This window comes from Homalodisca vitripennis, unplaced genomic scaffold (assembly GCF_021130785.1).
Source record: "Homalodisca vitripennis isolate AUS2020 unplaced genomic scaffold, UT_GWSS_2.1 ScUCBcl_2406;HRSCAF=7139, whole genome shotgun sequence".
NCBI lineage: Eukaryota > Metazoa > Arthropoda > Insecta > Hemiptera > Cicadellidae > Homalodisca > Homalodisca vitripennis.
In genome coordinates this window covers 25,505-95,187 of record NW_025778523.1, presented here as the reverse complement: position 1 = coordinate 95,187, position 69,683 = coordinate 25,505, and the positions used below count along the sequence as shown (strand labels likewise).

Sequence of the window (69,683 nt, the reverse complement as noted above, 5' to 3'; positions counted from 1 at the left end):
TTGTGGCCTTCTTCTTGTGGCCTATATATTTTTTTGTTGCTAAAACAATTTCCAGTGGTTTAATTTGCAGTTGGATAAACGCAAAGGGAACGGCGTTCCCTTACCTCCCAAAGAGTGCCGGAACGCAAGGGGAAACGCTTTTTAAAACTACGAGTACAAGTTTTAGTGTAAAAAAAAATGTAGGTAGGATCAATATTATGCTATAGCTTTGTTTGCGAGTGACTCGTTAAGCAGATAGTAAGCTGCGCCCTACAAGCAGTTGTGGAGCTGTGTTTGCTCTAGTGATGGAGAGGTCTTGCCAACGGAATCAGGCAGGAGGAAGGTGACCGGGCGAGTCATTCCTAGTTTCGCGCATCGCGTGGGGGGGGCCCGGCTGCGCCCTCTCAATTAAACAAAGGCAATACCCACCCCAACCCCCCTTCCTTTCCCCCTCCCCTTCCTTCACCGCGCGCCACCGCCCAGGAGATGATCACAAGTGTGTTGGACTAGTTGACTTGACCTTGGAGTGTTTATCGTGTCGTTTAAAGTTACAAGTTGCATCGCATTCCCATCACGCGTTAAGTTGCGTTTTTGAGGTGCAGGGTCGTTGATTGTGTTCTGCGTGTTTATGCTTATTAGTGGCTGGGTGGCAGCTAAATAGTTATCCTAGATAATTGACTATGACTACCAGAAAAATAGTTGAATTTCTTTAAACCTAACCCTAAGAAACAAAAAGGTTATGCGAATAATGAGAAACTGCCAGTTGCGGAAGCATTGACTGACAACTTTCAATTGTTGTATCAAGATTAAAAAAGAAGACGCAATCGGGATCAATGAGGAATAATTGCATTACCATTCACCCCTTCCGACTCTCCTCGTCCGGTCAAAAATAGCTATGCCATGGTTGGTGGGGTTTGGGATCTGATAAAGAAACGAAGCTAAGGTTAGTCTGTAATGAAAAATAATTGGATTTTGTTAATAGGGGTGAACAGCCCATGTTTGTTGTGTCTGAAGAACAAATTGTTGAATTTAAAGCTAAAAATCAATGGTTCATTGTGAACAGAGAACTAGAGGTCTGCAAACGTTTGCCGTAGTGTTGTGAGTACTCAAAGGTGCAGAGAAAAACGAAAGGGGGCCTAAAGATTAGGCGAAAGAGTGGGTTTTAGGAACCTGTTTACCGCTTATGGAAACAATAATAAAAGACCATCAATCCTCTCTTAGGGAAAAAGATATTTTTTACACCGTGGGGTCTCGAGCGTCATTCTTTTAGTCTGAAAAAAATACTCATTTGAAGCTAAGGGAAAGATACACAATGAAAAAAGCTGTTGCTTTTTCCAATGCATTAAAGAGCATCAGATTGTAACTAGAGGCGCATTTGTCCGCACGGCTTATAAAGCAACGCTAAACCTAAATAGGCCCTTTTTTGAGTTTGAAACTGAAATTGATCTTCATCAAATAATGGAATGGCTTTTAGATAAGGGGCGAATTCCTACATTCAAATGTTGCTTGCTCCAATTAATAATTCATCATATTTCTGATGAAATGAAATCAGACTTGATAACATGGCACTAATCAATTCAGACTCTAAAATTTTTCCTGTCTTTTGGATGAAGCCACTTCAGTTTCAACACAAAAATTGCCATTTGGTGGTTTACATTCAGGAACTGTTTTCTAAAGGGAATGCAAAACCTATGACAGTGATATCTTAACACTTTTTGGAGCTAAATAGGCACTAACATCAGCTGGGTATATTACAAGAACTTTTAAAATCAGTTTACAAGCATTAGGTCCTAAGCTTTGAATTCATGAAAAGAACCATAATGATTTGCTCTAACTTGTGATGGTGCTTCAGTGGTGCTACTAGGCAAGAAAATCTGGCCTTGCTATACAGCTTTACTGGAAACGTTCCCCAACTTGTTCATTTTGGCATTGTTGAACCATCGTTTAGAAGCTTGCCGCGTGCACGATTCCCATAGAAGAAAGTAGCTGGGGAATCAATCATTTTAAGATATTCATGGATAAAATTAGGAAAACATGTATTAGTTGTATTCGACCGAAAAAACAGTAGGGAGAGTTGGCAGAAGTTGCTAAAGGACTAAGTGGAGGAGCAAATGTTGAAAAATCGGCCGTGTTTTTTTAGATACTCGTTGGAGTTAGCCTCCAGCCTTAATGCGGGTGCGGTGATGAGAATGGAAAGCAGCTTTGGGAAACAGATTTTAAGAAGCTTTGTTACAATCATTTCATTGAAGCATCTAGAAGACAAACAAAGGGACTCCGAAGCAAAACGTTCAACTTACAAAGGGCTTTGTAGTACATTATCTTCTACCACCTTTTTGTACCACAACCTGGCATTTGATGGTTCGCATTGCTCTAGAAGAGTTATCCGGATTTCCCTTACAGCTTCAAAAATCAAGCCTCAACCTTTATCCAAGCACTCAGTGATGTAACACTGTTTTGTTTTTATTAATTCAAAGGTTTAGTGTTTGAAAACCGAAGTTTGAAAAACCATGGGTATAGACGTTCATTGGATAGCTAAAATTGCTATTGACGGATTTGATGTTTCAAGAAGTTAAACTTTGTGTCAAGTTCCGAAGATAACCCAGTATTCCCAAGAAAACAGTTCTAGTCCGGACGGCCTCGCTAACAACTTTGACTTCAAGGTTGCTATCATCATCTTCAACTGCGGCTGAACACTACACCAAAATTCATGAATGACATCAAAAGTGATCCACCCCATGTATTGGCCAAAACAAAGGACTTATCCACTCAACCTACGGAAGAATGGTGAGATTACAGCGAATCAGCGTATATATTTAAGAATTAGCAGCTCTCAGGATAATAATTAGATGACTTCCAGACACTTCTAAGCAGGGACTGAAGCCTATGTTTAAGTGGAGAGAAACCTACTATTACTAGGAGCAAACCGCCGTCGTTATTAAGAAACTGGATTTTTTCCCATCACATAAATATAGTTTATTGCGAGTGACATAAGTGCTGAATGTGAACGTGGGTTTTCTTGCATTGAATCTTAATTATGTCTCCTCTGTAGATCTTCACTCTACATTAGCACTGTTGTGCGATTTATTGCGGTTCAGTCTCCTAGGACCTCCTGTGGGCTAGATTATCAATCCCGAGCGACACGTCAAAACCTGTGCTGGCGGAAGGGGACACCATTCTGCCACCTTGACAACCAAGTTCCAAAAACAACCGAGGTGCAGAAAACTTACCATGAAGGACAGCATTGCATCTGTGAGGGAACTATTTTCCTAAATCTGTTTTTTAAATATCTTTTAGTAATTTCAGAAACATTAAGTTTATCAATTAAATATAATTGCTAGCCTATGCCTAAACTTATAGGTTGTTGTTCTGAACTCAAGGTTTTTTATTTTTTCTGAGTTCTTTTTTGATTACTTCACCAGTTAGTTTTGTGTATTCGTTTGTTTTTGTTTCTTTTGTTAGTTTTCACTTTAAAAATATTAACAAACAACTAAAACTAAGTTTACCAACAGTCTTGGCATTGCCTTTACAACTATTGATACAACTAAATCCGTAGCAAATTTGTTATAATAACTAATAAAGCCAAATAAAAAGTAATCAACCTTAACTTTTTTAAAACTACAACTAAATTTTAAAAAATGAAAACCGTGTTACTCCCCCTCCCTAACCCTTTCCACTCTGTGTCGTCATTATTTTTGTTGTTGTAATTAACAACGCTTCCTTTTCCTTTCCAAGAAGTTGGTTTTTATTATGAATGGTATTAATATTGTTTGTTGTACCCATTTAAGGGTATGGGGCAATGTTTTTTTGTATAAATATGCAAAACTTGTTAAAAAAAGCTGTTATATATAACAAACATCGTTTACATATTAATATGTATTATTTATTATTACTACTGTAAATGTGTATAAATATTAAAACTGTGAATAAGGCTCAATTTGTTTTTATTTTACCATTCATTAAAAAAATTAATATTTGGCGAGCTTTCATTGATTCACAAACAAAAATGGTTCAATGAAATCAAAAACCAAATATTTCTGGGAAATTTAAAGTAGGCAACAAGGTGTTTTTAATGGAGTAGAGTGTAGAGTTAGTAGGAGTAAACTCAATCAATTTAAAAATTTATGTTTTTATTTTTCCTTACATCCTATATCAAGCACCTTAAAGAAAATAAAACAGCATTAAAATATCACTTGGTTATTTTATAAAAATGAATGTATTATTATAGTCCCTGGGTGGCTAAAAACAAAGGTTTACAGTTATTAATTTTCAAAAGTTTTCCTGGGTGAGGGCCCCCCTCCCTTTCCCTGGGGTGTATTCCATACCCACCGGTCTGAGCTTCCCGCTTTAAGAGTTCCCACAACCTAAAATTTTAGATAAATTAAGCACTGGCTAACATTAATAGAATACACAGCATAAAATGTGTTATTTACGCAGATGATACTAATTCATGCATCGTGTCACAATCTAGCCATCCAACACGGGAGATGGTGTAAACCCGTGGAACCCCCACTCTTACCCCCAGTGCCGGAATTTACCACTAGGCCACGAACTGAGAGTGAGTGCATGAGTTTTGTTACCCATATGAAATGGAAATGAAACCATGCCTATATTTAAGAGGGCGGAGTTTTAGGGGCTATTGAAGTATGTATATACATATGTATATTGAATTCTTCAAATATCATTGTCTACCGGTGATAGATTGATTTCTCCCACACACTCATCTTATGTGTCATATTGTAATTTTGGGCTTTTAAAATTGTTAACAAGAAATATTTGACGGCAAAAAATTGATTGGTCCTTGTAGCTAAAAACGTTGGTGAGGAGCGTTCCACTACTTTCAACTGCCCTGGCGTAACCACTATCTAAGGCTATCCTGTTTTTAAGTAAAACATAGCTGTGTAATTATATATATAAATATATATATATAATTATATATACTAATATATATATTTATAATATATATATAGATTATATATATTAATACTATAGAATGTGTATGTAAACTCACGACACGCACACGCACGCACGGACGCACCGCACTGCGCGCGCCCACCACGACACACACCACACCACCCCCATATCCTATACACTTTATATATTTATTAGTCACTATCATTAATCCACTTTGAGGAAAAGAGATGTTACATGAAATCCTACTGGGTATTATATTCCAGATTTTCTGGAAAACTTAAACATAGCAGATGTTAAAAACAAAACTATGTAAACGACCAAAATGATGTTGTAATGAAGTGTTGTTTGTTATTCAACATTTAAAAACATTTATTATTATTTTTCATAGACCCAGGAAGAGCATTTATTATTTCTTTTACAGTTATACATAGAGTATTTTTTAAATTTTCGCGTTCACATCACTTTTTCCCTTTTTCTTTGGGGATTTATCTTTATATATTTAAATGGTGTCAACATCTATATGAAGAAAAGAGTCCAGCAAATTTCTTACTATGTCTTACTAGAGGCACAGCAACTATTATTCCATAGTGGATAGCAAAAGAAGTACATACTCCAGTGGTAGTAGAAGTTGCTCGTTTTCCCAGTATGCTTTATAATTTTTAGAACCGGGTTACTCCTGGGGGCTCGTATTACTGGTTTGTGGACAAGGTCTACATTTAACAAATAGGAGTATAAGAGCTCTCAGCTTTGTCACAGAATAGTAAAAATTTTCATTTTCTTAGGGTGCGTTCTAAATTATGAAAAACAAACGTTTTTTTAACCTACTGCAAGGTTCCAAACCTTCACGATCATTGGATCTTTCGGTGTTGTTTGTCAATGATACGCTTCTGATTAGATAACGGAAAACTTATTGATTGAATCTGAACTTCAACCCTGAGAAACTACAAGTAATTTCAAAAGATAGTTTTAATCTGTCGTGGCATTCTGAAGTCACCTGCTTTCTCATTTATTCATATGCATGGACCTCCCCTGCCAAGAGTCATATCACACCTACTTTAATTTTGCTCTGTATTTTTAAATGGTCTGATATCTTTCATTAAGTATTATGGACAATCCACCACTAGTGGGCAATCCTATGTAATAACCGTTACATCTAGACGTTTCTGCAACCAATGTTGAATGAGTGGACAGTCTCAAAACGCCTGAAGGGCGGTTACAAAAGGGACAAAGTTCTCTCCCTCCCCATCCCCCATATTATTTGCATCAAATTTTAAAAATCATATAAAACGAACCACATAATTATGCTTATAACCCTATGCATAGCTAAATTCACTTCACAGTAACACGCTTGATCTTCCATTCACAACAGTGTGAACTTTTTAATCCAACTAAACTGCAAATTTTGACTTGTTCCTGGTATTCCAGAATGAGATTCACTGAATCGCCATCTATCTTTACAACACTATTGATATCTTACCCACTCCTATATTGTAGTTACACTCAAAACGCCTATCTCCCAAGACTTTCTTGAATTTTTTCAATGGGTTTTACAATGTTGGGACTATCATTAATGTTTTATCGATCAAAACTTTTTATGTTCTATTTGTCTTTCATACATTCCACCATACTGCACTTGAAAATTGAAGATCCTGTGTGTGCATAGTTGAAAAATTCCTTCATTGTGTATAAAGGTTGTTCCACCACTCCAAGTCCTGCACTTGTCCCCCCCCCTCTTGAGTTCTTCAAGTTGTTTTTGTGTTCAGGTTCTTCAGTGATTCAGCGTAAGTGTATTATACAGTTTACATTCGAGTGTATGATCCGGATTTCCTTGCTGTAGTGTGTTGTAGTTGGAAATATGTAGTCTTTTTGCATTTGTCTTTGTATTTGTAATGTGGATATGCCTCCCCTCGAGGTGGCAGTTTCATTCTTCTTTCCAAACCAAAACTCCCTGATGCTAACAGTCTCTTTGCTTCCAGATTAATTTTTACATGAGTAGTCCAGGAGAGATTAGTGTTTTGGATGGTATCTTGCAGAGTACTTTTTTTTTTTTTTTTTTGGGGGGGTTTTTCCCTTATTTTTCCAACAAGAGATCAAGGATGTTTGATACCTCCATCCCAGCCGCCCTACTAGTTGTTTTTTTTTTCTAGGATCCGATTTTACTTGGTCATTTTGGGAGACAGTGTAGTGTTTCTTGTGTTGTTGAAATTATGCCTCCACAGAAAAAAAAAACAGGGTTAGTGGAAAAAAGGTTGAGTAGTATAATAAGCATTCATTATAGAAACTATAGTTTATGGAGTTTTGAAAATCATTAGTGACATAGAACAAACAGAAAAGGGGCCCAGAACCTGAACCTTGTGGAACTATCTGGTTTGGGGAAAGGGTTGACAAGGCTGGATTTGAAGGACATCTTTTCAACTGTTTTGTAGTTCCAGACAGAGCTGGGATGATGTGGTCTTCAAGATCTGGCACTATTTCCAGTTCCCTGACCTTTCACTGATACCTAGAGTATGCGAGTTTGCTAGTCATAAATAAGGTCCCAAGCATTCAAAAAAGCTTTACCTGTAGTTCAACCATAATGGCAAGCTACAAGTTTTCTTGTCCTCCAGCTGATCTGTGACAAATTCAACTAGGGGCCGGGCTGGACTAATGGCATTTAGTAGTTGATCTTTTCTTTTAAGAAAGCCGTGACCACTGTTTTTCTTTATGTTAGCAGCTCTTGATTTTGAATGATTGCACATTGTCCAATCATTCTTTTTGTGTTGCAATTTTATCATATTTATTTTTTGAAAAATGAAGAGTACCCGATTAAATTAGCCAATGTTTCTCTAAAATTTTTTTAGTTGTGTTATAGAATCAATCTTCTTGATAATTTTCCAGTATCCGATGGCAAGTGCCCTTGTTCAAATGATTTAATTATCACAGCACGACAAAAGGCGGGGGCAGTCGTTGTTTACTACAGCACTATGACCACCCATGGATGGTACCTCAGATCATCTAATGCCACATGATAAATTTTGAGGTTGAGAGAGATATCAAGTTTGAACATTTTCAATGAATGTGCAATGATGGAGGGGTTATGGAATTGAATGCACAATATAATGTAGATGGATTTCTCTATTAATATTCTCAGTACGTCTTCTGCTACTTCTGTAAGGAAATTTATTTAACTAGTTTATAGCAATCAAAGAAAGGGGTTTTTTCTTACAATTGTAGCATTTTATTTCAATTTGAAAAGGTGTGACGCTTGGGATTTATTTAGCCTGCCTTTTCATGAGTTCATTATGGCCAAAAATGTTTTTGATCTATTGTAAGATTTATTTACATATTCTGATTGGTGGCTGGGGGTACATGATTTCTGAGCTTGACGGTCATAATTCTTTTTCTTGTTTTTCAAGAAATGTAATCCCATCGGCGCAAGCAACTTGATTAATTTTAAGTTAACTGTTGATTAGCAATTTAATAATAATAGCAACGAAAACAATATCAGAATGGTGGTTTGTACATTTTGGATAGTTTATTGTTGAAAGTCGAAATCACCGTAGTATTGGCCTGATTTACATTTTCTTAAAAATCTACATTTTAATTTGATTTACTACATAAAGAATTTCCTTGTTTTGCATAAAGACATCTTAGTGTCTAGGTTTATCTTTGGAAAAGAACATTTGATTCTGAGGAACCACTCCACAGTAAAGTCCACATGTTGGACATAATCCAGAGGATCGTGAAAGACCATCATCATAATCCTTGAAATTTTAAATACGTTTAAGAAATAGGGGCTGAAGAAACTACTACCATTGAAGCTCAGGCAGTGTGTTCATCCTAGAGAGAATTCCATCAAGCTTTTATGGAGGTTTCCCAGAAACTTTAACTTTTAAAAAGTTGGAGGTTGACAGGGTGATCAAAGCTTTGTCAGAAAATTCTGTAATCCAGAACTTTTGAAGATCCACTGTCCCAAAAGTAAAAACTTGAACTCCTGATTATCATAGAATGAAATCATAGCAAGTGGGCAGATTACCTACATCATTTATAAGGCATAATAATGTTCCTTGTAGTCAGGCAGAAAGAGCGACAACATGCTTGAAATCTTGTTATAAAGATGCTTCTGAGAAACTCCCCTCCACGCATATAACACTCCTTGGTAGCAAACTAGCTTCTTACATAAACGAGCCGTTTTATTGAGGGAAGAGGAACTTCCAATACATATGTGGGCCTTCTTGGTTCTTTACATGCGATTTTGTGACAGTCTTGAACGAAGGGCCCTTTAACGTTGTTTCTTTGTCCTGAGTTCTTATTTCGCTTACTCCAAGATGTTGAGTGGGACAAGACTTCCTCGGAGCATAAAAAGAGCCCTGTCCGTAGGGTCTATTACCTCAGATTGTCATTTCTTGCCCCTCCTGTTTTTCGTAACATACATAATACTAACCTCTCCTTTACCAACAGGCCTGCAAGTTTCACTTTAGTGCAGATGATATTGGTCTAAGCAACCCAGTACAAGGATCTGGGGTTTCAAAACTGAAGGTTACTGTAACTCAAGATCTTTCCCTTATCCAAGAATATTTAAAGAAAATTGAAAACTAAATCTTACAACACACTTGTTTTTGACAGGGGTGTGAGCTTTAAAAGCACCAGTTAAAGTGCCCGAAACCAGGGTAAACCATTAATATAGCAATGTTGTTAGCTTTTAAACTCCTGGTCTACCCCACATGCAGACTTTGGTGCTTCCCATCTGGGTTAAACAGATTTCCCACATACCTCTTGTAAGAAAAGATTAACTACTTAACAGAGTTATGAGGACATCAAATGTCACTCTGACCCTCCCTTACTCCTCTTCCTTAGCTCCCATCGGGTAACATCGCCCCATCCTGGTTATACTCAACAAAAACACATTACCAAGATAGTAACTTCCCTCAGACAAAAACTATTCAGACATCCAAACGCCTGAATGCTGCAATAAAACATCCTTAAGATACATTTTGTTATCCAGACTTTAAAATAAGTACCAAGAATTTCTAAATATCCTTCACTGGCCATTTGTGGCTTGGTCAAAGGAATGAACCACTTTAAATTTTTTTGTATACCAAAAAGCTAAAAACAAAGAATCTAGAGAATTTCTTTAGAATAACCCATTAATAGTTCTAAAAAATACAACAATTCTTTTTTTATTCCCCTCGATTACCGTCTCCCGATAACTAGTCTCCTTATCAAATTTAAAACTGTGAAAAAATTACTGTTCTCTGTTCCAAAATCCTATTTTGGACTAAATTGGAATGTACAAAATCCAGTCGGGGAAAGATAAGGTACCATTATAAAAATAAAACATTTTTTTTAAATTATTTTATTTCAAACATAAAATATCTGTACCATGAAAACTATCTTTTCCAACACAGCTTACACTATTGGTATAGATCACCACCTGTGCACTACGTGGGTGACCATCTTATAATCAACTTGTCAAGCAAATAAAATATTCCACCTGTTAACAGCGAGTTGTCAACAGCAGCACTACATTGAGTTATTCGCGCAAAACAATACTTCGCGCATTGCATCTCGTACGAGAATATTTCAAGGATATCTATGACCAAGCTTATTTTATAGGCAACAAAATAAATTTTTTTAAATAAAATGGCATTTAGATAAAGGCCTGTTAATCTCATTAAGTTTGATGAGATGTCCAACCATTTAAAATTATAATCACCACCTTTTCCCAATGATGTGGACCACTGTCTATGGCCTGATGACAACTGGACTTTCTTTACCACTGATATAGGATAATTATCAAAACGTGATGCCTTTTCTGCATGATATAACCTCCTCTTACATCTCTTATCTGACATTTTAATATTTTTAATTTTCATTAAATGTCTATGCTCTGTATTTATGTCAAGGAAAAAAAATCCAATCTCTTTCATTCATTTACCAAACCTAACAGCCATATCAAAGACCTGCCGCTGATGATGACAATGGAATTAAATGCTCCATAACACATTCTGAACATCTTAATTTACAAAGTTCAGTTCAGTTGGAATTAAAATGAATCGTGGAAGTACTCAAGGCAATTCTGAAACATTCTTAATTTACAACGTTTCAGTTAGGTGGAATTTAAAATAAACGGACAGAAAAGTACTTGGAAAATATATGTTGATTGTACAATATGTCATAACAGAAAGAAACCAATAAGAGCTTAGCTCTCTTTAGACAATATCACAAGTTCAATCTACAGACCAGGGACAGTCTTTGGTTCATCTCCTATGCAGCTAGGTAACAAATCCGAGATGGAAGCTATGTTGTCAATACTTTATTTCATTTTAGTAATCACAGGAAAAATTATACACAACAATTTTTCTATAATATATATACAAGAGTTATAACAATTTTTATCCCCCCCCCCCCCCCCCCCCCACAAAGTTTTATTAATGTTTCGAAAAATTTTTACTGGCACTAAATATATTTTACATCAAAATGATAAAATGCAAATTTTTTGTAGTTTTATTACAAATTGTTCAATTCCCAATAATTTTTTTGTTTGCATGGGTAAACAATGGTGGCAAATATAAGAGGACACAAAACATCTACCTTCTTAAGTTCAAGTACCAAAAATTTATCTTAGAAATCTTCTTATTCAAAAATAATTTGAACTTTTAATTTATTTACCACATCTACTCATACAACTGGTTTTGTTTATATGTAGCTTGTGGATCAATTCAATTCAGTTGTAATACCATAAAACAATATATTTCACTTTTGGGAGTAATTTTCAGGAAAATCCTAAGGCTAAAAAATAAAAATTTGCTGAATTTTAAGGCTTTATAAATTCAATGAACATCACCTTGGAGGGAAATGATATTCAAACACATTATTTTCCCTGCAAATCCTTGGGTCAAATTATTACCACTCTAGAATATTGATTCAGTTTGAATGGCTTCACAATAAAATTGTTTAAAAATAAAATTATTAAAATTAGCTACACACATACAACTAATAATTACATAGAATCTACTTTACAAAATATATGCAAGTCATTGGTAATAAAAAATACTCTTTATTAGTGTCTATAGCCAAAAAAAGGGGGTTTTAAAATGCTAGTTTGTTGGAAGTGTTGTTTCTAGTATTAACAGCCAAAAATCAAATGATCGAGTATTAAATTTAAACATTTGCAACTAAAGAACACCTTCTTTATGTCCTTCAAATGTCAGTGATTTACAACCTACTAAAAGAATTCAACAAAGTCTTGACATGATTGAAGCCACCAACAGTAATTATAATAAATATAGCCTCATTTTATCCCATTTGTAATACACTAGAGTCTAATATTATTCAGACCTAAAATTATATGCAAGACATTGGATAATAGAAGTATGCAATAGTGAATACTAAAAATACCAGAGTGGTTTAACATTTCTAACTGAAATTGCAAAAAATTAATGAAACAGTAAGGCTACTGGCTGATTTCTATTAAAATAAAACAAAATTCATAGCTACTATTACAATACTCAAAATAATACCATGATTAAAAAAAATCAAGACAACTAATAAAACGTTAAAAAAAAAAATATTAGAACATATGCTTTTAGTAACAGAAAACAGCCGTATTCGTTTGTCTACCAACTATCCACTAAGCTACAAAGCTTGATTAAAACTAAAAATTATAATACTAAAAACACGATTATTTAGAACCAGACAAAGGAACAAATATTTATTTACTATTTTAACTATCTTAGCTGTTACAGTATTTGTGTGTATGCTCCACTTAAATTAGGAAACTAGATTGTGAAGAATAACCAAAAACATAAGCAAATCAGTGTTATGAGTAAATGATAACTATTCTGTTTATGTGTAAAAGAACGCACAAAATACAGATTGTGTTTATGTTATTCTGTTCTCTTCGTTATTATTAGTTTGGATTATTAGGAATGAAAAATAGTGAAAGTTTGGTAGAGCAGATATCTCATCTCTTACACAAGTTGTCAAAAAGAGATGAGTTTTTCCTTCCGGGGAGGGTTTTTAAATTTTTGTAAACTCTTGTTTACCTTCAGTGAAGTGTCAGAGGGAGATTACATAAAATGTACACTAATCACTTGAGGCGATTGACATTAATTTTAGCAACTACTAATATTATCTCAAACAGTATTAATATAAAAAAATCACCTAATTGGTGGGAGAATGCAGTTACAATAAAACATTATAATAATATCAACACAGAATTAATACACAATAACAAATTTAAAGATAGGCTTGGTTTCGTTCACTTCGGAGATTCTGTGAATCCAAGTTGGGATGCTTTCCCTTTTTCAAATTTCTTAAATTAATAATCGTCTACGTGTACAATATTTAAGTGATCAACCACTTAATGTAAAAAACAGAAAATGAATAGATTCAGACATATTTTTAATTGTTCATAATATCGCATATGATATTGAAGTGTTTTTCCAAATGTGACAAATGTTAAAACAGTGACATTTCAGCAGTCATTAGCATAACATACTATTGACCTTGATGTTTCTACAGCAATTTTAAATAAAAATACAAGTTATTACAATAAAAGTGTTTCATAAACACAAAACATTAAACCCATTTTTTGGCACCCACACAGTTGATTGAATATACTTGATATGATTTTTAATGGCTATCTTTTTTGGGACTAAAAGTTTTTTTACAAAAATAAAAAACAAAAAATAGTTAATCAAAAGTTTTACGAAAATGAGGATTACAGTTGTTAATTCCTTTTCCAAAATGTTTAGTTAGGACTTAAGAATTATTGTGTTTTTAATTTTGACCTTTCAATACTTAAACATCAACAAAATAAATACCATAATTTTCTTTTGTATTTCATTTCTTCCATGACGTTACCTACTACAAACAACAATAGTGAATTAATATTCGAGTGTTAATTGAGGGATTGCGGATTTAGGATTCCGTTATTTGATATCAACAACTTAAAATTTTTTCCCCAACGGAAATTTTTGGTTTGGATAGGGAGGTTTTTTTATAACGTTAGTAAGCTCTCCCAGGCTCCTCGTGGTCAGACCTCTGAAACTGTGATCATTTTTGTGATAGATATTACATCTTTGAAAAATGTTTTCTGTTTCATCGCGCATCAGTGAGGGATAGTACCCTTGGGGAAAAAAGGTGCTCGACACTGGTCACACCAAACTAACTAAAACCGTTTCGTAAACTAGAAATAATTACTAATCTTATTTAAAATCAAACCATTATTAAGGCTGTTTCTCTTGGCAAATCTTTTATACAATACTTAAAGCGTAGTGGTAGGAAAACTAACAGATCGGGCTACAGAAAATGGAAATCCAGACCCACATAACCCTAAATGGCAATACTCAATCAACATTTTCAAATACCGATCCTCTGCCATAGAGTTTATCAATATAACTAAATTGATAACAATTAACAGGGTGGGTATAATTATCACCTTCTATTCAAAAATTTATGAAGATTCAACAATAGATTTACAATAGTATTCTAGGAACAAACAAATCTCATAGGTGTTCTTTTCACTTTTACCTTATTTCTTACCAATTCATTAAGTTCCGGTTTTACAGTAACACATTGCCCTACTGTAAGGTTGTAGTCTGGTAGAACTGTGAAGGACACTCCTCTGTTAGACACTGTGTCCGCTTGGTAGCTGAATTTAAAATTATAACAATGTGATGGAAACAAAGTGCAATATTTTTATGCAAAAAACATAAAAACCAATAAGGCTACTCCACTGCAAAACCTCCATTATATACAATTCCCTCTGCATCATTACATTAGTTCTTTGAACACATAAAACAAAATTCACTTCCGAGAAATGTTTTAGAATATATAAAGATTTACTCAACAATGCAACACTTCTTAACCCTTTAAACTGTTAATAAAATCCAGTCAAGCCCTCTATGTAATGTACAAATGTATTTTTGACATACAGCTGGATGGATAATTGCTGCTTTTTTAAAGTTTTCCTGCATTAAGATAAAGCTACTGACTGCAGCAATGATATAGTGTGGAAGTCTTCCGTCTTGCCAGGGTCCTGGTGCTTTACTTTACTTATATGTTTTTTAAGAGACCATGTTTAGTTACTGGTAAGTTTTCTTTTAGCTACACAATTGTTGCATTGATAGTATTAAACACAATTTATGACTAATAACTGATGTCTTCAAAGACTTATCCCTTGATTTACTTTTTGAAAGTACTTGTAAAAACCACTCCTGCATTTCATTTTTATTGTAGAGATGTGCATAAAGAACTGGAACAGTTCCTTCAGAACATTCTAGAACCAGAATATTCCGTGAACGGTTTTTCTCTCTTCAGAACTCCATATTCTGTTGGAACGATATTACTAATCACCAAAAAGTTTCCCAGTATTCCAGAACTGTTTACACCAATAATGATTAGGCTGGTAAATGTTCCAGTTATGACATAGACTACATGTAATAACATGTTTTAGATATAGTATTTCTATATGATACTTTAGAAATAGTCATGAATTTTCAATAGTTCAAAAATATTACTTTCTTACTTGGAAAGTATTTTAAATAAAATATTTTTAATTGAATTGTTTTACTTTTATCACCAATAATGTCCAAAACTTAGGTAGGGGATCTAATTAATTAATTTCTGTTGAGGTATTGAATATTAAGTAGATATCTATAATGGACGAAAACCATTTATGAAAAGATATTGTGTTTAAAATTCACTTATTGAACACAATTGAGGTATTTATGTGGTAAAATATTTCACATCTCAAACATAATTAACAAAGTTGTTCCAGAGAAAGTAGTATGTACTACACAGAGTAAATAAAAAGAGTATAGGATTCCCCTCTATTGTTTTCTAAAATTTATATAAGGTGATATCCTTTAGATTGGTGGTGCAATGTAAAAAGGAAGTTTTATTTGATATAATTTTTAAAAATTTTATGTAACCCCCCCAAAAATGCAGGATTTGGGGGGAAAACTAAAAAATTTCAAATGTAAAACCCCGTCATTTTGAAGAGCATAAACACATTTAAACAATGGTGAAAAACCAGAGATCGCTACATCTTTTCACATCCAAAATAATAGGTGATCAAAATTGGTAATGGTCTATACACTAACAATTTTTACAAAACACCAGAAGAAAATGTTGAAGATTTATGAAACAGAATTGGATGATGCATGCAACCAAAATACCACTTCAGACTTCCCAAAACACGAGAAAGGAACTCATCCTACGCTTGTCTCATTACCAAATAGTAGGAGGGCTTCAGTTTGAACATTTGTTTGACTTTGTATCTTAAAAAATATTGTTCTGGTAACACTGGCTATTACTTTGCATGGCAAAGAGATAACGATATCTGGGTTTTTTTACCTATTGTTTAAGTTTGTTTTTACTCTTCAAATGAGGGGTAATATTGAGGGAGGTTAATATTTGAAATTCTTCAGCTTCCTTCAAAACCCCCATTTTTGCGGGATCACAAAACAATTTTTCAAAATTATCAGAATCTTCCTTTCCACGTAGCACCACTACCCAAAGGATATATCCTTATATAAACTAAAAAATAGAAGGAGGGTTCTGACTTTTTATTCACCCTGTATTATTCCAGAATGAAATCAGCAAGGTAATAAACCGTGTAGGCCAGGATCTGTAACTATCTCACTCTGACTAGTTCTGAATCTGGAATATTCGGTTGGAACAATTCGAGTTCAGGAATGGCCAGGCACACACCTATTTTATGGAGAAAATTTCAGATTTTTTTCTATGTACATTTTAAAATTTTATACAGCTAGTGAAACATGTCAGGGCCTCCTCTCTGTTCCTTTTCACTTTGTGGGGATGAAACTAGAGGTGAAGTGATATGTTAAAAAAACCTGTAGGCTATCTCTCTGACAAAACTTAATGTTCTTTGAATGGGTAATATGTTATCTAATAAGTTTGTTTTCACAAATCTGTGTAACTCACTAAGAAGTTGTTATAAAAATGAAAATGTTCTGTTTAGGTTTCTTCCTATATCAGTTTATTATTTTTAAAACTCTCACAACTATAATAATCCAAAAAGCTAATTAATAATTAAGAATTACCTTCTCTACAGCCCTCAAACATTTTCTAAAGTAATTTTTTTTATTTGTAAATTGTTAAAAACTAAAACGTTAGGAGAGAGAAATACAGATACCTAAAGAGATCTTAACGATTTAAAATTTGGGTTTAATTGTTTGTTAGTAGTGGCTTAAAACAAACAAAATCGTTTGTCATTGTTACAAATAGTTAATCAAGAACATTTCTGTTTATTGTATATAAATGACAAAAGAGCTGTTGTTTCGTAAATAAAGCTGTTTTATCTATATTGCCAATTTGGTACTAATTATGGGTATTTATTATATAGGGTAGGCCTAGGACAGTAAAACTTTATGGTGAAATGAATACCGAACTTAACAATATTTTATAATAACTGGGTAATTTAATTGATATTTGCCTTTCTATCCATATCACATTTACATTTAATTAATTTTTTTTGAAGGTTTTACGGCAAAATAGGCCATTCTAATACATAAGATTGCAATGTTTGCCAACGCACAAAATAAACACAGGTTCTTTCAAGATTTTTTATTTATATTTATGTAAAATTACCTCTGATAAATACAACTTTAAAACTTTTACATAAAAATACATTTCTATGGTTTTTGCTCTGATTTTGCAGATGTATCTGCAAAACAGTCGGCTACAAACAAGGTCTTCAGCGGATTAAAATCCGCATTCGTCCGCAAAGAGAAAAGTTTAATTCTCATTGTAAACATTTTCATACTAATTTTGCAGAATTTTAAAAACTGAATTTGCCACTATCACATTTGTGTGATTTAAGGAGTTTAAAACAAGTACTGAGCTGACAAATGTAAAGCGCAAAAAGTGTGTACAAACAAATACAAAATACCTGAATGTTTTGTAAACTGTTTTTAATTTTTACTTTCTAATTGATTCTGCCGTTCTTTAATAAACCAGTTTTGTTAAACACATGCTTTTGCCAAAAGAAAAAATTTGCAAAGTCCCGATACCAATAAAGCTCCTTGGAGCTAGCTGAAAGTCATGGAGGAAATGCAGAGTTCATTAGTGTAAAATGAGTAACATATTATTGTGACTTTCGTTGGTTGTCCCCAGATACCACCATCTGTATACATTACATTAATATAATTGGACATGTAAAAGGAGAAACTAGATGCCCAAAGTTAACAGTACAAAATATAGTGGCAGTTATGGTTTTGCTAGGAAATTTGCAAAAGTTTAGCTACACAAAGTGTCTTAAATTTGTAAGGTGATTACATTTATTAGTATTTATAAATCAAAATTTAAAATGTTGCATTGAAATTTATATCTTAATTTTATTTCACGACAACACTGAATATACTTCACTTGCTGAACAGCTCTTGTAAAACATAACTCATAGGTTGAATAGCAGAGGAACCACTTTGAACCTTTGAATGGCAGTCGTTTTAAAATAAAAACTACCCACTAATCACAACACCTGTTTTTTTACAAATTGATGCTCATTAAAAAACAAGATTCTCACTCTGTGAGTAGGGCATCTTAACAGAACGTTCAATAAAATGTTGTATGTGACAACGGAATTGTTATATCTGCGTTTCTGTGTACGTAGAGGGTCTCTCTTCGGTTGACGAGTTGCTAGACCCAGAGCGGAGAGCGAGGGGAGTGTACTAGAGCATACCGGGCGACTCTTGTACAGTACAGGAGTGTATGAAGAGTTCACCATCATTGTCCAGGAGGATGTTACTGCTGCCCGCCTGTAGGCGCACAGAACAGTGCCTTGGACCTCGCGGTCTGTCCGGCTCACTCTCAATCACTTGTGGTCCAGATTTACTAGAACACCCTCGCGCACACAGGCTGTCCTTCTCTGCTCTTTCCCACCCTCTCCGTCCCAGGCGCTCAGCCGCAAGTGTTGTAAAGTCACAGGACTTGTCCGGGGGCTTTCCCTCGCACCGACATGGGACTCGAACTCCGGCCCACCAGCCCTTGTTCCTCCTTACTCTGTCCCGTCCCTGTGTTCAGACACTTGTCACATGTCTCTACTGCGATAGTCTGCGTTGAAAACATGTTGCGTCACACCTAATATCAACTCATCTAATTGATTATCTGTCCAACTTAATTCACTAGGTAATAAATACCGATATTTCCCACCAATTCTATTAAGAATGTAGATATTCTCAATTTGTTCTTAAAAGAATTTTGTATCTAAGATTTGAAAAATATTTACTGTCTTTATGGGATAAACTGCGTAACATTATAATTCTTTAAAGAATCATTTTATATTGTGCTTCCAAATATATTTGAAGTTAAATACTACTATTTGGACTACCGAAAACACTTCAATTCTAATCAACTATAATGAACTCAAGTATTTAGAGTAAATGTTGATTTACTTAAATCATACAGTCATGTGCAAATTAATCTGAACAAAACCAATTTCAGTTAAAAACAAACATTTATTAGGCTAATTACATAAGTTTTCACATTATACATACATTTAATACTTAATGTGGCCTCCTTTTGCTTGTATTAACATTTCAAGTCTTTTTGGCATTGAATCGACCAGTTTCTTGCACATTTCTTGAATTTCAAGGTCATGAAACCAAACCTGACTCAGGGCTGAAATCATCTTTTCTTTAGTTGTGCAGTAATAAACATCCTTTTTTCTTAATCTTATTCTTACAAATGGACCAGAGATTTTCTATTGTATTGACATCAAGCGAGTTTCCAGGCCATTTCCAAGCACAAAATACCCTGTTCATCCATGAATTTTGTAACTGCCTTGGATGCGTGACAGGGTGCAAGATCTTGTGAAACACAGGATATTTTACGTGATAGTCAGCTTCTAGTTTTTTAAGTTCAGGACTCACTCTGCTTTGTAGAATAGGAATATTTTTCTCACTGTTCATCATTCCAGATATTTGGTACCAAAGGCCCTAAGCCGAAAAACAACCCCAAAACATTTTTTTAAACTGAGTGTTTTACAGTTTTTTGCAAATGTTTTCGGTGACACATAAGTTCATTATCTGTTCATTATAGGTTCATTATCTGAACCTTCTTACATGGGACAACTTCCTACCTTGGACTTCAAAATGACTCTCGTCAGAAAATAAAACCTTCCTCCAATTCTCAACTTTAAAAATTTGTACTTTTTGGCCCAAGCTAAGCGTTTTTTTCATCATAGCGGCTGTTAATAGTTGTTTTTTCCTTGGCCTGCTGGCTTTTCTGTTAACGGCCCAAAAGACGTCTTCTGACTGTTGAGTCATGAATATGAAACCCAGCATCTTCTAAGTCTTATTTAAGATCAAAACTGATTTTTTCAGGGTGAAGTTTACTATTTCTTAACAAAATTGCATCATCTTTGGTTTGTAGTTTTTTCTTTTTCTTCCCACAAAACCCTTTTCTTTTAGGAGATATTGATCCGGTTACGTTTTTTAACTTAATAATATTATTTACAGAGCCCAAACTAACACCATATTGTTCAGCAATCTGTCTTTGAGTCAAAGAAGTGTGTTCATGCAGTGTTACAATCTTGCTTCTTTTCCTAGGAGTTTAGATCCATAATAAACTAATATCGAAAATAACCCAAGAACTCAGCAAAATAATCGGAAGGTTAAAAAAATGACGACACAAAGACAGTAATATCACTTAACCATGTGCAAACATAAACATAACCTCAAAAAGTGTTGTAGTGATGTAGAAACAATGAATCACATGTACAAAAGAAATAACACCACATCTGCAGGTTGGCCAACGCCGAAAATCCAAATTTACCTCTGTTCAGATTAATTTGCACATAACTGTAGCTTTTATTTTAGCCCTACAGGTTGTAAAGAGTTCTGGGCCAGAAATATTGCCAATTTAATAGGGCCCAGCCTTAACTTGCAAATGGAGCTTGGTAAAAAACACATAAGTTATAGTGACACTGATATTTCACAAATACCTACCTCAGAGAAAAATAAGAGAATTAAAGTTATCATATAAGGGTCAAATGTATCTTTTCTCTCAGCTGCAAGAGTATTGAAACAACATGGGAAAGAAGGGGGAAAGTTACTCTTCATTATATGCAAATATTGCTTGCAGCAATCCCTAAAGTACAATGGTGTTTAAAATGGACGCACAAATAATGACTTTCCACAATGTAAATTGATTATGTCACTGTAATCCGCCTCAGATATTACTGTACTACAAAAGTTTGCAAGACTTTTATCTCATTGCCCTATGTCACTTAGTATACATTAAATTCAAGCTTACATTCAAATCCCTTTAACAGTACTAATATTTATTACAATCGCTTACCTATTATGGGACACGTACAACTCTCACAATGTCGTGTCTGCGCACGCTCCTTCTCCCTCTCCTCCAGCACCTTAGCCATGATAGCAGCGGAAAACAATATCCAGGGTACCTTGCTTGCAGTGCTTCTCATCCGGTTGCTCTTTCTCTGTACCACAATTACATCACATTTCATAAACTTGATGTACAATTGTAACACTTTGGGTGATACTCTAATGTGTTTCACTAAGATGTTAGTAATTTTTTCAATTCACTTTTATTTATACTCCTTGTCAGTATTACGAAAGAAAATGCTCAGTTAGTAATTTTTCAATTCACTTTTATTTATACTCCTTGTCAGTATTACGAAAGAAAATGCTCAGAGTTTAAATAATTTTTACGTTTTGTGACTTTTACACTGAATTATCATTACCCTTGTCCCTATGCCTCATGTATCACCCTTGAAGTCAACAGATAAAAGAGCAAGTGATGAGGGTCAAAAGTGGACTCTGTTTTGAAGTCAACAGATAAAAGAACAAAGTGATGAGGGTCAAAAGTGGACTCTGTCAATATCAATAATGAAATCTCGTTTTAGTTTCAAAGAGCGATTTAGTTGGTAATAAAAAATTCCTTTTCAACTCAACATATATCTACAATACAGTTTTCTTCTTACATTGTCAGCCACATTATCACAATATCAACGGATTGACAATAGCAGCAGGCTTTGGGTAACCTAACCTAAACAAACTAGATGTGTAACAGTCTCTAAACTGTAAGTAAATCAGCTGGTTGCATAGAATTGGACATATACCTCAGTCAGCAAACAGTGGAGAAATCAGCCCTTTTTGGGGAAAATTACAAGTTGCAGACAACAGAGGAAACAGATTTTTGGCCCTAAGGTTATCTGGACTCTTGATGGATGAGTTTTGTACAGCGTTTCCACGCCGCCAGTTAACAATTCCTTCCAAATTAACTGATACTTCAATTATTGATACGTTACCTTGTTAGTGTTTAAATAAAACACTTTTTATAGTATACAAGCAGCTCCAAATATTTTTTTCATTAGTGCATTCTCTTCACATTATCTTAAATATTATATACAAGAAACCGTTTTTTTTTTCCACCTCTGATCTTACACCATGGACATCAAGACACGGTGTGCGCAGTTGTCAATTGCGCATCTTTCCCGCTACAACATCAGTCACTGACGAGTTCACTGCACAAGTTTGTGCACAAGAGAGCCCACCTTAACAGTGGTTGGTATGCATAGAAGTTGATAGGATCTGTGTAAATAAAGAAAACACCAGCTTTGCATTTTTACCTTTACTATTAAATAAGACCGCTTGATTTGTGTTATAAACAATAATAATAATTTAATCCTTGAAATATAGTCTGTTTTAAAATACTTTGATAAAAGTTTGTTTTTCACTGAAAATATGCTAAAATAAATACAAGTTGAGACGTAAATCAGGTAAAAAAATTGAATGGAAAGGAATGTTGTCTCATATAATTTCATGATACGTGACTCTCCTGTTGATGAATATATTACCTGTAAATGATAGGGCAGTTTTTTCAAACATGTAAGTACATAAAAAAATATTTTACACTGTACAGTACTAATTAAAGTTATGCTTATTGTACTTCAAAATGTTCAGAAATAAATATAGAAAGTGATTATAAAAGAATAAAAATCAATCATATGAGCTCTTTATTCAAAAGTTATTTAGTTCCATCTCAAAATATGTTTGGACAAAACCCTCATTGGCATGCAAAATGTATAACCATTTTGTACAGTACATGCTAAAAAAGCACAAAACAATATTATGGCATAAAAATACTTAGAGCACTGTGACAGTACAACAAAATATACATACCATATTAAGTTCTACATTGGAACAGACTATTTGGTAGGAGAAAATGAACATTTTACTAAAATGAGCGATAATCTGTTATTCAGTGACATACAGGGAGTTAAGTGGTTTATTAGGTCAAAGTGAAATTGAAGCTCTGGATTCTCCTCAAGATTATCCTGCATTGGAAGACTCCTCCTCTGGAAATGAAATGTATTCCAGATTTATATGAACTAGACCCTTCTGATCAGGAAACAGACAATATTCCTGGACCAAGTAATAGACAATGAACACAATATAGGCCTAGAGCAATCTAGTAATTCCAGTTAGAAATTTAAAACTTTGCACACAAACTATTGGTGTATATATTAATATTGTATTCTAATAGTACTAAATCATGCAAATAGTAATACAAATGGTGTGTTAACTATGCACCAATGATTGTATGTAAGCTTACCCAAGCCTGACGGACTCTTGTTCACAGAGTAGACCATGGCAGTAGGAGGAAAGGTGGGGATGGGCACTTTGATGGTCTTCATCTCAGTCTTGCTCTGAAATGTTTCCGTTACCGTCAGGTATCCGACGCTTGCTACTTACGTAGCTCCTTACCTTCTGCTGCATGTCGTGAGGAAGCTGGAAACAGCCAATCGTGGAGAATGATGCAAACGTAAAGAAATCTTTGATGCAAATATATTGGAATTTTAATAATCTGTGACAGAGAAAATACAAGTTTACACTCTGTCTCCACAATAGGTAAATATAGGCTACAGTATAATATGCACCCACCACCACAATCAAATCATGATTATCAATTAGAAATATCGAAACTATTGAATACAACATTTGACTTATATATATTCATAATTAATCATTGCCCAGCTGTTTTTAATTTCATTTTACGTACTGAGTAGCCTAGTGATTACTGCAAGAAGAATGTTGATGAACTGGTGGTGCAATTAATTATTGTGTCAAAATGTATTTTGAATATTGACCAATGTTTTAAATGGTTACAAGATCTTGCTCTTTTAAATCTGAAGTGCCCCCAAGTTTGTAGTGAGGAGATGAAAACTAGAAATATAGGTGACAAACAAATACGACATTGCAAAAAAATGCACTTGAGAAAAGTTTTTTGAACATTCTAAATTTGGTATTACAGATATAATGGAAATCATGTACTCAAATCAAATCAAAATCATTTCTTTATTGCTTTTAGACAATATATAACATTGTATAGCAGTCGTCATATATTCAAACAGCAAATACTCTACACACTCACACACAGTCAGACTTACATTTCACTCATTCACACTAATTCACACTATCTTTGGATCCAGATTTTAAATTTTGGTAATTTAAGATATTTTTAGATATCCCAGCGACTCATCATAAACTCCTCTAGCGAATAAAATGCTTTTGACACCAACAGGCATTTGAGACGAGTTTTGAATTGGATTTGATTAGTTTGCATTTTTTACACTTTTCAGGGAGCTTGTTGATTAAGCCGACGCCAACCTGATGCGGTAAATGCTGAGATACCGCCAGTCTATGACTATGGACTCTAAAGTTGTCCCTGGCTCTAGTCTCATACTGATGAAAGTCCCTGCCCCGGACTAAAGTGCACTTCGATTGACAGTACAGGATCACATGAAACATATAGAGACAGGGCAATGTCAGCAAACCCAGCTCCCTAAAAGAGTCCCTACACGACTCTCTGTAATTCAACTTTGCAATAATTCTAATTGCCTTTTTTTGAAGCCTGAAAACGCGTTCCATCTTGTGTTTGGCACAGCCCCCCCACAGTCTCAAGCCATACGCAAAGTGCGGATATATGAGACCGAAATATGCCGTCATTAAGACTTCAGGGGAACAGTATTTAGCTAGGCTTCGCAAGGCAAATATGCCAGAAGTAATTCTAGCACATATATTGTTAACGTGGTCGTCCCAGGTCAGACCTTGATCAATGTACATCCCCAGGAATTTTGTGGATCCAGTTTTCCTCTAAAAGGACATCGTCCACAAATACAGCAGGTTGCCTTGCAAATTCCCTTGGTCTTAGGCAGAAATTGATGACATTTGATTTTGATTGGTTTGTTTTCAAATTCCTGTCAGTAAAATACTGAATGCATGAAGTCAGTTCCACAAATGACGTGATTTCCAAATCTTGTGTAGTTTTTCCTTTGAAGCAAAGAGTCGTGTCGTCGGCATACTGAATCAGGTCACCATGCTGGATCACTGAGTTAAGTCTACAGACGTAAACTAAAAAAAGAATAGGCCCAAGAATAGAACCCTGAGGGACACTGTGGGCTATTTTAATTTTACTAGAGATGACATTCGAAATCTGCACGCATTGATCTCGATTCTTAAGATAAGAAGCAAGGCACGCGTTTGGCAGACCCCGAACGCCACATTTTTGTAACTGGTGCAACAGTGTTTCATGATGCACACAGTCAAATGCTTTGGATAGGTCAAGAAATATGCTGAGCACTTGTTCTCGCCTTTCCAAGCCATCAACAACATTGTTCAAAAGACTGTTTACAGCGTCAATTGTTGATCTTTTTTTTCCTGAAGCCAAATTGTTCAGGATTTAGAATTTCATTGCTTTCTAGAAAGCTTTCAAGTCTTTCACAGAAAACCTTTTCAAAAATTTTGCTGAATACTGGAAGAATTGAAATTGGACGATAATTGCTGGTTTTGCAAGGATCGTCTTTTTTTAAAAATCGGTATAACTTTAGCTGTTTTCAGTAGACATGGAAAAGTTGCAGATTCAAATGAAAAAATTTATCAATTTTGTGAGTGGCCTCAAAATGTACCTAAAGCAACGTTTGAGTAACCAAACTGACATCCCGTTAGCGTCACACAATACCACGATTTTCTTTGAATGTAACCCCTGTACGACACGAGCTAACTCCTCCACACACACAGGGGCCAGAGCCATGGATGCAACCGGTTCCCTAACACCAATTTCATGATATCGAGGTTCTGAAATTGACGAATCAGTTGACGCCACAGAAGAAAAATAATTATTAAACTCGTTGGCAACCTGCAACTGATCATCAATTACGCGTTCATTAATTTTGATTGATATAGACTGATATAGACTTTTGTACTATATTAGTTGAAACCAAACTATGACTTTTTAATTAATTAATGTAGTTTCGACAGCAACAGTACCTGCAGGAATACCATTTCAAATTTGCTAAAGTAATCGTAAGTACTATGCTGCTCAAACATAGTTTTAAATAAAATTTATTTATTTAAAAAAATATAAAACAAAAACATTTAATTTACATACAAATTATAGCTTCACTATAACACAATTTTAAGAGCATAAAATGTAATTCAGTTCGATATTGCTCCAAATTAATTAAAAATAAAATCATGTGTTTGATATTTGACTAACAGTAGCAAGTACAATATCGATGTAGTGTGCTCTTTGTATCACAAGGAATCAGACATGTTTATCTTTTAAAATAGTAACAAGTAAGTTAATTTTATCTAAGCAAAGCAAGGAAGAGGGGAACTAGGCTACTATGTTATGCGGACGACCTAGTGCTTATGATCAAAGGAAAAAACAAAGGCATGCTGGAACGCCTAATACAAAAAGAACTAATCCTCATAAGCAAGTGGTGTCATGGGGAAGGTCTACGGATCAAACCCATCTAAAAACATATATAATTACCTTTACCAGGAAAAGAAAGTTCCAGCTAACACAATCTGTTCTGGAGGGAATCAGCATCAACCAAACAAAAGTAAAATACCTGGGTTTAATGCTGGATGAAAAGCTCACTCTGAACTCCCATATTGAAAACAGGATATCCAAAGCAACAATGGCCCTTGGGGCCTGTAAGAGACTTTTTGGATTTAAATGGGGACTTAAACCCAAAATGATATGCTGCTCACATATGCTGCCTTAGTGTGGTGGCCGAAAGTAGAACAAACAACAGCTGCTAAAAGGCTACAGAGTCTTCAAAGGCTAGCTTGCTTAAGCATCACGGGAGCGATGAGCTCCTGTCCAACACTAGCAATTGAAGCGGTCCTGGGATACAATCCTCTGGGGCAGGAGGTGGTGAGAACAGCCGCTCTAAGTGCAATGAAGCTTCTAGGAACAAAGGTAATAAATGCTACCTCCTTAGAAGGCCACATGAAGATATTGCAAAAATATCCTGAGGCTGAAACGCTAACCAAAGTGTCAGACGCAGTGGTTAAGAAATACTCCTTTGACAAACCATATATGGTCTCTATCGGAAGTAGGGAGAAATGGATGAAAAAGGAGGCCTACCCTACAAAAGGAGTCCTGAAGTTTTACACAGATGGTTTCACGCCTTGACTTTAGGGCAGGATACGGAATACACAGACCTGGAGTCGACATGGCTGTGCCCTTAGGAAGACATGCCACGGTTTTTCAGGTGGAGGTCATGGCAATAGACTTATGTTCCAGAAGACTAATACAAATGAGGACAAAAGGATTAAAATACCTAATACTTTCTGATAGTCAGGCTGCACTGAAGGCACTTAATACCTGTTCGTTTGATTCGAAAGCGGTCTGGGAATGTAAGAATGCTCTAGCAGAGCTGGCAATGAATAACAGAGTAACACTTGGTTGGGTACCGGGTCATGAAGGCATTAATGGAAATGAAAAAGCATACATCCTTGCCAAAAAGGGAGCGGAATCCACAATGGTGGGGCCTGAGCCAGGTTGTGGGATAAGCCATTAAAGCTCTGGTCAAAGATTGGGAAAAGAGGATAAGACACAATAATTGGAGTAGAGCCTCAGGATTAAGACTATCCAAATTGTTTATCTCTCCTAACGTTAAAGGGTGGACAGCTCTCTTAGACCAGAATAAGGAGGATATAAGACTGATATTAGGAATGTTGACAGGACATGGCCCTCTAAGGAAGCACCTTATGAAGGTACGCCTTAGCCAGAGTAACGAGTGTAGACTCTGTGAAGAGGAGGAGGAGTCAGCAGAGCACATTTGGTTAGATTGTCCTGCCATCGTAGAAACTCGGAAAAGATACCTGGGAGCATATCAATTTTACATTGTTTTGTTTGTAACATTTTATAGATAATGAGAGCATAGATTGTTTTTTTTTAATAATTTATTGTTAATATATTCATTTTTAAGATTTATAACCAGCAGTACTATATTGCAATTTAAAATACCTATTAACCCTGGAACTGGTGGTCATATTTCTCTCAGTGGCAGAGTGTTTTTGTACTTCATACATTGCCTCATATTTATTTTATTATTACATGTTTACTGTAAAGTACCTATGTCATATTATATATTTCTTTATTCAGCATTGTTCAAGGAACTTTTTTCATATAATATAATTAAAACAAAAAATACCCTTACTATAACTCTTCATGAAAAAAAATTTTTTTGTAGAAAAAAGAAAAGTTAGTTCAAAGTTTTTGATTTGTAAAATTGTTGTTGTTAGTGATATGCAAAATCCAAAATATAGAAAAGGAAGAGCATTTAATTCTGAGTAAAAATAAAACAACACATAGTTTATAAGGTATTTATTTTTACATGTGGTAAATGATACAAAAATCATACACTGACATTCGAAAGTGCTTCTACCAACAAAAGTAAGAACTTCAAAGCCCACTTGGATTTGTACAATCTTGTAACTATTAGTTTATATTAATTTTCTTTTTTTTCTTTTTTATTATATATTTTTTAATTATGTTCTGTTTGAATGTCTAAATCGGAATCCTCATCGTTGCTTATTTCATGTTCAACTAGTTCTCGAATGTCACTTGAACGATCACGGAAATTACGATCCATTATGTAAACACGAACAAAAGATTTACTATTATTGTATTATATATGTGACGGCCCATTAAGAAAGCCCCTGACCATTTGACACTGTGAGGTCAATATTATTATTGACCAGTGAAGTACTACAGTATTTATATTGTAGTATTACCAACCAACGATTCTTCATTGTTCCTAACAGTAAAATGTAAGTACTATTACTTACAAAATATCTACCGTCACCTAAATTATTAAAAGGAAATAAGGAACAGTGATTATTATATATTTATTTAGTAAGATATAAGTCCAAGTAATAGTTGCTCGGAATATTCTAGTTGATCTCAACTGAGTTGTTAAGCGGAAGTAGCCCGATACCCGTGGCAGCTTTAGCTGCAGCTGGCTGAGGAATTTGCTGATTCTGCTGACTCCAGCCTGTGTCTGGCCAAGTTGTGTCGTTTTCTAGACTCTGTTACGCCCAAGTAAATCGTTTGGGAGCAGCACCGTACGGAGTCTAGTCCGCCATTTTAACAAAAATTTGTAGCGAAAAAGTACGTGCGTGGGGTGAGTTGATCGCCGGTACTCGCACGTAACGCGTCGCTCCGTGTTTGCCCTTCCCTCTAAAATCTTAAATTCGTAACCTACTGTTTCGCTGATGAGTGATTAATATATTTTAAAATTACAGTTTAGGGAATGTGAATAGTATTGTAATAATTATTAATGTGAAAGGTTAAATTAAAATCAGATTTTTGCGGCCAACAGTTTTCTGATTATCTAATTCCCAAGTCCCGTCCCGTCCGTTACAAGTGGTGTCAGGTGTGAAGGTGCGGTTCAAAAGTCCGTGATTGAATTGTTTCCACGTTTCTGCGAGTCCTACGGAGCTGAGAAACCCTGTGGAGATGGGACTGCGGATCATCAGCGATTCCAGTAAGTAAAAATAATCTATTACGCTTAACCTAAGCTAGCAATAATAATCAGCTAGCAGATTAATTAATAGTTCTTCTATTCAAAATTTATTTTGTATATTTTTAGAGGAAGGGCACAGATATTAATCAATTAGTTGAAATTTGAAAATAATCTGGTAATATATTATCGATTTAAATTAAAGCATATTTGGAAGACGTATTTAAATTTAATAGTGATGCATTGATCTAGGCATCAGTTCAGGCTATCATAAAGGCAGTGAAGCCTAACAGTCCACGTTAACTGCTACTTATTCTTAGTTAACAGTATTCTAATTATAACTTAACCTGTTTAACATACAATAGAAGCTTTTAAACTAACCTAGTATTAGTATAAACTAATATTAGAATAACCATACCTAGTGTGTTAAAGTGCGTTGGAAGCCGTCTGGGCGTCATTGAAAATGGCTGATAATTAATTATAATTGATTGATTGAATTTAATGTCAAATTAAAATAAATAGAATAATAATAACTTGAGACATCGACTCTGAAAAATATAGAGTCGCATTGTGGCTAATTTTCCATGTCAGGTCAAAAGACGCCAGCGCATTTGACATACTATAAAAATTAACTAATTATTGATTATTTATTATTATTATTGATTGATAGTATGAACTTACAACACAAGTAGTAGAATCAAAGCAAAATTAGAATTGAACGGTTACCGATTCAATAAGTGATAACTAGCTATTCTATGATAATTTCGGGATTTAATTCGATATTTTGAGCTAAGGACTTAGTCGAAATTTTTGGACTTTACTGATTACGGTAGGGTGCCTATGGCGGTGTGAGGAATAGCTTAGTGACTAATTCAATATTAAAACTTGTTATTGACTAAAAAGTTTATTCATAAATCAGGAACTAAATTTATCGACTTTTAAATTAAAAATATTAAACGCTACGTGGACTTAGGCGTATAACTGTGATGATTAGTTAGACATTTGAAGAGATATTGCGTGAGGGTATGATTTAATGACGAGTAATTAAAAAAAAAAATTAATTGATTAATTGAACGTGACAATTTTTGAAATTATTTGAAGAGTTGAGTTAGTGTATGGAATTTTCATTTCCCCTTTGGAATTTAGTATTGGCATACACTATGAACGCGTATCTCTTGAAAAAGGAAGAGAATCAATATGAATTGAAAATCCGAGGACAGCCTACTTCCGGTACGGCTGAGGATTTAAGAAAACGGCTGACGAAGTGTGTTAAGGCAGGTACGCCTATTGATCAGGCTGTCTTAGCTTCCTTAAATGTAGATGAGGAACTGGAGGCCTGTGAAGATAAATATAAGTCATTGGCTGCCTCCGCGAATGAATATGAGGGGGACTATACAGACACTGAAGGTCAGCGTCTTCAAGCCAGGATGTGGCATAACTATTTAAGGGCGGGACGTATACCAATAGGCGCATTGGGTGACAAAAGTATCGCAAAACGTCATGAGGTGTTAATGGATAAGACCAAAGAACTGTGTGACGCGGCCGAAGCCAAGAAAGACGCGGCAAACGCCGAAGCTGAAAATTCAACAGCCGAGCAGACCCCGCGGCCCAAAAATGCGGATGTGCACTCGCCTCCAGAGGCAACAAGCCACATCACTGTCGGTGCACTTGCTCGACAAATAGATTCAACCATCGCGATCACACCGCAACAAAATTTTAACTTAACGTCATCCGCACATAGTAGAGGAGTGCCTGTGTATAAATGGGGCTTACAATTTGACGGCCAATCACAGAGCGTAGGGGCGTTTCTGCAGAGAGCAGAAGAACTGCGCAGAGCTCGAGGGGTCACCACAACCGAACTGTTTGATTCGGCAGTGGATTTGTTCACGGGACCTGCCCTAACGTGGTATCGATCCACGATAGGCCGTCTCAAGAACTGGGAACAGCTGTGTAGGGATATGGAACTGGTCTTCCAACATCCTGACCATGACATATACCTACAGCAAGAGATATTCAATCGAGTTCAAGCCGAAACGGAACCCATTGACTTATTTATCGCTGCGATGGAGGGGTTGTACAGTCGCCTGTCAACACCCGTAGTGGAAGAAGTAAAGCTTAGGCAAATATTGCATAACTTACATCCCCAGCTGCAAGACCGGCTTGCTCTTTTTGATGTTACCTCTCTTGAACAACTGAGAGTGATGGGTAGAAAGGCAGAAGCGGGACGCTTGAGGTCCGTCACCACGCGTGCGGTAAACATCTAACGTGGGTGTACTCGAGCCAGACTTAGCATATCCTCCTCCTCCTCGCGGGCCGACTCGGGGCAATGCCCGTCCCACGCCTGAACGCAAGGTGTTCCAGGCAGCCAATACCTCAGATATTACATGTTTTAATTGTCATATGAAAGGCCACATCTCTCGGGACTGCAGGAATAAAAGAGAGGACCGCTCTAGTCGAATAACGTGCTGGCGTTGCAACAAGGCAGGCCACATACAGAAAGATTGTAGAGTTCGACTAGACTCTAAAAGACCTCATTCGGGAAACGGGAGCGGGGTAAGTGGATCCACCGACACGAAGCCCCGAATTAAAGGAAGCTGTTTCGCAGCTACCTACTAAGGTGAACCTAAATATGTGTACGACTCGTAAGAACTGCACTACTGAGAAGCAGGTCAGGACCGTCCCCGAGATTCGAGATGTGGTAGATGAACTTGTAGCCATCGGTAAGATAGAAGATGCAGAGGGAAAGGTCCTAATTGACACTGGAGCGCAGGTTTCCCTCGTAAAAAGAGGAGCCTCATCCGCTGAGCTCACCAAACCAGACGTAATTTTGAAAGGTATTTCTGGTAGGACATTGAAAACTTACGGGCGACAAGAGTTGACTTTAAAAATGAAACCGGGCGTTGAAGTGGTAGGAAATTTTGTGGTTGGGAACCTCCCTAAGGGATACCTAGCCGTACTTGGTTGCGATATTTTGGGCAAAGGAAACGGAGAAATAAATGTTGAACATGGTCTACTTCGGTTGTATGGTGGAGACATTTGGTTAAATCGGATAAAGAAAGGGGAGGCCGTGCCGGATCCTAACCGTCCCTCAGCTAGCTGTGCACCTCCAAAACAGCAACGTTATGTGTACTGCTGTAGCGATGTGAAAATTCCGCCCCGGTGTGAAAAGATTATCCAAGTGAAGACTAACCGATGTGCCACCGGTTCCGACGACTTAGAAGGAAAGGACGTTGTGATTGAACCCCCTGACTTTATCATGCACGGTGTTTATCTTGCTCGAACCCTGACAAAGGTAAAAGGAAACCGCTGTTGGGTCAAGACCGTAAACGCAAGTGCTGAGGAGTTAACTCTACCCAAGAACTTGAAGTTAGGAACGCTCGACAGAGATTTCAACCCAGTGGAGGGAGGAAATCCTGTGCGACAAAAACTACTAGTTTTAGCAGACAGTCATGGTCGTGGACTCCAGGAAATACTATCCGAAAGACTACCTAGAAATTTTGATGTAGAAGTCTTTTTCATGCCCAATGGAAAACTAAAACAAGTAACCTCGAAATTTGGTAGTACTATTGATACATTGACCGAGAACGACACGGTGATCTTGATAGGGGGAACAAACGATGTTGACAAGTGTGCGCCTTACCCGTTAACCCTGAAACAAGCATTTGAAAATTTTCCGGTGAAGTGGAAAGCGAGAGTAACTGTTCTGTCGATATTTGACCGCTATGATCAAGACCTCAAATCCGAACTTGGAGATGCCAACGGAATTCTTAAATCCATCATTCAAAATTTAGCTAAAAATAGAGATAAAATTCAACAGGGTAGGATTGAATTTCTAGACCTCAAAGGAAAATTGAGCCATAACATGTACACAAAGCACGGGTTGCATCTGAACCAACAGGGTAAAGTGAAATTGGCCACTGTTGTGCGCGACATAGCACTTCATAGCTACAAAAGGCCACAGGCAAGAGTAGGCATGGTGAGTCGTTCTGACGAGTCCGACTTAGAGGCGTGCTTGGACGAGAAGCTTAGGCATCTGCCAAGTCACGAGCGAGACCTTGTGAAGTCCACTCTCATGGGATTCAAAAATGTTCTTGCTCACAGTGAAGACCAACCTCTGGGTTGTACTTCGGCAGTGACACATGTCATACGAACCGGGAATGCAGCCCCTATTTACAAAAAAGCGTATCGCGTACCATACCATCAGAAGGCCACACTTGACGAATTAGTTAAAGATCAACTAAACAAAGGTATCATTGTTCCTAGTCAGAGCGAGTGGGCATCGCCTGTAGTACTTGTGCCTAAGAAATCTCCCGACGGTACCCCTAAATTAAGGTTTTGTGTCGACTACAGAGGACTTAATGCGGTGACCACCCCTGACGTGTACCCCCTCCCGAACATCACAGAAACACTTGACTCACTTGGCGGGTGCCAGATGTTCACGACGTTAGATCTCCGGTCTGGGTATCACCAGATTCGAGTTGACGAAGATAGCCGACCAAAAACAGCATTCAATGTCCCCGGCGGACATTATGAGTATCAGCGTATGCCATTTGGACTAAACACGGCTCCGGCCACTTTCCAAAGACTAATGGACTCAGTGTTAATGGGCTTGAAAGGTGAGAAATGCCTTGTCTACTTGGATGACATAATTTTGTTTTCCAGGGACTTGCCTTCACACCTGGAAGCCCTTCGTGAAGTGCTATCGAAATTACAAAATGTGAACCTGACAGTACAACTTAGTAAATGTAATTTTGTGGTCAATGAAGTCAGCTATCTTGGTCATGTAATCACTAAGAAAGGTGTTGAACCCGATCCTGGAAAGGTATCGGCTGTAAGGGACTTCCCTGTGCCCACTACGGTGAAGGACGTGCGCTCTTTCCTAGGTTTGGCTGGCTATTATCGGCGTTTCATTGACGGTTTTGCCACCATTGGACGTCCACTATTCGAGTTGACCAAACAGGATAGCGAATTTGTGTGGACACCAGAATGTCAGGAGGCTTTTGATCTCTTAAAGACAAAACTAATATCTGCCCCTGTGTTGATATACCCTGACTTTACCAAGCCGTTCATATTAGCGACAGACGCGAGTACTGTTGCCTTAGGAGCAGTCCTCTCACAGGAGATAGATGGCCGGGAACACCCCGTAGCGTACTGTTCTAGAACATTATTCCCAGCCGAGAAGAACTACTCGACAACCGAGCGCGAATTACTTAGTCTAGTCTGGAGTACAAAATATTTCAGATGCTACTTGTTGGGGCGTCCTTTCAAAGTAATCACCGATCACTCCGCTCTGAAGTGGATGATGTCGCTGAAGGACCCTAGCAGTAGGCTGATGAGATGGTCGTTGCGACTAGCTGAGTTTGATTTCACGGTAGAACATAAAGCCGGAAAAAAACACACTAACGCGGATGGGCTAAGTCGCGCAGTGCGAGCGGTTAAACAGGAAGTGCTCCCTGTCGTTGACCTTGAGTTAATTAGAACACGTCAACGCGAAGATCCCGTAGTTCAGGGTCTGAGACAAGCCAAGAACTTCCGGATGAGCCCGGAGAAGGTCCTGTACCGTTTGAGCTCGGGTGAAAAGAAAATTGTAGTACCAACTTCCTTAGTCCAGGAGATAATTAGGATCAATCATGATTTGCCCACAGCTGGACACGCCGCAGTGGCAAAAACACTAGACCGGGTGAAACAGAAGTTCTGGTGGAGAGGTATGGAAAGAGACGTTATGAATTACGTCAGGACATGTCGTAGCTGTAACCAACGAACGAATTACGGTAAAGCGAAAGCGCCCCTGGGTGACGTCTTCAACGAACCCCAGGAGCCCTTCGAAGTGATAGCGGCAGATATAGTTGGTCCTCTGCCCATTAGCGAATCCCGCAACGTTTATATTCTCAGTGTTATGGATCACTTTTCCAGATACTGTGAGTTTGTTCCACTGCCAGATCAGACCACCGAAAGTGTTGCTCGAGCACTAGTGCAGAGGGTGATAACCAAGTTTGGCGTGCCAAAGGCCTTAGTTACCGATCAAGGAGCTAACTTTACATCCGGCTTAATTAAAGACTTATGCAAATTTCTGCACGTTCGAAAAATCCAAACTACTGGTTTTCATCCTCAGAGTAATGGCAGACTGGAGCGGGTCCATTCCACTGTGATGAGAATGTTGAGTCATTTTGTTAACCGGAACCAGACCAATTGGGATGAATACTTGCCTTATGTCACCATGGCCTATAACTCCCAATCTCATGAGAGTACTGGGTATTCTCCGTATGAGTTAATCTTTGGTCGGAAAATGGAGGTTCCTATGGAAGCGGATCTGAAGATTACGGATGAGACAGATATATATGACAATCATATCGAAGCACTCCGGGAGAAACTACAGGAAGCTTACAAGGAAACTGCAGTGCTTAAAGCCAGAGCCCGAGGCCGTAATGAAAGTCAGTATGATAAGAAAGCTAAATCAACCGAATTCCGCGAAGGGCAGTTTGTATTATTGCATGTACCCAGTATAGGACGGCATCGTGTAAAGAAATTATCAAAACTATGGAAAGGACCATATCCCATAGTTAGAGTGGTATCACCTCTAAATGTTGTTCTTCGAATACGAAAGCGAGAGGTCGTCGTGCACGTGAACCGTATCAAACCTTATAAGGAACGTCCGCGTCCTTCGACCGCGCAGAAAGAAAAGCAAAACGAGAATAGTTCCAGTGATGAAGAGGTAGATGATAGTGGTCTGCAGAACTTAAACGGAGATGTAAAGGGTGACGATGAAACCCAAGCCCCGGTAGCAGTAGCCGGGCCTGCAAGTATCGGACGCCCAAAACGGAGTAAGAAAGAACCCGCGAGATGGGGTGACTTTGTTAGACTTTTGAAGAGCTTTGGAATAGTTGGGGAGTAGTGCTCGCTACATAGCCTGGGAAAAGGTGGATATCGAATTTGATCGTGTCACATGAAATCATAGATGTTCTGTTGTAGGCCTTTTAGGCGTTTTGTTGATCCTGGAAGGTGTCCTCTGCTTCCACCAGGGTGTCATATTCGAGAAAGAAGGGGACGTTTTACTTACAGACAGCTACTGGACTGTGGTGCTCCAGTACAACCTGACAGGAGTGGAAGAGGAAAACAGAAATCTAAGTATAATCTTGGTAAAGGTAAGAGGTCAGTATGATGAGTTTTTCCAAAATCTTCTCTCGCAAAACAACAGCTTACATACCATAGTGCATGACCTTGAAACCAGTTTCAGATACGAATATTATGGACTACAAAAGATGGTGACCGACTACGTTGGCAAAACGAGTGACTTGGTCACTCTGCTGCCGCGTACCCAAAAGAAGCGCGGTCTGTTTGATGCCGGTGGTCATGTACTAAAATTCTTGTTTGGAACTGTAATCGATAGCGATTTGGAAGTTATGAATAGTAAGATAGATGAGGCCAATATAAGGAATGACGAAATGTATCACGACACGACAGATCAATTAACTGTCTTAGATAACATGCACTCAGAAATTTTAAACCATTCGAGGGTAATAAATAAAATGATTTACATCTTGAAAGCGTATCACCAAGTGATGCATGACAACATGGCTCAAAACTCCAGAACAGAATCCCGTTTTCTCAAGTTTGTTTAATACTCTTTTCCAATACTTAAAATTAAGTTGTGCCTTGTCAGAAATTAAAGATGCCATTAACCTTGCTGTACAAAGAATGAATCAACTTCACCAAGCTGTAGAGGACTTGGCTGCAAATAGGATGACTAGCAACCTATTACCCCCTCATCAGTTCCTAGAGGTCCTGAAATCTGTAAAACAGGTTATACCACCACCTGCAAAATTATTCTTAGACGTTAAGTTAGAAAACCTCCATAGCTTCTATAAATTTGCAATAATCAAATCGTATGCTACGGAAACACAGCTTAGAGTACTCATTAAGCTCCCATTGAAAAATGATAACCAAGTGTATGAAGTTTTCAATGTAATAACTTATCCTGTTTTTGACCCTTCTCTGAAAAGATGGGTGAAGTGGGAAGTAGACGACCAAAAATTAATAGTTAGCAAGGACAGACAAACCTATACCGTTTATTCATCTGACCATTACCGAAGTGAGTGTAGTTTCGGCCCTTTAAACAGTGTGTCCTCTGTCGGAAGTATTATTTAATGTACACCAACGACCAAATTGTCCAATTGAACTTTTGCTGAAAGAGAAAATTTACGTTGTGCACTAGAAAGTTGATATCCGGCCTGAAATCCCCAGTCCTAATTAGAACTCCAACCCGATGGATCTATACTACCTCGGGTGAAGCCAAAGTAGTATTGAATTGCTTTAGACGGGATGCTGGTCTAAACGTTAGTACAACCATTCTGAAAGGGGTGGGTGAAATTCCGAATCGGGATCGATGTGACCTGATTGCAGACGGGTACAGGATGCCTGCCCGATTCTTCGGCAGCTCCTGGCACTCGAGCGATTTTGGAAAGATAACTTTTCCTGAAATAGATGGGATATATAGTAAAGAAGAAACCGAACTGTTGAATCAGGACGTGAATGATACTTTGAAGGTCCTCCAAGCATTGGATGACCAACTTGGCACTCTAAGCGTAAAGGAGTATTCTTTAGAGAGTACTTTCCAGCACCTCAGAGTCAATCGTTTTAAGCATCGTATAGTTAAGCAGGTCATATTGAGTGGATCTACGATTACTGTGTTATTAATTGTTGTTTTTATCTGTTTGAGATATCGAGTACGAGTTGCCAATCTGCTCCGTGCCAGCCTGAGAGGTAGCCGACGGCACCCCGAAGCTACCCGGACCGATGCGGAACTCAGAGACCTTGGGAAGTCGATTGTCCCAGATGAGCAGACCGTTAGAGAGAGTAACCAACCAGAACGAGAGTGCGTGCCAGGAGGATCTGGTATTATCGCATAACCGAAATCCAAGCTTGGTGTGTACTAGCCGTTACGTATGTGTCAGACGTATGAGGATCCTACGAACGTAAGTGAATTCTAATATTGTGTTGAGCTCAACCTGAATGAGGAACTTTCGACAGTGTTTCGAGATTGATGTGTCTCCGTGTGAACTTACAAGGGTCGACCCATGGTGCACTTATCATAGGCCTTGAACAGGAAAATCGAATTTTTCTAATATTGGGACCATTTTACAGGGGTTTAGTTAGTAAGTAACAAGATTTTGCCATGTTTCGTCATAGTATAAATTTGTAACATTGTAAAAAATTTAACGTTGTATTATTAATGTGTAACGAGTAGTCGTAGGGTTTCGTTGGAGGCTGGTAAGGGAGAATTTTTCATAAATTAATATTATGATCAATATCCAATGAGTGATATCTGGTGTCCACAGAAAGGTAAAGCCGGCACCCCCTTCCCCTTATACCCATTCCCATCGCTTCCCAATACTGGACTGTGGATGCCTAAAGAAAATAAATAAATTATTAAATTAATTAATACATGATGAGCACACAGCAATTAAGACTGTGGTAAATGCCTTGCTGTGGGATCTCCCGGGCCCCATCAGCAAGACAACTGCTGTACCGTTGCCAGCCCTACCAAAAATGTTACGCAAGCACTTTTAATATTATTTTAAACTAGCTCACGAATAATACTCAAACGCCAATAGTATATAGATGATTGTTTTAAGGAAACTATAGGTTGTAATTCGTGAATTTTTGCTGTTCAAGTGAACTAAATAGTACTTGCTGTTTTAATGTGTTGCTATGTTAATCGTATGCATGCCTCTAAATTTAGTTTTCAAAATGCTAGATTAAGAAAATATCAAGTGAACACTGTTTGGCACTACTAGGTGTATGGCAATGCCAACGACTTTAGGTTCTGTTGTAAGGATTTTAGTTTGCCTCGTTTTGGCTATTAATGGCAGTGTATATGTCAATTTGTATATTGGTATTTTTTAACTTAAAATGTATTCTCGTTTTAGTAGTAAGACCTTGTGACTTAACAACTGTTTCAATTTTAAAGGGGTGACTGACCTACGGCGGCCCCCGAGTGAAAGCCCATGCGGCTTCACCTATACTGGGCAAGTAGCGGTTAAAATTTCCTAATCGACACACTTAAATACCTTTTTTTGTAATAATTGGACCTTAACAATCCACTGTGGTGGAAAAAAAAAGAAAAAAAAGGGGTAGGAAACTAAAATTAACAATCTCCTCCTTCTCCATAATCCCGCAAATAGTTGTTGTGTCACTAAGGGTTGTTGTTTAAAACATGTTTTGGTTGCCTAGTGTTAGAGTGTCTTTCTTGTTGTGAGCGTATTAATTATAGATGTCACTATTCAACAACCATGTTACTTTAATTATTTATGTTAAATTTTATTTCGTTTCCTGAAACGAAATTTGTTATTGCTGAGTATGTTAGTCAACCTTGAATTTTGAAGTTTATTTTTGAATTAATGAAGCTTTTGTTTTATTGACTTTCTGTGAAGGGAGAGGCACACCCGAGCGACGTATGTTTGCAAGTTTCCATCGATTTTTAGCAAGATATGTTAGTACAAATTTAACTTCGAAAGAGAGTCCAGATAAGGACATCCAACATTTTTTTTCTTTTTTTCTATTTCAATATCTAAATACCAGTTGAGATTAGCTGAAACAAATTCCTGAATCAATTAAAAAAAAAAAAAAAAAAAAACAAAAAAACAAGGGACACCTGTAGAACATTGGACTTACCGTTTTATGTTACCTCATGCTGAGGACAGCATGGTCTAAGGGTGAGGGGTGTGTGACGGCCCATTAAGAAAGCCCCTGACCATTTGACACTGTGAGGTCAATATTATTATTGACCAGTGAAGTACTACAGTATTTATATTGTAGTATTACCAACCAACGATTCTTCATTGTTCCTAACAGTAAAATGTAAGTACTATTACTTACAAAATATCTACCGTCACCTAAATTATTAAAAGGAAATAAGGAACAGTGATTATTATATATTTATTTAGTAAGATATAAGTCCAAGTAATAGTTGCTCGGAATATTCTAGTTGATCTCAACTGAGTTGTTAAGCGGAAGTAGCCCGATACCCGTGGCAGCTTTAGCTGCAGCTGGCTGAGGAATTTGCTGATTCTGCTGACTCCAGCCTGTGTCTGGCCAAGTTGTGTCGTTTCTAGACTCTGTTACGCCCAAGTAAATCGTTTGGGAGCAGCACCGTACGGAGTCTAGTCCGCCATTTTAACAAAAATTTGTAGCGAAAAAGTACGTGCGTGGGGTGAGTTGATCGCCGGTACTCGCACGTAACGCGTCGCTCCGTGTTTGCCCTTCCCTCTAAAATCTTAAATTCGTAACCTACTGTTTCGCTGATGAGTGATTAATATATTTTAAAATTACAGTTTAGGGAATGTGAATAGTATTGTAATAATTATTAATGTGAAAGGTTAAATTAAAATCAGATTTTTGCGGCCAACAGTTTTCTGATTATCTAATTCCCAAGTCCCGTCTCGTCCGTTACATATACACAACCATCATTACAACAAACTCAAACAAACAATAAACCAGACAGAACACCATGCAGCTGACGAAATAACAATAGCCGAATGAACCAGTTGACTCATCGCTGCGTGCGCAACTAGCGAAGTACGCGGGAGAATGTAAACACATTTCAGAGATTATAAAACGTATGAACGTGTAACGAAACGATAAAACTATTTATTAGTGTATTATTTACATAAATTAAACCTTCCTCTTTCGATTGGAATCAATGTACAACTAGTTCTCGAATGTCACTTGAACGATCACGGAAATTACGATCCATTACGTAAACACACACACAAAATTTACTATTATTGTATTATATACACAACCATCATTACAACAAACTCAAACAAACAATAAAACCAGACAGAACACCATGCAGCTGACGAAATAACAATAGCCGAATGAACCAGTTGACTCATCGCTGTGTGCGCAACTAGCGCGGTACGCGGGAGAATGTAAACAAACAGTTCAGAGGTTATAAAAACGTATGGATGAGTAACGAAATGATAAAATTATTTATTAGTGTATTATTTACATAAATTGAACCTTCCTCTTTCGATTGGTATCAATACCGATACTCTTAGATCGTGTTTTAAGTACGAAATATTGAGAAATAAAAGACGTATTAAAACGCCCGATATCGGGCGCTGCCATCTAGGATGCGACTAAACGCCCGATATCGGGCGTTTGCCAGTTAGAGGGTTAAGTAATTTGGTTTGACATTTTGTACAGTACTTTTAAATAGTCATGAATATCAGGATTCAAAACACATGAATATCAATGATTCAATTGTGATGGTGGCCGCTTATTATACTGCCCATATTATATTCATAGGTACTATCCACTTTACTCACTTAGGACAAAAACCTGAAGATACCTATCATTGCTTATAATCCTATAAGGTCTTCTACGATACTTCCTTCATACAGGATATTTAGGTTGGCTCTTGTCTATATACCTTATACTGATTATAAGGAGCCCTGTGTTTTTAATAAGGACTGTTCACTTTTTAAGAATCATATCATTTTTATTCAAGAAAGTACAATATGCTCATGGATGAGTTGTAAAATACGTCCTGATTGGTTTTAAAAAATATCAACCCAAATAGGAACAAATTAGAAAATTAATAATTAACCACATAACTCTAATAAATACAGTAGGATATTAATTTTAGAACAGATTCACAACTGTCCTGTCAACATTTTTCAGATTAGTAACTGATCCAGAAAGGGATTAAAATCCTCTCTTGTGTAACAAAGGATTATTTTACTAGGACTTTGCAAGATTTTAAGGTGATAAAATTTAATGGTTTTATATTCAGATACAATTTATGTTATATCTTTCTTGGTAACTGTGTTACATTTGCAGTAACGTTTTTCGTTATTTGGCAATCAAGAATCTAAATTTGTATTGTATGAATTCTCCAAAATATTTTTGTTCTAAATTTTAACCTTTAACAAAATTTGTTTGCTACACAAATAAGATGAATAGCTAAAAAGAGGACTACCTCTCCTTTGCACCTTTTAGAAATATACTCCCCTTAAAATTAATTTAAAAAGATATGTGTAAAGTATTCACTCCAGTGAAAGAAACACCTACAGTACAGCTGTTACTGAAGTGAATTACTAAATATCATTTGAAACTAATAAGAGAAGGTATTTGTCTATAAATACAAACACCACACATCATACTGTCTATAGTCTAGGTTACCTTCCAAAACTACTTGTGTTTACACAGGTTTACGACACTATTCTCTAGAAACATTCCATCCAAGTAATTATACAATAATCGTAATAAATGAAAAGAATATTATTACTAACCGAATCATACTTCTGTGAGACAAAGTTAGAGGGCTTGCATTGAAGCAGTTGAATCGCTAGATTCACGTCATTCCGATACCTCTCCTGCAACCAACAAACAGTCATCATTTAAAACTAAAATATTTCTACTAAAGAATAAATACATTCTACTTTCATCTAAAATAATAAATACATCTACATAATGTCTGAAATAAAAAGAACATAGCTATGTCATAACAATAAATGGCTGACTCATAAGTCAGTACAAAGAATAACTCCTGCAGTCGGTACTAGACAGTTCCGTAAAATTACTTTCATTGAAGGGTTCAACAAGTTTAATAAACATACAATTATAATATGGCTTTGGAATGTAATAATATTAATAGCCATAATTACTTTAAAATATATTATTTTTGTACTTTCTGAATCTCAAATAGAAAACACATTACAAGCTAAATAATTTTTTTTAATTAAAAACATATTTAACCATTTTTATGAAGTAATTTATTAAACGATAATTTTATATATATATAATGTATAAATAATGAAATTTACACAAATTAAGCTTTATAAGAAGTATTAAATTTCACCCATCAGGAATCACTTCTGGCTGGTTTATACCTTTCAGTTGAACCTACCATTGGACACAGCAAAAAACCGATGTGTCACTTAAATCTGGGCAACCTTATGGATGTCCAGGAGCGGCACATCACAAACCGCAACTGTCAAGATTCTGGGGTGGAAGGGTAGTTCGATAGGTCTAGTCTACTGCGGGAGATGATTGTTGAAGTTGGTGAGGTTCATTCCATAAGTATCAGAGGTTCTTGTTGGGCTAAACAAGGGTGTGCCACCCCCTGCCTGCTTTGAGAGTGGAGAGGCTGGTTCAGAGCAATGCAGACTCTCGACGATGCGCCAAAATAAATATAAAAAATACTAATTATAAAAAATATATTACAGTAGTTTGTTACTTTGGTTATCTATCTATATTTTTCAGATGGAAAGAACAAAAATGTTTTAGCAAGACTTATTTTTGGATTGGAGATTTAGCTTCTCCATATCAGTAATGTTGTGAAATCGTGATCTTTCAAGCATCGTTAAGCACTTCTGTTGGTGTCGGAATCGGGAGAAAAGAGCCGAAGTATCGAGTATTGGAAATGATCCATTGCTAGTAAAATTTCCAGGGACATTATAAAAAATTCACACATATCCACACATGTTTCCTGGAGTTCGAAATTCATGCATAATGCTTTAATAAGTGCTTATCGTTTGTGGTAGTCCTGGTTAAATCTCACGAAAGTATCGTGGCTCCGAATATATCCCACTAGTAACGACCAATACATGAAGAATGCATCAGTATCGTTAGATTATAGTCAAAGACTACGAAACAACATGACTTAAAAATCCTCATACACGTTGGACTATTTGGTTTGAACAGTTTGAATCGTCCGAAACATCGTAAGGTGTGCATAGAAGTCGTTACTGTAAATAGTTGACTGGAGAACTGACGGGATTTCCAGCCGTCATTCAACAATGCCACTCTGATGACGAAGACAACATTACGTTGCGTTTACACTGGCAAGTAAAGTTGCAAGAGGATTTGCACAACTACTGCAACATAATGTGAACAAGATAAGCAATTTTATTCACGAGAACTATCACAAGTACTTGCTATAATTGTATCGCTGGTTGTTTCCGGGAGTCAACATGAAGTCTGTTCACACACGGCAGTGATGTCTCGGCAATGTTTATAATTGAAATTTTAATAGCTGACACTGTTCTCCAGTTCTTGTAACCATCTGTCTGACAGTGGTTGCGGCAGCGCCCGCAAGAGCTCTTTCGCCTGTTTAAACTAGCGATTTTTACTTTCGGACACAAAACTTGCGCCATTTTATTGCCGGTGTAAACACAGTTCAGTCGAGATTTGGATGTGACCGTGATATCAAAACATAACATCACTTTCTTTGTTTTTAACCTATGTAATTTGATGACAATCGGAACGTGGGTGAGGAGCAATCGTTCATAGACCAACAGAGGCCTCGGCCATGAACAAGGGCTAAGTTTTGAGCGCTGCATCGAGCGGCGATTTAAAGTTTAATTACATATAGGGAACACTCAACACTAGCCATGGCAGACACGAGCGGCAGGGCAGTACCAAACTGTGGCGCTTATTATCCGTCGCCAATTCTAGCCATTAAACGTTTCTCCTGCCGCTCATCCCTCAGCTCATTCTGTCATTACTGTACAACAGGACGCAAACGCCCCCTTCTTAACTTTATTTGTTGTAACTAACCCACTACTTTCTTCTCCAAAAGTCATCTTTATCAAGATTAGTAAAAATCACACTGACATTCTGGTGTACTCAAAAAACTGGGCTGCACCTCTTATCAAACTGTCAAACATTATATTATTCCATGAACTGAACTCTTAAGCCTGTTTATAACACTGTACATTTTAGCCCTGTGCCTATCTAACGCACGTCTTTTCAAAACACTATTTTCACTCAAGAATAAGAGTTGGACAACTTAATCCGGAGACACCACTTCGACGACTGAATAATATTTAAGTACAAAAAACCCATTTGTAATGGGGTTACTACCGCTCTACTACCGCTTTAAGTGTACCACTCATTTAGTGCCAAAGTCCGAAACGGTCAGTCGACGGATTTTAATTGTCCAATGCATTTTACATATTTTGGGGTGAGACTTGCCCGCGGCACAAGAGTAGAACTAACCAAGATAAACTCACTACACTTGTTGAGGTAACCTTAGATCAACTAGCGTTAGAAGTAGCTCATGAACATAATATGTCGATCTTCATTCACAATTTCACGAACCACGTCGCGTAAAATACGATGTTTCGAGATTAATCAGTTCTTGTATCAAGAACTCTCAAATTATGTCTTGATTTTATAAGTTCTTGAAGACGGAAAAAGCATTTTTAAACATTTTTCCAGTTCTCAAGAAAAATTCCCGGCTTATTCCCATTTGGGTGGCCACCCAGTTATAGGACTAATTGCAATTTATAAGCTTTTTGTCCTGAGAGAACAAAACAAAATTAGATATGTCCTTTTAGTGAAATAATGCAAATTATTGTGTTTTACCGTCACAAGTACTTGGAAATGAAATACTATGACACTTTGATCTGCACTAATCCCAAAGAGTTATTTATTAATACTTTATAATACAGCAACCCATTTGTTTAACTTGAAACTCACGTTCTCCTCTTGTAGCCTGGAAATGTTGAACTTCTCATCCACAAGTCGCCTGGTGAGGGACGCCACCTCGCCTGTCAGACTGTTCTTCTCTGTTTCACACTTGTCCACTATACGAAGCAGCTTGTCCTCCAGATTTTGATTCACCTTTTGCACTCGCTTGTGTGCCTCATACAACCTGTACAGTAGACCCGTCTCATGAGAAATGCCCACTGATTCCATGGAAAGATTATCACTTTTTGTTTTAAATTAAGTAGAGTCAAAAAGTTCCAGTCTGGAATCATTGCATATAATCAAGCAGTTCACTAAGAGCAAAAGTTCACTAAGCACTGCTGGCAATGCACTCAATTCTTTTTATCTGACATTCCATTATTACCATAAAAGCTGCTTGTTTTTTGCAATTAAAAAGTCTATTCTGATGCTTTCAACAGGAGTGTTGCCAAATAAGTAAGAATTTTCTTCCTTAACGAACCTCTAGTAGAATTTAAGTAACAATTCTAGAAGTATATGACTCCATCTTGTATAAGTAAACTTAAATGATTCATAGAATGTCAATCAAAACCTAAAAATTACATTCTATGACTGCTTTTTTCAACATTCTCAATAACGGTACACTATAAAACGTAGCATGACAATACTTATACATAATACTGATTGTTAAAATTTGTTATTACATAATGAAAGGTCAAAGTATAGTAAATATTGTTGTGTACAAAACAAAGATAATAAAAGAATAAAAAGTTTAAGCAATATAAAATTATCATGAGTAGATTTACTTGTCCATTTCTTGGATAAATATCCAAATTTGTATTTATACACTATAAAATTAGTAATCAGCTACTGTTACAACAACCTTCAAATTAAAAAGACTATTTAACATTAAGTCAATAACACATTTTTTAGAATAGAGGTATATGGAAACTTTAATTAATAAGCTTAATAAAATCTGAATGTTATAAAAATTTGCTATTAGAATTATCTTATTATATTATTTGGTATTTATATTCTTTCTTGCATTACTTGAATAATGAAAATAGTGTAATTTGTATATCACATTTCTCTGAAATTGGAATAATGATTGTATATTCAACACATGTTTACAAAACAACTAATTTTAAAGTAAAAAATTTAGAGAAATTTCAAACCCACGATGGCCTATATTAATATAATACACTTACAATAAAAATACTCAAGTTATACAATTCCACAATAAATTTATGCTGGATACATTTTTTTTAATTGCTTCAACCTTAAGAATCAAACACAATAAAACCATTCTCTTAACAAAACCAAGAGTATTAAGGAAACTAGCTTCTTAAGACAACTAAAGACATAATTTACATAGAGCTGCAGTGAAGATGATAAAACAATCTACACAACGTTCACCCAATAGATACAAAATAAAATAACATACAACAGATCTTCACAAAACATTTGGTATAGGGTTGGTTTACCATGATTACCATGTTCGTGTAAGGGATGTTTCTTAACCTTCTAACTGGTAACTGCCACATTAGGCTGCTCGCTTACTAGCACTGAGCAGTAATATATATATATGGCAGTAAGCAGACGTTTCGGAAATCTGTTATTATTTGCGTATTTTTTATGTTTCGGTTTAAAACATAATATCAATCGATGGCAGAATAATCGAGCTATCATTTGATTTATATTATTACTTAATAAATCAAACTTTAATCTTCTTTGTATGGTTAGAAGAAACGTCTTGTGCAAGCAACTGTTTTGACTATGACCAGCTGACTGGGCCGACTTTCTTATTATTAGTTATGTCTGCTGTTGTTTTGGTGTCTGTCTAATTGATTTACTTATATTAATTTCCTTGTAGGTTCTGTCAAATAACTCACAAAACTCTGTTTTTAGTAATGTTGTTTGAAGGGAACATTAGTACACAAGTTTAACAAAACACAAACATGTATATGAAACTCAGTTTCTTGTTTAGTTTAGTCCGTTTTCCTATCAAAATGAAGGTTCCAGCCAAGAGCAATCTGAGCAGTCCAAGGTCAGATGAGCACAACATCAGTTAAGGTCATGGTGGAGAAGTCAAGGATAACATTTCAGTGAGTAAACATAACCATTAAATCTAAACTGTATACTGAGTGTAAACTGTGAATATATTCAATGTATCAAATGTTGAAATGCCTTTCAACATACATCTCAAAGTTGGGTAAACATAACATGAGCTAATAAAAATTAACAAACATGGGGGAAAGTAAGACAAGTATCATGTGACCATTTTTTTATCATTGTTACATTCTAGATACTTAAATGAATGTCAAAATGGAACCAAAGTCATGTATATTGATAGTTATAATACTTCTTTAGATACATTGTAACTTGTTCAAATTATTTAACATTTCCCTCAAATAATTTCTGCACTAAAAATTCTAATAATATGATTTAACTTGTGTATATTACTTAGTTTTTTAGATAATGTTTTCCTGACTCCACAAATTTATCACTTTATAAATGTTAAATTCTTTGTGGTCTTTTAGAATTAATACTGATTTATTAAATATAGAAATATATACTGTATTTTTTATAACAACTACTAAGACAAAAATTATAAACAGATCAATTTAAGTTGTTTAGATTTGTCTCATGAAAAGGTGGAATTTTGTAGATTTGTAGTATTAGAATTTAACCCACAACATAATTGGTTATGTTCATTGATGTACAGTGTTAAATCTCCGGTTTCATTTATTTATTTAACTGGTATATCATGGGTTTTTACAAAACATTCAACTTTATGTAAGAGTACATCGCTGTGATATTGATAATTAAAAAATAAATTGTACGCAACTATTAACACAAATGTTTGCCCTTACAAATAATCTTTTAATTATGTACAAACTATAATTTTAATGTAACTATGTAAAAAAACTACTTTTACAAATTTATTGAAAATTAATAAGAATTCTTCCTTTAATGGTGAACTGATATGCCATCTATTTCAAACTGCATATTAACCATGAAACAACACCAAAAGGTTCAACCGAATATATATATATATATATATATATATATATATATATATATTTCTTTTTTATTTCAAACAAGTAAAATATTGTATACCAAAACATGCAACTATGTTGATATTTTGTATAGCCAATTCATAAAGATACAATAAGCTTACTGCTAAATTTAAACCCAAAATATGAAGTTAATTATGGTTTTGCCAACTATGTATACTTCAATTTTAAAACAGAAATTTATGACAAAAATATTGCACATGTAGTAATTTCCATATTATTTTTATTTTCTTAAGTTCTGAATCCAAAGAAATAAAATAAAATGAAATGTTCTTTGATGAAGAATAATAATACTTTTTCAGTTATAACACATATGTAATTTAAGTTTACTATGTATAGTTGTATGAAACCTAGTGAAAATAACATAGCATTATTTCAATACGATAACCTAGTTTTATGAATTATTGCAAGCAGAAAGTAGTTACTGTACTATGGCAGATTGTTTACAAGCTTTCACAATTTATCAAATAAGCCGTTATTGATCAACTGAAAGTAATAACGCGGCTCCTACACTATCTGTGCTATCGAAACTAATCTTTGTAATTAGGGAGACAATGGCATCATCGCAGGCTGATGTCATGTGCTCATTTAATTAAGATATTACACAGTCAGTTTCATGTATCTATTCAATTTGTTGACAACTCCACATTTCACTAAAATACATTAAATATTTTGTTTTTTATCCATATTTTGGTCATATTAATTCTTAAAAAAATACATTACACGTTGAAAAACTATAAGCTTTAGAAAACACAATGGATGTCAAACATTAAAACCACTCACTTTATTCTACCACCATTATGCCATTCACCATTAAATACATTTCCGAAGATATGTACTAACTTTACTTTTAACTTAGAAGAGTGGACACTTGGTACATTGGTCCCTTTTTGTCCAAGGAAGAATTCTATTGATTTCAGGGTCAAAAAGTTAGAGAGCAGTTCATGCTCTGTCTGTTAGTCTGTGCTATTACTCTTCATAGAAAGGTTCTGGAGACTTAAAACTTAGTCCAAGGAAGAACCCTATATATTTTGAGGTCAAAGGGGACACTGTCTGTGTGATAATTTTATTCTTGATAAAAGGTACTAATGACTTGACACATGATAAATACATCACTTTTGGTCCAAAAAAGAACCCTATTGATTTTCAGGTCAAAATATCAAAGGGCAGTTCGCCCGTTTGTTAGATAACTCTTGATAAAAAGATCCTAGAGACTTGAAATTTGGTACATATGCTCCTTTTGGTCCAAGGAAGAACCTGACAATAGATTTTTGAGGAAAAAGGAAAAAGGCTACCTGTAAGCAAATAACACACAGTGTACTCTTTCCACAAATGCAGCTCCAAGTATACTAACTTGATAAGGGTGTGTTAATTCAGCAACCACTCAATTCTCCCATTACTTAACACATTACATGAAATAGATGTTTTCTTTTTGAACAACTCTAGAATTTGGAGAAATTGTTGACTAAGCCTAATTAGTTATCACCGAAGAATAATATTGGACTTAAAACATTTCAAAAAGATAGAAATGTTAGATTACATTTCAATCATGCTTACGTGAGTTATATGTTTAACAAATTATTTTCGAATAAGCATCACATTTTAAAAGGACTAATTCTATTAAATTAAATGAAAAAGACCTTTATTGAGAAAACATTAAGTCCTCTCTACCACCCAATTTCACTGACAAAATTAACTTGACTAAAGGAATAAAACACTTGTCTAATTTAAATTTTAAAAAGAAACACACAAATCATGAGTTCAAAATAAAAATAATTATAGGCTTAGATTACTGATGAACAAAAATTTTAGTACAAGTACACTTGATGATGAAGATCATAAGAAGGTCAAGGCACCACTTTAGCAATGTCAACTGAGCAATTACTAGCATATGGTTGACATGTGCACCGTTTAGTCTACATTGCAATAACATAACATCATTCTGGCAGTACATATGCTGTTCCAGTACAACTGATTTAACATGTTCACTGCCAAAGATTACAGTATCAGCCTGTTATGAGGCTTATAATATTATTACCTCAATTGCCAAATATATCTCAGACATCTTGGTGTAATCTTCTTAGGCGTATTATCAAATTGAAAATTCTGTTTTTGAATGCAAAAAGTCGTTTAAAAATAAAAACTAAATATGTAAATCTCACAGCCAATAATTCCCCAAACAAATTTTACCTTCTAATCGTGAACAAATAGCTGAGTGAGGTATCAAAATAAAACTATTCTCTATTATAAACATCAAATCCTGTATTTAAATCAAATGAAAAATACTTGACTTTGAACAACAATAACTAAAAAGTAGGTTATTTTATACCAAGTGCCTTAAAAGTCCCCTCTCCCTCCCACAACCCTATTGACTTTCTTATGAACAGAGAGGAAGTGACTTTAGGCTATGTTTATATGACCAACTGAGGAGTTTTTTATATGTAAAAATTGTTTATTCCCCCTTCTAAAATGGGGTAGTTTGGAGGTAAGGCTACCATGTACTTCCTTAACATAAATAAAGCGTGGATTCGAAATCACATCTCTCATTTTACAAGATTTCAGGTGTGATGAGATGGCAGTGTCTTCGATCCTTATCCTTATTTCATCAAGTTTGGCCATTCTTTATTTATAACAACATAAATGGTTACAAATACATAGACATGTTACGAAACGGCATTGTTCCAGTGATAAATTTCGAACAAGGTGCTTACAAGCCTGTATTTCAACAGGACAGTCCTCCACCACATTACAATGTGTTAATCCGAACATTCTTAGATCAAATGTTTCTGGAAAGATGGATAGGTCGCGATGTGGTGCTATGGTAAAGTGGCCAGCAGCACTATGTTACCTGAACTTTCACCTCTAGATTTTTTTCTTTTGGGAATTTCTCAACAGTTAAGTTTATGACACAAAGGCCGCAAACCTCGATGAATTAAGGATAAGAATCTAAGACACCTACCATCTCATCATACCTGAAATCTTACAAAATGTGAGACGCAGTTTGGAATCCAGGCTTTTTTTGTCAAGAAATACATGGACGCTATTTCAAGCATCTCATCAACTTGAAAATAAAGTGAGATTTCAAAAATGTTACAATTTTATTTCATTACAAAAATTATTAAAAAGTAATGGGGTTTCATAGAAAAATTAAAACTTTAATTAACCATAAATTTTGATAGAGTAAAATAAAATTTTTGTCATAGTTCTTCTTATAGTACCCTTAAAATGATATGTCACTGGCTGTTCCTATGAGTTCCTATTTACAAATTTTGACTTACCCACTAACTACAACCATTTTCAATACATTAAAAAAACTCCTGTTTGTAATATAAACATCCTCCAAAGTAAATCACTTAATCTCTGTGGTTCATAATAAAGTTAATGGGGGGTTGGGACTTTTAAGACACCCGGTATATGTGAATATAAGCACAGTGCAATTATCTCAACAAAAAATAACAATCCATAATGTGTAATCCATTCACCCTCGCTTAAAAAGCTAATAGACAAATAAGCTTGTTCTGGAGCTCTGTTTCCGATAAAAAATGAATGGAATTACACCTATATCTACTAAGTTAACCGAGAATAGAGAAGAAATCGTAGACAAAGTCTCTACAAAGCGAGTAAGTAATATAAAGCCGAATAATTGACCCAAACATTATCAATATGCAGATAGACCTCGTACTCAAATCACTTCAAAAAGTCAAATGATGCCCTCCTTTTTATCCTGAGAGCACTCTTGGGAAGTGTACTATTGGTTATTTTCTTTAATTCCAAATGTTCAAAATTAATCTCTTGATTGCCATGCCCATATTTACATTATTAAATGCCTGATTATGTAATTTCAGACAGTTGTAATCAAAAAAACTACAACAGGTCTGTCTATAGGAGAATAAATGATTTTTTTTAAGGAGAGGCTGATCTTTTTTTAAGCATTACTCTGCTTATACAGTAGTTTGTGCGAGGGACATCACATTTCAACTACTATAAAATTATTACATTACATAGTGATATTTTCTATCAATGACATATTATTATAGATTGTGTTATAGAACTGCAATAGTGTAATGTCAGCCTTATGACCACAGTTTTTGTTTTCAAACTAAAGAAATTTGACAATAATTCTGTCTGATTGCTAATCCACTGTAATGGTTAGTTAAAATACAATTATAGTAATAAAATCATAAATAACTTGTTAACTGCTGAAGAGGACAGATCTATAAAATAAACTTTGTAATCTATCCATAAGCCCGAGATAATATAAGCACAAGACTATAGACCTCATAATCACGAAAAATATTTTAATTTGCTACCTCGAGTATTTGTCCTGCCAAGTGAGTAGTTCATCGGTGAGGGCCGCCATTTCTCCATTTGGAAACTTATCAGCCTCCTTCAGAAAGTTTGTCTCCATCTTGACGATATGATGTTCTCGCTCTAAGAGCCGTTGTTTCAAGTTTTCAATCTCCACATGGAGATGGAGATTCGCAGAATCCCCGCAGTGACGGCACGCACAGCCACATTCCTGTGATGCAAACAAAGGTTAATATGACATCATAATCATCCATCCCTTACTAATAGCTTAAACATGATCATTTTTTTAAATTGAATTCTAACCCTGGTGGGTTTTCTTATACATCTGTGTGCCTATGCCAGCCCAACTTATACGTAGTTTGGTTTTACTGCAGGACCAACTGTCAAGTAAACTCCCTTACTTAACACAATGACTGCAGTGATCAACCTCTGCTACTATCCCGGCTGTCCAAGATCACTAACACATACATAATTTTTGAAAATTCTTTTTTTGAATGAGGGAAAACCCTTAGTTTAAGTCATGAATGAACCTTTCCACATCCCATACTTATTTATAACCTTTTGCAGAAACCTAAGAGATTTGAAGGCTCCTGTTCTCTTATGTCCTTTAGACTATGGAGATAATCTTCTAATAATTCTTTTCCTGGTTTTGCAAATAGCGGGACAGTTTATCCCCATGTTCGTTCCACTGATTCTTCTGCCTCTTCGCAGGGTCTGTATTCATCAGTCTGGCTTAGACTCATCTTCATCAGATGTTTCCTAAGAGGGCCATTTCTCTTAGCATCTCAAGTACTAATTGTAAATCCTCCATGCTTAGATCCAGGAGTATAGACCATCCTTTTGCATATGGAGAGATAAATATTTTTTATTGCGTCATGAGGCCTTTCCCTAAGTCTTGGATTCTTTCTTCTCAAACATTTACTGTTGGAGAAATCTACTCCACAGCCCAGCGCTGACTCTACCAAAAGGCTTTCAGAGCCAATCTTGGCAAGAGCATCTACTGTTTCATTTTCCAGGAAGCATTTATGATCAGTACCCATCCGAAGACAACTTTATTCCTCTTTGCCAGTTCCATTAATACATTCTTGCATTCCCAAAACTGCCTTTGAATCAAAGGAAAAGGTGTCAAGTGCCTTTAATGCTACCTGACTGTATTAGATATTCTCGACCTTTAGGTCTCCATATTCGAATTTTGCATTAACCTCAAACAGCAGTTACACGATATTCTGGTTATATAGCACTGCCCTTGGAAGACTAAGATAAGCTATCACCTGCAGATAACAATAAAAATCACAGGGAAAAAGATTTAAACACACAAATAGTTATCAAAAAAATAGTATTTTCTTTCAATATTTAAAAAAGTTATGTGACATCATCACTCACATACATTTTATTATACAGTATAACCTTATTTTCTTCTGGCAGGCAAGTACAATAGGCTGCGAGTTTCAAAATAATGAATTGCAGCTTTGTCAGTTAATGTCACTGATATCATATGATTGCATTAGCAGAGAGGCTAAAAAATCACTAAAGACTATAGATAAACTGCTCACAAAGAAACCTGCGCAGAAGCAAATTTCTGAGCAGTACCGCGCAGGAGGGCCCCCCCTTCGGCGGGGGGTTGTGGTGGGGAGTGAGACCAGTACCTTCTTGTGTCTGTTTATCAGCTGTGTGGATCAGGTCTTGCTCGCAAATTTTTGTTTACACTACAGCTACTTTATTTGCTCTATAACTATATTATATTTTTGTGTGTAAGCATATACTAGTGTCACATTCTAAGCGTAAAATATTAATTGAACAGATTCATGTAGCCATAGACGTATCCAGAGAGCTTGTATTTTGTTGTGAGGTTAGCCACGCAGTGGCAGTGGCCAATAGAGATGAGTTGTTCAGTCTTGACCCGTTCAATTCGAACGGGTCAGTCAAGTGAACGAGTGATCCGGATCAAAGTGTTTCAAAAGCCCCGTTCACCTTAAACGTTTCGTTCACTTTTTACCTGCCAACTGAATAAATTTGATATTTTTTCAAATGAGATAAATTATTTTTAATGGTCGTTAAAACTAACAATATTATAATTAAGTTCATTTTAAAACCGCTAACCATGAAAAATAGCTTAACATCATATGGAACTTACTAAAACTATAGAGTGACATTCGTTGTTACTCTAGTTTCCCAAAATTGTTCAGTGGTTCCTTTCGTTCACTGCTAACCGATTAAGAATAAAACCGTAATCGTATAACTCAACGAGGACAGTAGGGAGTCTGGGTATTATGAAAAGTGGTGGGAAATTAATCGGTTGGATATAAAATATATTGTTATATATAAAAAATCAATTATTTTCAAACAAGCAATGTGGCCGTTTAATTTTATTAAATCCGTTTTTCATTTAAACTGTAATTTATTTTAAATATTTGCAAGCGAATAACCTTACTTATGATAAATCAATCAACCAAGTCCATTGATTATAAATTAAGTATTAACATTTAAAATATTTAGTAATGTATCTGGTAACTTACAATTACATGTTCTTAATCAGTTTTAATAGATATATATTTACATTTCCTAGATTCCTGAAACAATACATTTATTGTTTTATATATATATATATATATATATATATATATATCCATTCACTGTACGTTATGCTGTTTCTTCCTCTATTCGAACACTTTGTACAAGCGGATCCTTTCGTTCACTCGGATTATTATATTCAGTCGTTCATTTGTTCATGATGTTCAGTCAACATGATGACCGGTATAATACGCTCTAGTGGGCAGCCTCAATAACTCTTTACTGACCAGTTCAACTGAATGAATCACAGCAGTGAACGAGACTGACCGAGCCGGGTTAATCAGATGATCCAATACAGCGAATGACGAGCAGTGGTGGGGATACTGAGAGAGGGAAGCATCAAAGCGTCGGAGGTGTATTTACCCCACCCTGCGTGAACTCAAATCACCTAGGGTCTTTTTGTAAACGGTTTGCCTATAGAAAAATTTCACTTCACTTATACATAGACAAGATGAGTTCTATGATGGTGCATGTCGAACCATGGAATTTGGCTGAGCATTATTGAAGCCTATCATTCAGGAGATGGACACAATTCGCCTTTTGCTGCCAGGGGATGTAAAGATTTATTTTCTGTATGATTTGTATGTATACCTAGATATCTGTCCACAGGATATGTCAAGGATGAAATGAGCTATAGATTTAAAAGTTTGCAAACAACCTCACCGAAGCTTGTTGGATAGTGTGATGTAATCCTGGCCAGTAGTAATCAAGAAGCCAAGAGTTAATTTGAATAGTAACACAACTGGTTCTTCTTAGAATCAATAGATTTTTCTTAAGAAAGAAACAAATTATAAGCCACCCTAATCTTGATCAAGGTTTAAATGGGACGGTATTGAAATGGTTAAGAATATGAAACAATAATTATTTTCCCAGATAAAGGGTAGCTCTCACCCCTCCCTCCCTCTTCTAGATAAGTCTCCTATCTTATTATACCCTTAAGAGGTATTTTTATGTAAGCTGTATAAACCATATTGACTTTCAGATTTTTAAAACTGTCAATCATTACTATCCACGCTCTAACAATCATGGAATTATATTTGATCAATTTCCAAGATGGTGCATTTATATAAGTAAATTTTGTACAGTCACAATTTTCAGAGCTCCTATCAGAAAATATCCAACACTTTCCATTGACTCTCTTGTTAGTGGTACTAACCAGATCTGTCACGAAAAAATAATGATATAAGTGGCTTCACCAGATACCGAGCTGGATGTAGCCTATGTGCTTTTTAACAACTAGTGAATTGAAATAGGCTATTGGAAAACTATTTAATAAATTACCAAAAGGAGGATGGATTGTAAATATAAATAGGTTTAAACGAGTTGTAAGCAAATGGCTTAAAGAAAAGGCATTTTACTCTGTGAATGAATATTTGGCCTGTGATATTAGTTCCTTAAGTTTATAATTTTGTCTAGTCAAGTTTTAAGTTTTAACTTTTGTTTTATAGTTTGGAGATTGTATGTTTTAACCACCTGACTTACATAATTTAAATATTTATATTGTTACATTTTTCATTGGGTTTTAATTGTATATGTTATTTGTGTTTCTTGTTCAGTCTGTGTTTTTTATATATTTTACCCTACAATGCTTTCTTATTTCTTAAATAATTTTATACAACCACTCTCTATTTATACCAGTTATTAGTTTTGTAAGTTCTTATGTCTTTTGCAACATTCATGTTAATTTTAAAATAAGTCTCCAATTCTAAAATTGTTAATTTTTTAAGTATTACTGCCCAATAGTTTGACGAAGTCTATTGTAACTTATTATGTTGCTTAATGACTAATAAAGACATCTTGAATCTTGGTTAACTCTCCAATCATTTCTAAATAATGGCTGCAAAGAACTTATAATACATTATCAATGCTGGTTTTGTTTAGATTTAATTTTACAGATTTCTCTGTTTGTTGTAAAGTATTTCCAACTAGGTCGATGGACGGACAGCTATTTAATGATTTAGAAAGCTTACAGCTTTTGTGCTGTAATGTGAATTGCATGTTTATTACTAAATTGTGGTAACTGTGAACTTAACGGCCAAAGTGGTAAAAGAGTTTTGTGACCATCCCCCTATGTATGTGTACCTTTGCTACCATCCTCCTGAACAAAATATTATAAGTTTTCAAGGGTTGACAATGACAAATAACAAGTTTGTTGGTTTCTTTACAAGTTATAGAACATTAAAAGTATAACAACTTTTATAGTGCAGAGTAATATTTCATTGTTCTACTTCTGGCAAAATAAAAGAAAAACATCCTCGAGACAGTACCTAAATTTCTAAGTTCCGTTTTTCCCGCCAACTGAATAAATTTGTTGTTTTCTTTTTAATCAGATAATTTATTTGTAAGGATCATCAAAAACTTATAATATTACAATTAATTTCATTTAAAAGTTTTAACAATTGAAAAATGTTTAACCATTAAAAAAGTAGCTTAAGAGGTACTTTGGGATTATACCGACCACACCCAGACATGAATCGTTATTTGACATTTTGCTTCTACTGATTACTAGATTAGCGTAGAACAATATTTCGTCAATATAAAACAGGAATTGTCTTATCGCAAACCCCACCCCATCCTCAGACAGAGGTCAAAGTTTGAATGGTCTAGTAGATAACGTGATTGCAGTCTCGCCGCCCGTTCAGCTGGTGCGTCACTTTGTTGTACTTCCGTGTTTTACCTCTTTATTTCTCCAAAATACAAAAATTCAACAAAAACACAAACTAAAACTAAACTCTTTATTGAAAAAAACACACAAAACTTGTTTTTATTCTTGATCACACTCTGCCACCCAAAATGCGAGTGCCTCCGGCCATCAGCGTGGGCTTCGGCAGCACTGCCCCGCGCTGATGTCAACGAAAGAAAAACATCCCTCGAGATAGTACCTATCAGTAAAATATCAAATTCTAGAGGGGCTGATCAGAAATATAAATTGAATTGTAATGGAAAGGCAATTATGTACCGTACAAATCATATGATGCCGCGCGGCCTGCCCTAATCGGGATTGTCGAGAAAGATAAGATAACAGCGACAACAATACCGATCACAATGCCTGGAAATGCTTGTTGATTGATGGAATGTTAGTTCTGTTACTCAACTACATCGTTTTATAACGTTCTAAGTTCATTGAAAAAAGTTTAAGCGTTGGGGGGCATATAACGGAATCTGACCCCATTAACAATTGATAATCGTTGTAATTTTGTAATTAAAGAGTTGTTTTTTCATTCTATCATGTTTGTTTCTATAAATTTATATTTTTGTGTTCTTCATACTGGTGTGGTCGGTATAATCCCAAAGTACCAAAAACTTAATATTCCAATAGGACAATGGCCCATGACAAGAGTCCTCAGGTAGGGTACGATAAGCGGACCCGGTTTTATATATCGAAATCGGGAAACGATATTACGGTACTTTGGGATTATACTGACCACACCAGTATGAAGAACACAAAAATATAAATTTATAGAAACAAACATGATAGAACGAAAAAACAACTGTTTAATTATAAAATTACAAACTTACAAGTGTTTCCAGGTATTGTGATCGGTACCGTTGTCGCTGTTATCTTATCTTTCTCGAGAATCCCGATTACGGCCCCGCGCGGCATCACATGATTTGCACGGTACATAATTGCCTTTCCATTACAATTCAATTTATATTTCTGATCAGCCCCTCTAGAATTTGATATTTTACTGATAGGTACTATCTCGAGGGATGTTTTTCTTTCGTCGACATCAGCGCAGGCTTCGGCAGCACCTTCGGCCGTGCGGCATCACATGATTATTTAAGTTTTTTGCACGGTACATAATTGCCTTTCCATTACAATTCAATTTATATTTCTGATCAGCCCCTCTAGAATTTGATATTTTACTGATATGTACTATCTCGAGGGATGTTTTTCTTTCGTTGACATCAGCGCGGGGCAGTGCTGCCGAAGCCCACGCTAATGACCGGAGGCACTCGCATTTTGGGTGGCGGAGTGTGATCAAGAATAAAAACAAGTTTTAAGTGTTTTTTCAATAAAGAGTTTAGTAATGTTTATTTTTGTTGAACTTTTGTGTGTTTGGAGAAATGTAGAGGTAAAACACGGAAGTACAACAAAGCGACGAACCAGCTGAACAGGCGGCGAGACTCTGCAATCACGTTATCTACTAGACCGCTCGACTTTGACCTCTGTCTGAGGATGGGGAGGGGTTTGCGATAAGACAATTCCTGTTTTATATTGACGAAATATTGTTCTACGCTAATCTAGTAATCAGTAGAAGCAAAATGTCAAATAACGATTCATGTCTGGGTGTGGTCGGTATAATCCCAAAGTACCGATATTACTTAATCATAACCACTGATATAATCAATCGATACTGATTAATTATTTTGAACAAATAACAAAAATAATCTATATCAACAGCTGTAAACACTTTCAAATAATACACGTAAGGTGATATTTCAATTTTACATATAAGTAACAATTGATTATTAAAAATGGCAGTCAATTTTAGAAAACTACACGACATTGCTTTGAAAGATGATAAGACATGTTTTACGTGTCTTCAACATGTTGGACTCGTACCAAAGAATCCATTATGTGAAATTTGTGGGAAAGAAACAACTGTAACTGTGAGAGGAGCAAATATGGTCATCTTCAGTTTTCCTAATTTTGCTTATAATTTGTTTCATCACTGTAAATATTAAATCCATATTTTAATTTAAAACATGATTGTTATTGAGGACTATTATAGATACTTTTATATCGATTGATAGTCTAGGATTTGAGATGCAAATATTAGGTATCGATGATTAACTTACATTGTTCGATATAAAAAACCGGGTCCGCTTATTGTACCCTACCCGAGTCCTCTCTGACCATGACATGATTTAACCATCAAGTTGAGATCTTCTCCTGATTAGACCCGTCCTTGTCTCAAGCCAAGAGAATTTATGGAACACTATGGATAGGCATGTGCTTGACAAAATCGAAGCCATGAAACAAGAGAAAAGTTAAATTATGATTATCACTCAGATCTGGAGGAAATTAATAGATCCTATGAAAAATGTCAACAGGTACTAAAAAGGCCGAGGCTGGCCAGATTGATTATACTAAATATATTGTAGAATTAGTTTATCACATTTTCAATATAACCTACTACTACATTTTTGTGCCTCTTATAAACCAAAATTTGCAATTTTAAACCTTGTCACTATAATTTTTGACAATAGTGTAGCTTAGCCTACTTTAGGCCTTTTAATAGTCTCATGCATCAAATGAACAAATAAACCTTCCAACTTACCCTTGGAATGATAGAAATATGGGATAAATAATTTACAGTTGGCTAGAAATATTTAAAATAAAGCTTACTTACCTCACAATTCCCAAGTGTTGTAGACATTGTAAAGTCTTGACAGAAAATTGGTTTTTACACCCTTTATACTGGCAAGCAGGTGTGTTTAACTCAAAACTAGCATAAAGTTCATATGTGCTTTGATTTCAACTAAGTATAACGTTCTTCATACGCTGACTGACACGTTTCAATATTGACGCGTCAAATCGAGGTGGGAATCCCTAGGTTGATAATTACGAGATTCCTTCATAACAGTTTATAGGTTAAAACTGAAAAGATCGATCATCTGTTGCCAAGTCCAGAGTTGCTCACTAGGTATCTTCCATAATATCACCCTGACACTGATAACTCGGCAAAGACTTATATTTTGCAATGAATATAAAATGCTCCTGATTATGTACAGATGACACAAAATTGTGACGTGTCAGCATTTAAATCCTGGAACCAAGATCTACCTTCAGGCCAATTATTATCGGATTATTAAGTTCAGGGACAATGTTAAATGACAAACAAGGATAAGGTATTCTGCTCCTGTCTGTGTGGTCAGCAATTCCGCATTTTTCAAGGAAATTCCCGACAGTGATGCAAGGTGAAACTAATAGAAATGCAATACAAAATATACCACTGGAGTTAGTCATATAGTTTACTTTGGGATGTATTTATGCTGCTACTCTTTATTAATACTCAGTTTAATCTAATTACAGAAACTCTCACATAAATATCACTCCAATTATGCAAGAAACCCCTAAGAAAATATTCTTCATAACATACACAAATGATATAAATACCGGGTGGGGCAGAGTGGACTCCCTGATTTGATCTGTTAACTGTATAAAAACCATACAAAATTATTACAAAAGCTTTTTATTTCTGAAATCTACATGCAATGCCATTTATTTTTTATTAAGTTTCAAAAAATGATATCGTCCAGGTGACGACCTTGACGAGCGATGCACATATTCAGCCGTTTCAAATGAAGTTTTCAAAAACTCTACGCAGCATATCTGGCGTTTATTCCAGTGATAACATCAACAATTGCTTCCTTAAGGGCTTCCAAGGTCCTTGGTCGAACTTTGTAAACCTCAGGATTTGAGGTAACCATAAAGAAAATAATCGCATGGGGTTAGATCGGGGGAGCGAGGGGGCCATAAAATATCCCCCTCGTAACGAGATCAAGCAGCCGGGAGCCGGGAAACCGTTCTTGCAGAAGTTGGCGAGAGCGACGGGCGGTATGAGAGCCGTGGAACCATCCTGTTGAAATCAAAAAGGCTTCCATATTATTCCATATTATGATCAGCTGACTGCCTATCTGGAGGAAAATTGTCTCCTGATTGGCAGGCAGTATGGTTTCAGGAAAAACAAATCAACAAAATTGGCCCTGATTGATTTTCTCAATGACTGCATCGATGCAGTCGACGCAGGGGAAACGGTGTCAAGCTGTTATGCCAACCTCTCTAAGGCGTTCGACTGTGTTGATGTAGGCATTTCTGTTGGACAAACTTCAAAACAGTGGGCGTTCAAAATTTCTGCTCTAAGCTGGTTTTCATCATACTTGACAAAACCGAAGCCAAGTAGTTGAAATCCAACACCAAACAAAATCTGAAATTAGAAATTTTATATCGAAACCAGAGTTGATCCAGAGCGGGGTACCTCGAGGATCAATTCTCGGTCCATTACTGTTTCTGGTCTACATAAATGACATAACAAAAAGTATTCCAGAAAGCAATCTTTACATGTTTGCAGATGACACCACACTCATCACCAAGTATGCAGATTAAGAATGTCTTGGAAGTTGATCTTTTATCATAAAAGCAAACAATTTAGCCCAATTTTTTTGCCAAAAATGGCTTTGAAATTAAACCCCGAAAAACTAAATGCATGACAATTCAAAACAATTCAAAAAAGAAATTCCAAATTAACAAGATCATTTGCTGACAGGCCTGTATGCATTGGTGAAACTGAGTTGGGAGTCACAAAAACAGCAGAACTGTTAGGGGTGATGTTGGACGATGGTCTTGACTGGTGTGAGCAATTGACAAAAATTGAAAATAAGCTGTCCAAGGGCGTTTTTTTGTCCTACGCAACCTCAGCAAACTTCAAAAAACCACAAACTATCTAAAAATATATACCATTGCTTGCTCGAGTCGCACATCTCCTACTCAATCTGCCTATGGGGGAATAGGGAGTCAAATCTAGAAAGGATTCTTGTTTGGCAGAATAATAAAAGGCCATTAGGGCCTTTTTGAATCTTCCACCTAGGGCTCATTGCAGAGATTCATTTCAAAAATCTGGGAATTTTAACAGCACCTTGCCTTTACATTTTTTGAAATTTCGCTTTACATCAAAACTCGCAATAACCTGGAATATGTAAACACAACACACAAATATAACACTAGACCACAAAAACAATTTTTGTATACAGCACAGATTAAAGATTTTTGAAAATAAGCCAAAATATGCAGGTCTGAAAATCTTTCAATCTCTGCCTACACAAATAAAAACCATTGCTGATGGGAAGAAATTTAAGAGTGAATTAAAATCATTCCTTATCACCAAGAGTTACTACTCAATGGGTGAATTTTTTTGAAAATGTTTGCCATAGACCTGCCCAATTTCAATCCTAAAAACTCAAAACTCAAAACCCGAAAACTCCAAGAGTTCATCCCTAAATACGCCCCTCTCCCCCAAACCAAAGTGACCCTTTACTACAGGAGGCACTGTGACTCGTCCAACGCCAACATTGGTCAACTGGATATGACTTCAAGTACAAAAAAAAGTTTCCTCAACATACTCTTCAATTCTGGGGAAGAAAAAGTTCTCCAACATCTCACAATAGCGTACAGAATTCACAGTAACGGTTGCACCTTCCGATTCAAAAAGTAGGGGCCAATTATGCCTATGGAGGACACAGCACACCTCACAGTCACTTTTGGCGAATGAAGAGGTTTTTGATGAAGAGTTCGTGGGTTTTCAGCTGCCCAGTAACGAAAGTTTTGCTTATTTACTGTGCCCGAGAGGTGAAAAATGTGCCTTATCACTAGACCACAGAATAGTGCCGGAATGTAAAGAAGCCAGTATTACATTGCAAGCACCTGTACGTTTAACAAAATCTGCTGGCATCAATTCTTGAACAACCATCATCTTATACGGGTGTAAAATGAAGGTTCTGAGTGTAAAATTCGCCTCACCGTTCTGGCCGACATTCCAAGAGCAGCAGCATGTTTTCCGCGCAGAGCGCGATGGTGATTATTCAATAGGCGCTCTCACCGCCATTATGTTCTCTGGTGTCCTCACACTCTTTGGTTGTCCGACTGGTTTTCTAGGCATTGCAGGTCCTTTCGCCCGTACACTTGTAATCCATTTCCTTATGGTTTTAGCATCAGGAACACTATCATGACGATTCAAACCAAACCGTCTACGAAATGCACGCTGGGTCGCCACCACACTATCCTTATTTTTAAAGAACGTTTCGACTACAAACCACGATGTTCGCCAGTCCACGGCATGGTGACTACTAAAAATGGCGTCTTTCCCCCAACCAAATGAAAACCACTCCGACTCCGCTAACTCGCGCGCGCGCTCTTCGGCGACTGATTGAAACTAGAGAGTCCACTCTGTCCCACCCTGTATATGTCTGATATGAATTTTCAGACTGAATATAAATCATTACAAAAAACAGATGTTTATAGAAAAACAACAAAGAAATTGTTTGATACAGCTCAAAGAGATTTCTTAATTTGTGAGAAAGGCCAATGGTACAAACAAGTTCAACCGAATTTAACCACGATGTCGTGGATATAAATGAGTACTTAAAAAAGACACTTTTTAATTATGATGTGCAGGTTGAGATTTGGACACTTTTGCAGTTACCTCATATGAAGCTATTGGATAGTCCTAATAGTAAAAAATGCAGGAGTGGGATTGAAGAATCAATTGATCATATCTTCATCATTGTATTGGTTATAACAAGGAACGTAAAATTATGTTTGAAAACCTGATCCCTTCCTCAAACGAACCATTATCATCTTAAACGGAATACATCTTAAAATTTCTATTAGACACACAAATAAATATATGAAACGATAAATATATCATATATTATATATAAATTGAAATGGCCTGAAAATAAAATTATTCTTAACAAATAGTTTATGAGCTTAAGGTTAAGTGGTCTAACAACTAACTAAAATCAATAATTACTTTTGTGTAATACAAGTTTTGCAGCTTCATGTTATCAATATCAAGCAAAATGATAATCTGAAATGTTCGTATGGTACTCTCTCAAGGATAATCTATAATAAATTCATAAGATGCACCAGAGTATTCAATAAATTATGATTTTTTGCTAGATCTTTCAAGTCTGTATTTAGTGTCATTGATGTGCCTGTACCAACATTTGACCTAGAATGGAATACCTCGGTGTTCAAAAGAAAACTTGGTACCATAATCCACAGAAGAGCTCTGTCTCGATAATTTAAACCACCAATATATTATGTAAACTGTATGGCGGGACATGAGTTCAATAAATGATTGGAGGGTTACGCTCTCCTGGTCCTGCCTATCAAACATCAACACAAGCAAGTGGTATGGACTTAAACACTGATAAATGCAACACTATGTCGTACACCAGAGCTCATGAGATCCTGCAGTTCAATTATACGCTCTATGGTGTCACCCTTCAGAGAGTTACGAGAACCCGTGACCTTGGAGTTCTCCTTACATCAACGCTGGACTTTGGTGAGCACATTCGCAGCATCGTCAGTAAAGCAGTCTCAATCCTAGGGCTTATATGCCGCACCTGTCGTCGTGGTTTCTCTGCTACTGTAGTCGGGACCCTGTATGCTGTTCTGGTCCGTCCGGTCCTCGAATTTTCTTCTGTGGTCTGGTCCCCCTACCAGGTTGGGACACATCTCAATGCTTGAATCTGTTCAAAAGCGTGTGTTCAGAACTGTTGGTGTGTGAAGCTTGGTTACCAGTATCTCGATGTCGATTTGGAGACAATGTCTAATTTTCTTCACCTTCCACCGCTGTCAGTTCGCAGAGCCTTAATGGACATGGTTTTCCTTTTTAAGATCTTGAATGGGATGATCGAATGTCCAGCCATTCTTCAGGCAATAGACCTTCATATACCTGGTAGTCAAGCACGGAGCTCCCAACTGTTCACCAGACGTCACCATCATACCAACTACCTTTACCACGGTACGATCCCGAGGCTGATGAGAACGGGCAACAGTATGTGTTCTGACGTGGACTTCTTTGATCCGTCTTTTCGTCACTTCAGGAGAAACGTACTGGCAGCTATAACTTCACCAACTGGAGCCTGAAAATCGACAGTGTGTTCTAAGTGATGAGTGCCTGGGTGGTGCCTTTAAAGGGCCACATCGTGCTTTATGCACGAATTTTGGCTGTGATAGCAACTTAATAAGGGTCCACATAGTGCTGCGATGTTATATATTTGCTATCGTTACTGTTATCTATCTGTTATCTATATTTTATTATTTATGTTATTGTTACAATGTATTATATAGTTTATGTCCATTGTTATTGTCCTAGTTACTTATATTGTTATGTACTGTTATTAATTTATTATTGTATATATTATTGTTGCACGCTGCTTCTAAGTTACTAGTCCTCTTCTGAGCTAATTATTGATATTTTGTAAAATGGTGTATTGCCGTAAATGAAAATAAATAAATAAAATAAAATAAACACTACATTGCCCAGCTACATTCCGTCGTTCTTCTTCCAGAGACGTTTTAATGTCGTTACACCTAGCGACCAGCGGGTCTCAATACACATTAGTAAAAGTGCTTTATTTAAAACCATGAAGTAATTCCCAAGTAAAACGCAACATTGCATCCTGTAAATATGTTGCGACAAGTGGCGACTAAGTGGCGACAAAGTTTAAGTTTAAGTTGCATTTTACTGCTATAAGTACGAATACAAAATGTCAGGTATTATCTTAGTTTTTTGAGACAGAAAATAAGAACTGATCCTCATAATGGTATGTAATTTTCGTAGCAAACCAAATGGTCTTTTTAATAATCTAGTTTTATGTATGTCCCCGGTAAGAAAAACCTCTTCCAAAAATACATGTAGTGGCCTCCCGATATACCGGGTTCTCACTCTGTTACCAAGCTTTGGCATTTGTAGTGTTGTAATTTTGTTGTGTCAATTGTATAACAAATTATTATTACAAAATTCTAAATAATGGTACTGTTATGGTAAATAAGTATGAAGCCTTACTTATGAATCCTTCTGAGCTCTAATAAAATGTATAGGTTACTATTTTTATGTTGTAATTTAGTTTGCGTATTTTTTGCCAGTTTCCACAAATATATTACATATATGCGTTCTGTTTTAAATTAATGGTGGTTTCCAGTGAAATAAATAAATACATTTTTGTTAGGTACTACTTAAATTTCAATACTTGTTGTGTATATTGAATGAACTACTAACACACCGATTTGAACAATTCGTTTTAAACGAATTACTTTGGATAATTTTGAGGGATATGGGTTTTTCACGGAAAAGTTTTTGAAACTGTTTGTCGTTGTGCGAATGATAGGAAAATAATCGTCCAAATATGGGAAGAATGAAACATTAACAATAATAAAGCTACAGTAATTCTAGAAATCGGTTTCTCCACACATCTGGCACAAAAAAGAAAATAAAAATCCCTTGAGATAGTTGCTACCAAGTAACATATCAAACTTCCAAAAGTCAATGCCGGCTGCGGCAGCTTGGCCTTATGGTTACAAAAGTTACGCTCCCTCAAGATAGTATCATGTAATATGTAGAAATTCCTGAGGGTCTGATCATGAACGTGGAGGGCATTGAAAATAGTTTTAATTTTGAAATTAAATATTGAAAGGATCATCTTCCGTATTTCAGATTATCTTTCTTGCTGCATTTGGACAACCATTCTTCTGATATTTCGACCACGATGAAGAAGTTGAAATGTGTTTCCATCGAAAACACAATCTATTCGTCTATAAAATGCATTGAGCAAGAATTTTTGAAATTCATGTTTTGGTTTGGTAATCCAGTATTTACAAAACAAAATGTATTGGTATCAGAGTAAAAAATCGGTAAATTAAACATTTAATAAAGAACCTCCTACCAAATACATTGCAAAATAAACTCACATAACTAAGCTAACTAACTATTTATTACAGCAAGAAAGGACATGGCATACGGGCTTCCTACTAAAACTCCAAGTGACTACGGACCGAATTGATAGTCATACTCTATCTCAATGTTCTTGTTGCAATCACATAAGACGGAAATGAGGCTGTGTGTAAGGACGAACACCTCCTCTTTCCAGATTGGAATTTCTTTAAAATTATAGAAATAAATAATTGATTTATATTTCTCTGTATTATCTAGTTATAATTTGTCTTTCTAACTTAAAAAGACAAATTAAATAAAATACAGTTGTTTTACCTTTGAAACAATCAATAGTGAGTACAACCTTTATACAAAAAAGGAAGGAACATTGAGTGTGTTAATTTTAGACGATCTCGATCCAATTTTTTTTACAGGTAATGTCAAGAATATTTCTAAATTGGCTAATTGCATACCCTTGCTTATCTTTACAAGAATCAAATCCTTTCTCGGTTTTAGTTCGGGTTTATAAACAGAAAATCCACAGTAAAAAACCATTAATCAGCTCATGTTGCCACCTGCCTATCAGCGTATAACTTTCGTCACTGTTTGTAAGATTATCTTTTGATTTAACGAAGGCTTTTGAGATGGTCTAACACATATTTGTTCTATACAAACGGTTTCCTATTTGGTTGATAGGTGTTACGTGCTTATAGATGACTTTTACCTGAAAGTCTCGATGCGTCTAAGTTCTCTTTCATAACACTGCACATTGCCTGAAATTGGCGAGTTCTTCAAAATATAAAGTTAAGGGAGGAATTTCTCAGGGCTTTCTCACTGAGGGCGTTTCTAGCCATTCATACAGCGATTTGCCTTATAGCTTCAGAATGGCTTGATTGTGATCGACTCCTTCTTGTACGTATTGATAAAAACAAAATTGCCTTAAATATAATCCTTTAATATAGTCCTTCGGGTTTCAGTCAGAAGTATGTAGATTTTATGACAACTGCAATATTATAAGTTTTCTCATGAAATTTACAATAACAAAAATATTTCACTTGATAAAATAATAACACAGCCAGTTTTAAAATTGAGGTGTGCCCAAGTAGCTCCGAGATGCGGAGAGACGAAGCCCAAACTAGG

At 35.9% G+C, this 69,683-nt stretch overlaps 1 protein-coding gene across 1 annotated transcript; it reads right to left on the bottom strand.

Annotated features, from left to right (window-relative positions):
- Positions 1-21,269: 21,269 nt before the first annotated feature.
- LOC124372023 (tight junction-associated protein 1-like) lies at positions 21,270-61,499 on the bottom strand. Its single transcript, XM_046830397.1, is given in 7 exon segments — positions 21,270-21,343; positions 23,482-23,578; positions 23,580-23,657; positions 42,982-43,065; positions 46,175-46,349; positions 53,529-53,737; positions 61,455-61,499. Coding segments are annotated over 7 exon segments (744 nt in total). The 5' UTR covers positions 61,482-61,499.
- Positions 61,500-69,683: the final 8,184 nt, after the last annotated feature.